At 40.9% G+C, this 66099-nt stretch overlaps 3 protein-coding genes across 3 annotated transcripts; all 3 read left to right on the top strand.

Annotated features, from left to right (window-relative positions):
- Positions 1-38033: 38033 nt before the first annotated feature.
- LOC143604674 (BTB/POZ domain-containing protein At3g49900-like) lies at positions 38034-50678 on the top strand. Its single transcript, XM_077081077.1, has 4 exons — positions 38034-38310; positions 38491-38560; positions 48151-48669; positions 49890-50678. Exons 1-4 carry the CDS (start codon positions 38141-38143, stop codon positions 50541-50543), a joined length of 1413 nt encoding a protein of 470 aa, XP_076937192.1. The 5' UTR covers positions 38034-38140; the 3' UTR covers positions 50544-50678.
- A 450-nt stretch (positions 50679-51128) lies between these two features.
- On the top strand, positions 51129-53608 carry LOC143604672 (fatty acid amide hydrolase-like). The gene is made up of 9 exons (XM_077081075.1): positions 51129-51239; positions 52217-52300; positions 52371-52439; positions 52678-52760; positions 52829-52897; positions 52981-53045; positions 53139-53200; positions 53270-53365; positions 53540-53608. The coding sequence occupies exons 1-9, from the start codon at positions 51129-51131 to the stop codon at positions 53606-53608; spliced, it is 708 nt and encodes a 235-aa protein (XP_076937190.1).
- Positions 53609-59484: 5876 nt separating this feature from the next.
- LOC143604673 (ADP-ribosylation factor-like protein 8b) lies at positions 59485-61159 on the top strand. Its single transcript, XM_077081076.1, has 7 exons — positions 59485-59580; positions 59699-59863; positions 60095-60176; positions 60271-60303; positions 60396-60517; positions 60599-60760; positions 60898-61159. The coding sequence occupies exons 2-7, from the start codon at positions 59826-59828 to the stop codon at positions 61013-61015; spliced, it is 555 nt and encodes a 184-aa protein (XP_076937191.1). The 5' UTR covers positions 59485-59580; positions 59699-59825; the 3' UTR covers positions 61016-61159.
- The last annotated feature ends 4940 nt before the right edge of the window (positions 61160-66099 follow it).

Here is a 66099-nt window from a genome sequence, read left to right as displayed (position 1 = left end):
CTTACCACATATGTAAGGATCCAAACAAACGTACACGACAGCCTCAGGGCTAGTGATTACTTTTGTTTATAATGTTTTAGAGACAAGTGATCTCATGTAATTAATTTGTTTGACACTTTTAATACAAGTTTATAAAGTTGGCGTATTCATCTTTAAAAGGATCAGCTTTAATACACTGATCGGTTCTTCCTTGTTATCTCGAACCTTTAGTACGAGTATAACCTTTTGTTAATACCAGATCTTTAATCTGGATTAAGACCATTAGTCTCTTTTGTATAACCTTTACCTCGATTATATTTTATTTTTAAACCTTTAGTTTAAAATACTTTTCTTTCTTTTATAAGTTAAACCTTTAGTTTTTACTTGTTTTCTTTTCTTAAACACTACGTTTCTTCTTTTCGAAGAAACACATACTTTACTTATTTATTATTATCTAAACTAGTTTAAATAATAATTATACTTTATTTATAACAAAGAAGTATATTCATACTTTTATCTTTATATATTTTCTTTGTTTTATTTTCTTAACTTTATACTTTTGTTTATTTTCGAGGTATCGAGTATATCTTCGACTTAGGGTTTTAAGCCTTTTAATATTTTATAATATTTTATTCCGGCATTATCCCTACATTGGTTGGCTTAAAACTTCCTAGACTCTTGGGCAGCACTTTAACCCTGTCACGTTACTCGAGAATCTTGGTCAACAGTTCTTTGGCACGCGAATCGAGGCACGCCAATCTTTAAAAACTCGTCGGTATGCTTATCGAGACAGGACGTCGGTTCTTCTTGGGATGGCACGCTTGCCAATGTAATATCGTCGGTGGATGGCACACACTTCGAGATAACTTCGTTTTTTAGGCACGGATATAAGGATAGGATCGGTACGCTTTACGAGGTTTAGAGAGAGAGTGTATTTTAGAGAGAGAAAATGAGATATCAAGTTTGAGTGATGAGTGAGTGTAAGACCCCGTTACCAGTGCCATACTTTGGATGTTTGAATTACTTATAAACACAGTTCTAAATATTATAGTTAATTAAAACTTTACGAGGAATATAAAACTTTCATAACATTACAAAAATATTTCATAACTTGTCTTAAAACATGTTTGTCTTTCAAAGTTAAAACATTAAATATAAAACATCATGAGTCTTCAGATGCCAGACTCTTATTCTTTTGTCATGTGTCCCCGCTCAAGCCAGTTGTCTCATCCTACACACTTGTGCGCATACTAAAAGTCAGCTACGCTGAGTGAGTTCTAGTTAATCACATTTCATATAATACATACACTTACCTTCAATTATGCATCCGAAAATACATAATAATTACTTTACTAACTTACTTTCATTACATAATTTCATACATACTTTCATACTTTTATTACCTTCATGCTATATAATTACTGTCTATTCTTTCACAGAATTTATTAGGGTCTGATCCCTTCTTTTTCTATCTAAGATATTATTAGGGTCTGATCTCTTTTTTCTTGTCTATCTCAGATATTATCAGAGTCTGATCCCTTTCTTGTCTATCTCAGATATTATTTAGGGTCAGATCCCTCTTTACTTCTCTATCTCAGATATTATTAGGGTCTGATCCCTTTCTTCTATATATCAGATATTATTAGGGTCTGATCCCTTACTTCTTCATCTTCGTACATACTATCTTTACATACCCCGTAACATACATATACTTTCTTTAATCATTCATACACATTCATACGTTGTACATATATCTATCATACACATTCAACTATCATATACATACCTCCCTTGTTGATACGTGCAATATCCGAAAATCGTTCACGTACCGACAAGCTTTCATTCACATTCAAGATATTCATGTATATCACATAAATCATACATGGCATACACTTACCATTTAAGGTAAGTGTATTAACTATCACATCGAGTATGCACACAGCCCCGAAAACATAACAAATAAATGAGACTAGAAACTCACATGAATGCGGTTACGTTCAGAGTTAATGGTAATCCCTTTCTTTAGTTGTGCACGGCTACTGTATAATAATTACACGTGTCAATTAACTACCATTTCTCATATCGTATTTCTAGTTTATTTATAACACTCAATGAACAGGGGTCCGGGGGGGCGGCAGCACCTAGCAGGGTACAAGTGGCAGAGCCCCTGGCTGGGGTCGAGCTACCAGGTCAGCTTAGAAATTTTTTATTTCTATTAACTGTCTTAACACAATTTTCATTAGGATTTTATATTATTATCCAGTTCGCTAACTCATTCGCTATAACGAATTATGCCTGATTCGTTATTTAACACGATCTGATTCATTAGCTTAATTCGTTATCTTTCATGATCCGATTAGCTGATTCATTATTCTGGTTCGTTATGTTAGCTTAACGAATGGTGGGTAACGAATCACCTAATTCGTTATCTTTCACAGTGTGGTTCGTTATCCAAGTTCGCTAGCCAAATGTAACACCCTTGGCAAACACAACATTTTCCCACTCTTAGGCTATCCCACATCGGTCGTGGACAAGAGAGATCACTGGTTCATAAGTAATGTCCTGCCTCTTCAATCACCAACGCGTTTTGGGCAACCAAAAACAAATCTGTGAGCTCTTCGTGGGCATAGCGGACAATATTGGTGGTGCGAGGGGCCGTATGTTACAGTTGGTATCAAAGCCACTCTTGTGCCGTTCGGGATGTTGGGACACGCCTCATCGAGGACGATGAGTCCAAAGGGGGGTTGTCTGTAACACCCTTGGCAAACACAACACTGTCCCACTCTTAGGCTATCCCACATCAGCCGTGGACAAGAGAGATCACTGGTTCATAAGTAATGTCCTGCCTCTTCAATCACCAACGCGTTTTGGGCAACCAAAAACAAATCCGTGAGCTCTTCGTGGGCAGAGCGGACAATATTGGTGGTGCGAGGGGCCGAATGTTACAGTACGAAAGTTATCATTTGCACCCTTTGTGGCTGATACAGAAAAGGCCATGGAAGAAGAAGAAGACGCCGAAGAATAGGAAGGCCCTGAAGAAGATCCAGATGAAGAGATCACTGAAGCAATAACAACTCCAAGGTAGGAACCATCAAATTGTGACTACCCACCAGATCAAGGATGTGTGCAGCCATTCTTCCACATGAATCTAAGTTATGGGTCTGCAGATCCCTACATGCAATACCTTCAAGAAATCAAGAACAAGTTTCCGCCAAGCTTTCCACCATATCAAGGTAAAATTCCTTCAATTGAAGAACAAGCAGATGAAATTCGTAAGCAAGAGGCAGCAGCTGAAGCATTTTTCAATTGCCCGTATGATGTTACCTCATCACCATATCCAAAGACTCACTATGATATCGTGATAATGGGATATCGTGATCCACCTCCACAATACGGTTATCCGAATGTGATCCCGCAATCTCAAGAAGAACATCTCGATCGAGCACTGCATGGGACTTATGAACTAAGAAAGAAGGTTGCCAAAAAAGGAAGTAAGAATAAGAGGTAGGAGACAAGCTTCTCCACAAGTGCAACAAAATGACAAAGATGGTGAAGAAGTTTATCAAGGATTAGGAACTTATTGCTGTAGTTTAATATTGTGTAACTATATGTGTTTAAAGAATGATGAATCGTAAATAAGGATAAGAATAAATATATATATCAAGTAAAGATATATATATATATGTTTGTGTGTAACAATATATATATGTAAATAAATAAATGAATAAAAATATGTTTAAATAAAAGAATGTAAATATTTTAGAATGTCGAATCAAGAATGAAATGACGCGGAAGCTTCTCAACGAAGAGAAGGCGACCGTGCTCAAAATGAACAAGAATGAATACCTGGAAAATACATGAACCAAATCCAAAAAATGATAGCGAAAGCCGTAAGAGCTGAGTTTATTCGAAAGAGTGAAACTAAGCAATCTCGTACTGAAAACTTCCGAAAATCTATAAAATCCCGTCCTAAACCATCTCACATCGAAGAAAGTGTTCATGAGTCAAATGTTGATGGCGCCATTAAACATAAAGTTAAGAAACTTAAAATTGAAAGCTTCTCATTTAAACATTTCAAGGATTTTGGACCGAAAGAATTTTATGGTGACAAGGGTGCCATTGCAACCCATAGGTGGCTAGAAGAGATGGAGTCAATCGTGATTATTAGTAAGTGTGCCGAGCAATAGAAGATACAATACAGGATGCAAATGTTTAAAGGAGAGGCTCTGGAGTGGTGGACCAATTTAATCATGAGCAAGGGAAGAGTTCAAGGAAATGGTGCTGGCAAAATTCTGCCCAATGCATGAAACCGACCAAATTCAAACCAAATTCCAATCATAAATTTGTCGTAACCAATCTTCGTGAATATAACAAAAAATTCCATGAGTACTGCCGACTCGTGCCCCAGCTGGTAACCCCTGAGTCCAGCCAAGTCACAAGATATATATCGGGACTTCCGCGACATGGTGAGGTCTCACCTACCTCAAACCGCCGATTCCGCCATGGAATTGGCTAGTTATTTAATTAATGGACTGATTCGTAACAAAGAAGAAGAAAAGAAGGTCGTGCCATCAAACGATCACAAGAAGACCGGAGGTGCCCGATTCAATGGCAAAGGTGTAGATTAACGCAAAACCGGATTCAATTCCAACTACACCCAATGTAAGACATGCAAGAAATATCACAAGGGTAAGTGCCACTTTGCTCCGTCCACAACCACAACTGTTTGCGACTCGTGTCACATACCCGACCACGCAAGGCCCGATTGTTGGAAGAAGACGATGACTTGCTACAACTGCAAGGAGATGGGACATCTCAGCTTCGAGTGCCCCAAGAACAAACCTGCTACTGGTGGTGCAGGTGGAAGTGGTCGAAGGAATGAAACGAAGAAAGGAAATGCAAGGGTCTTTATGCTTGATGCCAAGAAAGCGGCTGACATACCGGAAATTATCACCGGTACGTTCTTAGTCAATGAAACGTATGCTAGGGTTCTAGTCGATTTAGGTGCCAACTTTAGTTTTATAGATTATATCTTTTGTAGTCCATTAAACAACCTCTAACGAAACTAAATAAAACTCTAAGCGTCGAGACCGTTAGTGGTGAAATCGTTAAAATCTCCAAAGCTCTAGAAAACGGAAAAATATTACTAGCTGGATATATTCTGCCGATTTAATTGTTAACCATGACTCTTGCTGGTTTTGATATAGTACTTGGTATGGACTGGTTATCCAATAATCATGCCTGTATCATTTGCAATAGCAAAGCCGTTGAACTTCGAGCCCCTGATAAACGAACCATTCGAATTGAAGGGGACAAAGTCGCTGGACAAGTTAGCATTATCTCCATGATTAGGGCTAATAAATGTTTAAATCAAGGATGCCTAGCATTCATGGCCTATGTCACCGAAGAATCCAAACCAAAGGAGATAAAGGACGTGCCTATTGTCTCCGACTTTTCTGATGTCTTTCTCGATGAACTTCCTAGTATTCCTCCCGATCAAGAAATCGAGTTTAGAATCGATCTCATGTCCGGAACTGCTCCAATCGCCAAAGCCCCGTATCATCTAGCGCCAACTGAAATGAACGAATTGAAGAAGCAATTAGACGAACTACTCACGAATGGATTCATTCATCCAAGTTCATCACCGTGGGGAACGGCGATTCTTTTTGTCAAGAAGAATGGATCAATGCGAATGTGTATCGACTACCAATCCTTAAACAAAGTCACCATCAAGAGCCGATACCCTTTACCCCAAATCGATGATCTGTTTGACTAACTACAAGGAGCAAGCTATTTCTCTAAAATCAATCTGTGTTCTGGTTATCATCAACTCAAAGTCCAATCCGAAGATATCCCAAAAACCGCATTCGGAACAAGGTATGTAGATTATGAGTTCACGGTCATGCCGTTTGGTCTCACTAATGCCCCATCCGCATTCATGGACATGATGAATCGTATTTATAAACCTAACTTAGATAAATTTGTTATTGTATTCATCGACAACATAGTTATTTATTCTAAGTCAAAAGAAGATCATGTTTCGCATCTCTGAATCTTGCTTGAATTACTTAGAAACGAGAAGTTGTACGCCAAGTTCTCAAAATGCGATTTTTGGCTTCACGAAGTACAATTTCTTGGTCACATCATAAACGTGAATGTAATTCAAGTGGACCCCGCAAAGATTGAAGCTATTTCAAAGTGGGAGATTCCAAAGTCGCCAATCGAGATCCGAAGTTTCTTAGGTTTGGCCGGCTACTATCGTAGGCTCATTGAAAATTTCTCCCGTATAGTCTTTACTCTAATTTCGTTAACTCGTAAAAACATCAAGTATGAATGGGGAACCAAACAACAATAACTGTTTGATATACTCAAACAAAAACTCACCAATGCACCTATACTGGTCTTGCCAGAAGGTACCGAGGATTTTGTTGTCTTTAGTGATGCGTCTCATTCCAGTTTAGGATGCGTACTAATGCAACGAAATAAAGTAATCGCTTACGTTTCTCGTCAACTCAAGGTACACGAAAAGAACTACACAAATCACGATATAGAGTTAGGAGCCATAATCTTTGCCTTAAAGATATGGAGGCACTATCTCTATGGAGTTAATTTTATCGAGTATAGCGATCATAAAAGTTTGAAACACATTTTCGAGCAAAAAGAACTCAACATGTGTCAAAGACGCTGGATGGAAACATTGAACGACTATGACTATGAAATCTTTTATCACGAAGGTAAAGCCAACGTTGTGGTTGACGCCTTGAGTCGTAAGGAACATGAGAAACCAAAAAGAGTTCAAGCCGTACGACTAGAACTCCAAGTAGATCTGGTCGAGCAAATCAAATCCGCCCAACTTCAAGCAATTAATGAAAACAGTATTTCTGACGAAAAACGTAACGGCATCATTGACTCGCTAGTCAAGGGTGAATATGGTATACTTAGAGTTGGAAACAGGATTTGGTACCAATCGTTGAGGACTTGCGTGAAAAGATCATGAGCGAAGCTCACAAGTCCAGGTACATGATGCACCCCGGTAGTGACAAAATGTACCAAAACCTTAAACCAAACTACTGTTGGAATGGAATGAAAAGAGACATTGCTTTGCATGTTGCAAAATGTCTGACGTGTTTGAAAGTCAAAGTCGAACGTCAAAAGCCCTCGGGGTTGCTTCAACAACCCGAACTCCCCGTTTAGAAATGGGAATTGATAACAATGTACTTCATCAAGAAATTTCCAAAAACCACTCGTCAGTATAATGCAATATGGGTCATTATGGATAGACTAACCAAATCCGCACACTTAATACCCATCAACGAGACATACTCAACGGATAGATTGCGTGATTGTTTGTAAACAACATCGTTGCTTTGCATGGAATGCCTCTGTCTATCATCTCTGATCGAGACAACCGCTTTACATCTCATTTCTGGAAAAGCTTCCAACAATCTTAAGAACCAAGTTGAACCTTAGCACTACTTATCATCCTCAAACCGATAGGCAAAGCGAAAGGACAATTCAAACGCTTGAATATATGCTCCGCGCTTGTGTGATTGACTTAGGTGGAATTTGGGACGACCATATTCCCCTAATGGAATATTCATATAATAATAGCTATCACACGAGTATTCAAGCTGCACCGTTAGAAACGTTATATGGCTGAAAATGTAGAACGCCGGTATGCTGGTCTGAAACTGGAGATAATCAATTGTCTGGACCTGAAATAGTCCAAGAAACCACTGACAAGGTGTTACAAATCCGAGAATGACTTAAGACGACGCGAGACCGCCAAAAGAGATACGCCAATATCCGTCATAAGCCGTTAGAATTCAATGTAGGCGATAAAGTCTCATTAAAAGTTTCGCCTTGGAAGGGTGTTGTTTGCTTCGGTAAGAAAGGAAAGTTAAGTCCATGTTTCGTAGGACCATTTAGAATACACGAGCAAATCGGTACTGTCGCTTACCGTCTGCGACTACCTGAATAAATGAATGGGATACACGATGTATTCCATGTGTCTAATCTGCGAAAATGTCTAGCCGATAAATCTTTGCAATGCCCCTAAAAGATGTTGAAATAAATGAAAATCTAAAATTCGTTGAACGACCCATACAAATGATTCGAAAACTAAGAAACTTAAGAGACATACATTGAAATTGGTCAAAATCAAATGAGACTCACGAAGAGGCCCTGAGTATACTTGGGAACTTGAATCCGAAATGAAGAAAAAGTACCCCCACTTATTTTAAGAAACGAATCTCGCGGACGAGATTCATTCCAAGGTGGGGAGGATGTAACATCATGACAATTTCGGACTAAAAATGCCAAGTTTCAAAGTTTAAGGACAAAAAAAATTATGAATTTATCGTCCGATCACGATACGTGATCGCTGTGTAACCAACGTCATTGCGTATCGCGATGACGTCGCTGTCTGACAGCTGGACACGAGTCGCTCCACGTGTCCACACGTGGCACAATGTTCGCCACGTGTCACCACGCGACAATGCATCCACCACGTGGCACCAAGTGGCAAGCCCATATAGCATGTCATCACTCTACGTCGCGATACGCGGCGGCTTGGTCATTGGACCATCGCGTATCGCGATGGGACCCAAAACCAGCCAATAAATAGAGGGCTCCAGCCCTCTCACTCATCACTCAAACTTTATATCTCACTTTCTCTCTCTAAAATACACTCTCTCTCTCTAAACCTTTTAAAGCATGAAGATCCTATCTCGATATTCATGCCTAAAAAAATGAAGTTATCTCGAAGTGCGTGCCATCCACCGACAATATTACATTGGCAAGCATGCCATCCTGAGAAGAACCGTCGTCCCGCCTCGATAAGCGTACCGACAAGTTTTTGAAGATTGGTGTGCTTCGATTCGTGTGCCAAAGAACTGCTTACCAAGATTCTCGAAGAACGTGACGGCGTTAAAGTTCTACCCGAGAGTCTAGGAAGTTTTAAGCCAACTAAGGTAGAGAAAATGCCCGAATAAAATATTATAAAATATTAAAAGGCTTAAAACCCTAAGTCGAGGATATACTCGATACCATGAAAATAAACAAAAGTATAAAGTTAAGAAAATATATAAAGATAAAAGTATGAATATACTTCTTTGTTATAAATAAAGTATAATTATTATTTAAACGATTTTAGATAATAATAATAAAGAAGTAAAGTATACGTTTCTTCAAGAAGAAGAAACATAGTGTTTAAGTAAAGAAAACAAGTAAAAACTAAAGGTTTAACTTGTAAAAGAAAGAAAAGTATTTTAAACTAAAGGTTTAAAAAGAAATATAATCGAGTTAAAGATTATAGAAAAGAGACTAAAGGTCTTAAGCCAGATTAAAGATATGGTATTAACAAAAGGTTATACTCGAACTATAGGTTCGAGATAACAAGGAAGAACCGATCAGTGTATTGAAGCTGATCCTTTCAAAGGTGAATATTCCCAACTTTATAAGCTTGTATTAAAAGTGTAAAACAAATTAATTACATGAGATTACGTGTCTCTAAAACATTATAAACAGAAGTAATCGCTAGCCCTCGGGCTATCATGTACGTTTGTTTGGATACTTACATATGTGGTAAGTCAGTGGGCACATCGCGCCACACCTGGTTATGAGCCACCGCCACGATGGGCCGGACCTATGTTACGTCTGAGTGAGGGTAATCATGTGTATACTGATGGTATCTAAGTAATATCAAACACTGCGGTGTTTCTTGAGTGGTTCGTGTAGAACTTAAGTTTATAATTGTATTTTTTTTAACTTGATTATTTCTAAGCCACGATGGGCCGGACCTAAGTTATTTCTCGAGGGGTAATCAAGTAAAGAAAATATTTTATGCATCAGCTTATTCACCAGCATGTGTTGCTGACACATTTTCAAACATTTTTACAGGTAACGAAGCTTAGCCGCGCTTGAAGAATTGAAGTTGATGGTAGATGATCTGATGGCTCAGATCCTTTTTTGATAAACTTTAAGATATATGTAAATGGTGGTTTATGAAACAAGTAATCATTTTGTAAGCATTATTGGGTATATTTTAAATCCCGTGTTTTGATTATGTAAATATAATATTTTAATCCACGCTATTATTTCCGCATTAAACACGTAACTCTGATAAATTTACAAAGAAAGGTACCAACATTTGGGTCATACGCCTTGGCCGTAGTTAGGGGTGTGACACAATGGAGACACGATTAAATCTAAGTACTACATATCATCCCCAAACTAATGGGCGAAGTGAACGTACAATTTAAACTCTGGAGGATATGCTTCGTGCATGTGTAATTGATTTAGAAGGTAGTTGGGATACTCATCTATCTCTAATGGAATTCTTGTACAACAATAGTTATCATACGAGTATTCAAATGGCACCATTTGAAGCACTGTATGGACGTAAATGTAGAACACATGTATGTTGGTATGAGACAGGTGATAACCTATTATCAGGACCGGAAATCGTTCAAAGAACCACCGATCAAGTAATACAAATGAGTGAACGACTAAAAGCAGCAAGGGATAGACAAAAAAAGCTCTACGGACATTCGTTGTAAGCCTTAGAATTTAAAGAATAAGATAAAGTACTACTCAAAGTGCCACCTTGTAAAGAAGTAGTACGATTGGGGAAGAAAGGAAAATTGAGTCCTCGTTTCGTTGGACCATTTAAAATACTTTAAGGATTGGACCAGTTTCTTATCGACTGGAGTTATCGGATGAAATGAAGGGCATTCATGATGTGTTTCATGTAACTAACCTACGCAAGTGTTTGGCCGATGAAAATCTTGCAATGCCTTTAAAAGATATTAAAGTCAATGAGAAGCTTAAATTTTAGAACAACCGATCCAAATTGAAGACAGTATGATTAAATTCCACAAATGCAAGCGACACAAACTAGAAAAAGTAAAATGGGATTCTAGACGAGGGCCCGAGTATACATAGGAACTCGAGTCAGAAATGAAGAAGAAGTATCCACACCTATTCCAATAAATATCGAGGACGAGATTATCAAAAGGTGGGGAGGATGTAACACCACGTAGACCACCCTTATAAAATTTATCCAACAAAATGCCAAATCTTGAAAGTCTAGGGACTTAAAACATGAAATCTGAGATTTCAATCCATCGTGATACGCGACGGTACAATCATAGAATCATCGCGTAACGCGATCGACTTGCATAATATATTAGTTGCGTCGGGTGAAGTAATTGAGTAATTGAGTAATCGACTTGCATAACATCCCTAAATTTATGAAATAATATTTATTATATTAGTTGCGTCGGGTGAAGTACTTGAGGTAGTGGATTAATAATAATAAATATAAAAGGATAAGTAGGCTAATTAAAGGGAATTAATTATGGACCAAAAAGGAAAATATGGGCTTTGAGTCCATGGGCTTAAGGGAGTATAAATACCCCTTAAACCCTAATCCATTCCATTTCCATCCATATTTCCCATATTATTCTCTTCACACCTTAAAACACACACACACACATTGCTACTTACGGCCGCAAGAGAGAAGAAGGGATCCGAGACAGAAATCAAGCCAAATATAGATAGATCTTCATATGCAAGATAGATACAAGATCATAGTTCATAAACAAGTTAACCCGAAGCCTAAGAACACTTAAAGGTACGTGCTTTAACCTTAAAGGTTACGTTTTTATGAACGGTTTGCCATGAAACTTAACCCTAGGGTTAGATCGAGTCTAGATGATTCATAAAAATGCAAACTTGGTGTTAAAGATGAACCTAATCAACTTGTTACCCAAAGATCTAGCTAAAATGGGTTTAAAAATTGATAAAGCTTTAAGCTTTATACATAAAACGGGTTTTGAAAGTAATAAAGATTCAAGATTTATGCTAGACACGGGTTAAATCTTGATAATGGGGTCATATTGGACGATTAAACGGTTAAGGAAGTAGGAATAATGGTTAAAATTGTGATATGGGCTGGGAAACAGTTACCTGAGCTAGGATAGAAATGATAAAATAGAAAAATGAGCTGAAAGCATCAGGTATGGGGTTCTCGGTGACCTGAGTTCCCGGTCACGAGTTCCCTGAGAGTTATCAGTCTGGATTTGAGGGTTTTCGGTCGGGTTCTCGGCCAACCCGAGTTTTCGGTTGCAATGGGTTTCGGCCAAAATGGGTTCTCGGTCAAACCCGAGTTCTCGGTCAAACATGGGTTCTCGGTGAGAACTGGGGTTCTCTGCCAAGAGTTCTCGGCCACCTAGGTTCTGTTTGGTTTGGGCCTAGACCCAGTTGGGCCCAGATGAACAGTTGGACTGACTTAATTAAGCCCATAAGATGCTAAGCCCAACTTAGAGAATAAAATAATAATAATTTAAAACTCTAATGAAAAATGTGTTAAGTCAGTTAATGGAAATAAAATTTTTCCAAGCTGACCTGGCAGCTCGACCCCAGCCAGGGGCTCTGCCCCTTGGACCCTGCTAGGGGCTGCCGCCCCTAGAACCTCGCTGCCAGGAGCGCTGCCCTCGGACCCCCGTTCGTTGAGGGCAATGATTAAACTAGAAACACGATATGGGTAGTGATAGTTAGATTAATACGTGTAATTGTTATACAGTTAGCCGTGCACAATTAAAGAAGGGGATAACGATTAACGGTGAACGCAACAGGATCCAGGTGAGTTTCTAGCCCCATTCCTTGTTATGTTTTCGGGGTTGTGTGCATACTCGATGTGACAGTTAATACACTTACCTTAAATGGTAAGTGTATGCCATGTATGTTATATGTGATAGATACGATTGATTGCTTGTCGATACGTGAACGATCTTCGGATATTGCATGTATTGCTAAGAATAGTGATGATTGTCTCCTTATACGGATATTAAATGATAACTTATGTATAGAGTTACCTCTACGGATTATATATAGAGTGTTCCTTAAATGGAAAGCATAGTGTTCCTTTGATGGAAAGCATAGTGTTCCTTTAATGGAAAGCCTAGTGTTTCATTTATGGAAAGCATAGTGTTCCTTTAATGGAAAGCCCAGTGTTCCTTTGATGGAAAGCATAGTGTTCATTTGATGGAAAGTATAGTGTTCCTTCTATGAAAGTATATAGGATGTTCCCTCTATGGAGAATATATATATATATATATATATATATATATATAAAGTGTCCTTTTATGGAGAATATAAATAGTAGGGGTAATAGTAATAGTTTTTTTAATAGATATTATGTGACGTTCCTCTTATGGATATTTATACAAGATTAAGATATGTATGTATGTAAAATATGTGTATGTATTGTATGTCGCCTGATTAACTAGAATTCACTCAGCGTAGCTGACTTTTAGTATGCACGCAGGTGAATCTGATTAAAGAGCTAGCATGAGGTTGGCGCATGGCATGGATCGAACGGCTGGCATTGAAGATGGAAGAAATGATGTTTTAATATGATGATTTATGTTATGGTTTTAAAGAAAAGATTAAATGTTTTGTAATAACCGGTTAAAGTTTTATTTTCCGCGAAAGTTTTAATAAACTCTAATTTGTAGAACTGTGTTTATGAGTAAATCCGATGTTAAAGTGAGGCACCGGGAATGGGGCCTTACACTCTACCCGTCAAGTTCACTCTTTTCTTATTATTATCATTCCGAGGATTTACACTAAGGTAGGGGTTATGTTTAAGTTATTTAAGTTATAGCTAGAAATTAAACGAGGCTATGGCCTTTAGCCTTGAAAGTATTTTATAACATTCACAACGAGTTTTCATAAATGTTACTTCTTGACGAAGTAATGCTAACAAATTATATTTTGACGGGCATGTAGTTACTGTAAGGGGGATATCACTAGTAGTGAGTTTCTTGCCTAAGGAAAAGTAATTTTTATAAATCCCAACCAACCGCAGGACCCGTTTACTTACCTGGAGAAACTCACCAACGTGTTAGAACCTATTAAGCCAAAGCATGCTATATCAAACGTCACATAAAACAAAGTGTTTTCATTCAAAAATAAAGTTGGAAACTTTATCAAGGTTAAACTTAAGGACAATACCTTAATCATGAAACACCATTCAAATATTTATACAAACCTATTTATGTATAGGTTAATTTATCTCATTCACAATCATGAAGGTTTTCAAATGCACGCCGACAGTACAGGTGAATACGTTAAACCTTTACAAACAGTCAAAACATATTTATACTCTATAAAATGAATGGGTTGTTTTATCTTAAAGAGTCAGTCAACATTTACATGAGATTACATGATCACTAAAACGTTAAAATATAAAATAGAAAATAAAAGCAACTTAGACCGATTACACATGTGTCTAGATCCATACATAACTATTCAGCCTAAACAGTCAAAGGCAAGGCGGCCACGGGCTAACAGTCATAATTAGTTCAACATTAGGGGCTATGTGGCTCCAGGAACACTGTTGTGTGTGTAGGGTAGTGGTACAAATCCCAGGAATGAAATACTTTATGCTGGGTTTGTACATAAAACAATATTTGTATTGTAACTGTACTTTAAAGATTTTTAGAGTCATACGTGTTCACCAGCACATAGCTGACGTATTTTCCCAGCCATTGCAGGTAACTAAGTATTAGAAATCAATAGAAAGGATTGGAGTCATCATGGAGATAGATACTCGCATTACAAGATGACTCAGTTTTTTATAGTGAAATCCTTGTAATATTTTGAAAACCGATACTTAGGTATTTAATTCCCAAGTAAATTTTCAATGTAAATTAATATTTTAATCAACCTAAAGTCTTCCTCTAAAATTAACCCATAAACTCTGATATATTTACAAAACATGTACCAACTCGTGGTCACACTTCTAGGCCGTAAGTCAGGGTGTGATAGAAACACCCATAATCCAAGTAAACATTTTGCTCAAAATCTTTTACAAACTCAAAAAAAATTGTTACACACCACGTCCCAGAAAACCTTTAAGAACTTGAAGGTAAAGCTGTCAAGTCTAGAAGATTTATCGTTTTTGCAAGACAAAACGGCTTCTTTAAATTCCGCCATAGAAAAAGGCATTTCCAGCCAAACCCTATTCTCTTCCGACAGCTTCCTGAAAACTGTTGCTCAAGTTAGGTCTTTCTAGGGTGTGTTCATCAAATTTCTCAGCAAAGAATTTGAAAAACCCGTCTTTAACCATGTCTGGATCAGTTTCCCAACACCCATTACTTGAGATAACATTGATCCTAAACCTTTTGATATTCCCATTAATGAAACCATGGAAAAACTTAGAGTTTTCATCTACCTCGACGTCCCACTAAACGTTTGCTTTTTGACGAAGATCTAAATTCTTTCTCATGTTTATTTCCAAAACTTTCATTTTCGAATCATCCCTAGCCACCTTGTCAACATCAGCGATACCTGAGACCTCAGCTCTTATTTCAATATCATTTATGGTTTCAGTCAATAGTATGAGTCGTCTGTTGTGTGAGCGTATAAATATAGTAGTGAATAATTGCGGTTAAATAGACGATGAAGGTGCAGTCGAGAAAAACTAGAGCTTAGGATCTTTTGTAGGTGACTAAGGTGAGCATACAAGATATATAATACGAACCAATGTGATGTGTCATGTAATTATAAAATGATAGTTTTGATAAACTTAAGGATATGCTGGGTGTTCGTAATTTTAAATTGTCACAGCTGCGTTTGACCTTTGAAGACTTATTAACATTGAAAATTTGAAACTGAAATACGACCAAACGTAGCTTGATGAATAAATTATAATTAAACTGATTAACCATTAAACGAACCAAATAAAAAACAAATAGTGTGAAATTGTAATGTTGACCTTATTGATATGTACGGTGCATGGCAGCAGCTTCGTTCACTTTACAAGAACACACACATCGATCCTTGCAGTTATGTAAAACCCCGAAGCTTTCATTCCAATAACTAATAATTCTCCATCGTAACCAAATCAAGTCCCAATACATGAACTAGATGCATATATATACCACATGAGTAGCTTCGTTCACTTTACAAGAACACACACATCGATCCCTGCAATTCTGTAACACCCCGAAGCTTTCATTCCAATAACTAATAATTCTCCATCGTAACCAAAATCAAGTCCTGATACATGAACTAGATGTCAATATAAGATTTTATGCCATTAGAATGAATATTGCTAAGTTAGGAGTAATCTGTCCATATAATAGTATGAGTCATCTGTTATGTGAGCGTATAAATATAGTAGTGAATAATCGCTGTTAAATAGACGATGAAGGTGCAGTCGAGGAATACTAGAGCTTAAGATCTTTTGTAGGTGACTAAGGTGAGCATACGAGATATATATTACAAACCAATGTGATGTGTCATCTAATTATAAAATGATAGTTTTGATTAACTTAAGGATATGTTGGGTGTTCGTACTTTTAAATTGTCACAACTGCCTTTGAACTTTGAAAACTTAATTACATTGAAAATTTGAAATTGAACTACGACCAAACGTAGCTTGATGAATAAATTTTAATTAAACTGATTAACCATTAAACGAACCAAATAAAAAACAAATAGTGTGAAATTGTACAGTTGACCTTATTGATATATATGGTGCATGGCAGCAGCTTCGTTCACTTTTCAAGAACACACACATCAATCCCTGCATTTATGTAAAACCTGAAGCTTTCATTCCAATAACTAATAATTCTCCATCGTATCCAAAATCAAGTCCCGATACATGAACTAGATGCATATATATCCCACATGAGCATAAATCACATACAAATTTACATACTTGAATTGAATAATATATGGCTTTTTGATTGATGAATGATCAAGGAATTAGCTTCCTAGCATTATTGTATATAAATAACAAGTCATTGATGTAAACAAGTACTAGCTGAAGGAAATTGGAGCGAAGGATCCCATAGCTGACTGCTTATTTTATACTTTTTTAATGAAGTTTGTGGGTTAATATTCTTAACGTGTTCTCTAAAACGCCTGAAAACCCAAGTGGGTTGACGACTTTATTTTTAGAATGCTTTTGTTTCTGTGCAAGTACAGTTAGGCGGGTCGGGTTGGTTCGGATGACGTGTCCGGACGAATTCAGATTAGAACACGTTTGTGTTAATATGAGTTTTGATAAAAACAAGATGGGGTAAAATGGACTGTTTTAATAAAGTACGAGTTTGATTGATCGTTCTCATAGTTTATTCCCTAAACAAACTATACATGGAACGGGGATTTATCGTTTGTCCCGATCAAGTTAAAAATCCGATTGTTAAACTAGTTGTCAAAAAGTATATTTTCAAAATTAGTCGGCTCTCCTCTATAATATCAATCCAATTTTTATTTTTTATTTTTGGATTGACTGAGAGTTGAGGTGGAGCTGAAGCATTGGCAATTAAGTCAGGACACAAGATAGAGCCATGAACATAGCCAAAGAGATTTTATATGATCAGACAAAGGCTCAATAATAGTATTTCATTACCCATAATTTTGTTGGTGGTAAGGTAAATGCAAACTTGTGGGAATTGTAAGATGTCTTTCGGTGTGTGAAAGATGAGTAATATTGTCATTTGCAAACATTTTCACTTATGAGACAACTTTAGTCCATGGTATTATGGTAAAACATTTGTATGCATGGAACTTTTTATTAGTTTGTTATCATGTCAATCTCTGTTTCATTCATCAAAACAACCCTTTAAATAGGGAATGAAACTTAACCATATACAACCACTAAAATAGGGAAAAGATATGGACATAAATCAAATACAAATGTATATTTTAATAATAATAATATCTTTATCGAATCTTTATAATCTAATACGCCCCCGCAGTTCGAGTTGGTGCAACGCTCAAACTGGACCTGAAACTCTCAAACAGCGGGCGAGGTAATCCCTTTGTGAAGATGTCAACATACTAGTATGGTGTTGGAATATGTAAAACACGAATGTTACCCAAACGCACTTGTTCACGAACAAAGTGAATGTCAATCTCTATGTGTTTAGCCCGTTGATGTTGCACAGGATTACCCGATAAATAAACGGCTGACACATTGTCACAATACACAACAGACGCCCAATGTAATGGAACATGAACTTCCATTGGCAGATTACGCAGCCAAGAAATTTCTGTAACCGCATTAGCGACACCGCGATATTCTGCCTCAGCACTAGAACGAGATATGGTAGCCTGGCGTTTAGAAGACCAGGATATGAGTTATTTCCCAAAAACGCACAGTAAACTGATGTAGAGCGACGAGAGTTCAGACATCTCCCCAGTTGGCGTCAGAGTAAGCGGTGAGAGAAGTAATTGGTGAATGTGAGAGTTGGAGACCGTGATCAAGTGTCCCAATGACGTAACGAACGAGACATCTCATAAAATCCATATGAGGTTCCCGAGGAGCATGCATAAACAAACAAAGTTGTTGAACCGCATATCTAATATCCGAGCGAGTAAAAATAAGGTACTGAAGAGCTCTGGCCAAACTACGGTATTCAGTGCCATTAGTTAAGAGTGGGCCATCATCTGAACTGAACTTGGAGCCAGTCTCGACAGGCATGGCAGAAGGTTTACAGGACGACATATTTTCTCGTTGAAGAATATCAATGACATATTGAGATTGAGACAAGAACAGACCCTGTGAATTACGATTTACCGTGATGCCCAAAAAATGATGAAAAGGCCCCAAATTCGCCATAGCAAACTCGGCGGATAATGAGCGAATAATAGTATTCACAAGGTGTTGTGACGAGGCCGTAAGGACAATATCTTCCTCATATAAAACTAGGTAAGCCACATCAGTACCATGAAGATATATGAATAACGAACTATCACATATACTACTTTTGAACCCCTTGGCCGCAATGAATGTGTAAAAGCGTGTTTACTATGCCCGAGTTGCCTGCTTGAGACCATAAAGTGAACGCTTTAATTTTCACACATGGTGTGGGGCCGAGGGATCAACAAATCCGTCTGGTTGATACATGTAAACCGGTTCTTTTAAATACCCATGTAAAAACGCGTTTTTAACGTCCAATTGACGCGCCATCCTTTAGACAAACCTATGGATATGACCGTGCATATAGTATCCGGTTTAACCATCGGGCTAAATGTCTCAGTACAATCAACACCTATTGTTTGAGATTTACCATTAAATAGTAAACGAGCTCTGTACCACTCAAGAGAACTGTCAACTCAAAATTTGTGTCGAACATCCATAAGCTTTTAATAACTGGGTGGTGATTCGGATAAGGCACAAGATCCCATGTATCATTATCTTTTAACGCTTTAAATTCGTTGGTCATTGCCTGTTTTCAGTTCAGACCGGCTAAGGCTTGATGATAGGATGTTGGAATGGGAGAAATAGGCAAAGCAATCGAAGAAGTAATGAGATTATATTTTGTGTTAGGTTTAGAGATTCCGGCCTTCGAGCGGGTTGTCATTGGATGAATATTTGATCGATTTTGGGTTTGGGTAGAATGGTTAGGTGATTGTGGTTCGGCTTCAGCCCGTGGAGAGTGGGTTTGGTGTGAGGTGAGTGGTTCTTGGAGTGGGCATTGGGACTGTTGGGCCGAAGTTGTGTGGGATGGAGAAGGTGGATCAGGAGGGTGGGTTGTAGATGTAGATGGTGCAGTTTGTTGAGTTTTGCTTAGGTGGTGGTTTGTGCTAGGTGATATGGGGTGAGATGGAGAAAACTAAAAAATGTATATTGCTAGGTGGTTCATCTAGAAATAGAAATTGGTGTGTGTCAATCGGGTTTGTGAATGGGAAAGATGACTCATCAAAAATAACATGACGAGAAATATGGACCCGTCCAGTGGCAAGATCGAGGCATCTATATCCCCGGAAAATTGGTGGATACCCGAGGAATACGCACCTAGTGGATCGTGGTAGTAATTTATTTTGTTGAGTAGCTGAAAGATTTGGATAACAAGCACAACCGAAGACACGCAAGTGATCATATGTTGGTTGTCGTTGAAATAAGGCAAATGTGGGTGTAAAAAGGTTGAGGCTTTTGGTAGGAATGATGTTGTGTAGGTAGGCAGCGGTGTGAAGGGACTCAACCCAAAAGAGTGGAGCTAGGTTTTCTTGCATGAGAAGAGGTATTAAGATATCGCTTAAAGGTCGAATCATACGTTCGGCTTTACCTTTTTGATGTGAGGTTTTCGGGCACGAAAAATGAAACACGAGCCCTTGAGTGGTTGCGAATTTATGGAATTCGTTGTTATCAAATTCACCCCCAAGATTACATTGGAAGGATTTAATTTTGGTTTTGAGTTGGTGATGTGTTGCGTTTGAGTGCTTAAAATGGTTGGAATGGAATTTTAGCTTTCGCACAAGATCGTGTTTTAAATTTATAAAAGTGATTTCTACTAAGACTAAACACACACAAAATAAGCAAGTGTACCAATCGTATATGTAGAATAGTATTGGTAAGAACCAAGTATCGATCCGTGGACACAAATGTTTCTAATAATGAATCCTCGTTTAGTTGAATCGAAGAGTTTTAATCATTTTGGGTTTGAATTTTAAACCTTTTATAAAATAGAAGTACTTATATATATAATATGTAGGTGACAAGAAGAGAAATTCTAAATGAGTAAATCAATTATACGAAGGTTACCATTTAAGATCAAAAATCCATTCCATTCTTCTTGATGATTATTAAGTAAACATGTGATAAACTTGCCCTAATAATATATGATAGAATAGCTCCTCATTTCTAAGTGAACATATTCTATGACATAGAAGAAAGTAGCATGAGTATTTTCAAGTCCACCATTTCTTAATCTCATACTACCATGAGAATGTCAATTTAAGTAGGCAAGTAGTTTGGTAAAGTAGAAAGATTAGGATTGACTTCGATTTCTCAAATACCAATTCTAACAACCTCGGGTGGTTATAGTTTAGTCACACAACCTCCCCTTGGTTGATTTTATTAGGTTATAATTACACATTTCATTAACATATGATTTCTTTGACTAGCATGATAACCTAAGCAATCGTGTTAACGATGTTATTTCAGAATGATCAAAACTAGAGAAATAGATCATAGCTTATATCTCATCATTTCTAAGTACAATATAAGGATACATGTTTTATCTTGAATAAGTTATCAAGGTATTATTTTTACCATTTCTAGTCTCTAAGAACATGAGTGAATCATGAATGATTGTTAATCGTCAACCTTGATGTGTTGAGTTAAAGTGATAAAACATTTTTCATCAAATGATAATTGCAAAATAACCATGTACTTTACCAAACTTAATCACATGTTCAACATAAGTATCAAGTAAAACAAAGCTTCTTCATAGAAATTAGATGGTAAATGGAGTTTAGCTCATAATGAGCATGATTATAAACATTAAAAGAGATGAAAATAACAACACATGATCAAACTAGAACAATCTAATCAAATGTGGATGAATCTTCCTTCTTCAATGGTGATGGATGATGATGATGATGATAGCCTCCAAGCCTTCAAACTCTCCACAAGATCTTCAATAAGAGTACAATGAGGGTGTTTTTATAAGTGAAACCCGTATAGAATGTTTTCTTCAAGCATACTTGATGAATGCAACATGCTCCACTATTTATAGGTAGTCTGGACACTCAGGCACGACCCCGTGCTCCATGAGGTACGCCCCCGTCTCCAGCTGTCCTCTCACATTTAATGTTTTGTCAGATCGTACATGATGACTCACCACGGGGCTGTGATTCCTGAGGCACAGCCCCGTGTTTCTGGTGATCTGCTATATTTCTTTTGTTTTTTCTAAAAGGTGACCACGGCCCCATGCCTCCTGAGGCACGGCATCGTGCCAATCTGTCTAGTATTTTGTCTTTTTCTTGCAAATTTTTATCTTTTCTTGCATAGGAAAGCATGGGGGCGTGTTCAGGGAAGCATGAGGGCGTGTTTCATTGTTTTCTTGGGTTTTCTTTCATTTTTCTTTGTCTTTTCGTTCGTTTCTTCGTTTGAGGCTTGGGTTTACCTGAAAATACATTTGAACATGATAAGTAGGTATTTGAACTATATTATTTGATGGAAGCTATGGTTTTTAGAGATTATTTGATGCTAGAAAGATGTATAATTTATATACATCAATTGGGTTTCAATTAGGCGATGGAATTCAGGGGTACACCCACACGTATTGGGTAAAGTTGTCAAGAATGACCATATAATATGTGTATCCACTATTACTTGAAATAGGCGAGGTCCATAAATCACAGTGAACAATATCGAATGGCGCAACAGTATAAGAATGTGAATCAAAAAACGGCAAATGTTTACCATTAGAAATTTTGCATGCATGACATAAACTAGAATTTGAGTTATTATTACAAGAAATAAGCAAACGACGAGAAAGTAAATGTAAAATTTGAACTCCAGGATGTCCAAGACGATTATGCCACGTAGAAGCGGGTGAGGCTACAAGGCATGCAACAGATGGAAAAGTAGGCTTTGTGAATGGATAGAGATCCCCATTGCTATCATGTCTGGAAAGGTGCTTTCCCGTCATGAAGTCCTTCAAAGAAATACCATAGGGATCATAATCAATTGATACTTGATTATCAGTTGAAAATTTACGAACGAATAATAAATCTTTAAAAACCTGAGAGGCTAAAAAGGATATCATTAGTTGGTAGGTACGATTAGGTAGTTTGTAACTGAATTGACCCGTTCTGGTTATTGGCAATAGTTGACCATTACCGACGAAAATATTACTCTTAAAAGATAAATTAGATGGATTTTGTATCTTACCTGGGTTAGCGGTTATGTGAGATGAGGCACCCGAGTCCATGAACCACATATCGTTATGGAGGTTCATTGCATGTAAAGCTTGGCCCAACTCTATTGGATTCGTAGGATTGACCTGTTGATGGGCTGAAAAACCTGTTGGGCATATGCTAAGTTGGCCATAACACTGTTGAGCTGCTACTATTGAAGACTGCCATATATGGGCTGATAAGGAGGTTGGTGTTGTTGTGGATTATAACTAGTAGTGGGATGTGGTTGACCCATCCATGGACCGGTTTACACACCTTGGGCCGAATGAGGACAAGGGGGTCTGGAAAATTATTTTGATAAGTTTGCTGAGCCGGATGTTGTGAAAAATGGCCACCACCCCAGGTGTAACCTCTTCCACCCCGTTGACCTCGACCATGCTACCCAAGTTGAAATTGTTGGCCCGTATAACCTGATCCAGTATAACCGGTTCCTGAATTTTTTGAGCTAGGGTACCCGGTGTTGGTGGCAGGTTGGTTTGGTTGAGGTGGGCGGTTTTGGTTCTGAGTTGGTGCAGCAAGAACGGTGTGTGAGTTGAATCGGGTCTTGCCTCTTGACGCTGTCTCACTAGATCAATGGCAGTTCTGGCATTATCAAAACTTATTTAAGATTGATTAATGATGGTAGCAATAGCATCATCTTCACTTGAAAGGCCAGTAACTAGTTGGCAAACGAGACGAGACTCATTGACGTGATGATCAATGAAGAGGTATGTACCCGCCTCAACACCGAGCGAGGCGGGTCAACCCACAAGATATAGACAAGAGGCTTGAAATCAAGACATTATGAAGGCACAAAGCCAAAACCTATGCGCATGGCGCATATCACATATGCTCAGGCATCATATGCTCAGGCACCACAGATGCTCAGGCATCACATATGCTCACGCATCACATATGCTCACGCATATCACATATGCACGTGGCGCATCCGCGCGAAACGCATATCACATGCTCGTGCATATCACATCTGCGCATGAAACATCTGCGCGTGAGAATAAAGAGAAGACCTCGCGCATCCTCAGGATAGGCGCGTATCACACATGCACATAATCAACCTCGTCCTTATCCAAATCAGGATTAGGGCAACCATGATTGTGCACGTCAGACAACCTTCCAGAAGGTATCTTTTTAAGGAATAAAAATATGCTGATGTTGACAGCTGCCAATGAAAGGTGGACAACTCAGCAAAACCCATGTGCTACCACGTGATTATAACCAATGAAAAAGCACCAGGTGTCCCAAGGACACGTGGCGCAAAGCAATTGGAGGAGGCCAACAAGGCCCTAATTGGGTCTGAGCCCAATCATGGGAAACCCTAGCACTATAAATATCACATCAACTCCACAAGGAAAGGACACTCAATTACACAGTATTCAGCTATATTAAGCAATACACTCCAAATTCCTTACTCTGATATTATTATCTTCTCCTACAAACACTTATTCTCACACCGGAGGGTTACCCCAAAGAGGACCCCTCTGTCCCTTTCTGAGGGGTAAGTTTACGGTGCTGTTCATTTTGTAGGTGGAAGAATCCAGATCCCAGAGAACATCGGTGAAATAGCATAATCACACCCGAGGAAAGTAGATCGTCTACCAGTGAGTCGATCCACGTATCTTCATTGGCGCCATCACCTGTTACAACGGCAACAAGATCTCATCAGATCTATAAAAAAAAAACAAATTTTCACCATGGTTTCTGGCGTTCGTAACGTTGATCAAGTTCTGGAGGATATTGAACGTGAGGAAGTTAATGAGGGACAACAGTTTCTGAGGGTGCCGCGTGATTCTACGCGCACCACCAGTAACCGTCCCTTCATCACAACTCCTCATGGCCAGACTGAAACTCCTCCAGACGATCTCACGTTACAAAATCCTACCGGCGCGAAACAAAAAGGACCAATGGGTCCAGAAGATGAAACCAATGACCCCAAAGAATGGCTCATAAACGAGCAACGACGTCTAATGGACAAGTACAATGAGATGGTCAAACACAAAAAGTCAGCCGACTTAACACAACGGCTAGCGTTTGACAAGCAAAACGTTCATGGAACAAAAAGGGCGCGCGCGCCGGAAGATGGTCATTCCGTTCACACTGCACACACTGAGTTTAGTGATGAAGAAGTGCACAGCATGAGGAAGACGCGAGATACTCATGCAGGAGGCTCACAGCTCCGCGCGCACGTGAACATGGCGCCTGGAGCCAGAGCCGATCTGGATCTGCACACACCATACAGCCCACCAGTGAGAGGGCAAGTGGACGTAACCACACCATACAGGCCAGCCATCTTAGTGAAACATTCAAAATTCACTGAGCGCATCGCGAAGGCCCCCATTCAGCACAAAACCAAGATGCCAAGTGGTTTGGGCAAATATGACGGCACAACAGATCCAGACGATTTCTTACAAGGTTTTTACAACACTGGAAACCTAGAAAGCTGGACGATGCCAACATGGTGTCACATGTTTGCTCGCAGCCTCACGGGCGCGGCGCGTGTCTGGTTCGAGAGCTTGCCGACCGGGCAGATCGATGGGTTCGAGGAACTATTGGAAAAGTTCCAAGCCCACTTCGTACAGCAGCGCAGACACACGCGTGACCCTGATGACATCATGCACTGCGTGCGCAAGAATGATGAAACGATTGAAGACTACATAACTCGTTTCAATCAGGAGTCTCTGGCAATCGGAGGTATCACTGAGCAACTCTTGCGCGTGGCCTTTATACAAGGCGCGCACAGTGATCAACTCCGCCGAGCTCTCGTAAGCAGAGATGGCATGCCAACCACTTGGGCCAAACTAATGGAAGCATCGCGAGTCTTCGCGAGAAATGAAAAACAAATTGCCCAAGATAGGGCAAGAGAAAGAGCGCATCAAGCTGAGACACCGCGCAGCAACGAAAGAAGGGGCAAACAGAACTCTGTATGGTCCAGGTTGCAACCAACCAGCTTTTCTTCCGCAGATAAGCAGGCGCAACCAAGCTCACCCCAGCCCCAAAAAGACGTTCGTAATCGCGGGGAGGGTGACAAGAGGGAAGGCGGCAGAGATCCTAACAGACCTCTGCCAAGAATATGGACTCCCCTCACTAAAACGCCTTCACAGGTGTTAAGCACTGAGAATGTCCAGTTCAAAAGCCCCAAGCCACTACACTACAAGGGACCATCAAACAGTGGCAAGTACTATGAGTTTCACAAATCCACAGGACACAACACTGATGCATGCCACCACTTGAAGGATGCAACTGAAAAAGATGTGAAATCAGGCAAGCTGGCTCACCTGGTGAAAAACTCAAGACCAGAAAATGAACAATCAGAAGGAGCCTCAGCCAGCAAAAAATACAAAAGAATCTGTGTAGCCGAGGGAGGAAGGCAAGGGCAAATATCAAGAAAGAGAAGCGCGCAAATCCAAGGAGATTGGCGCGAGCAACAAGTAATCTTCCCAAGAATCAGGGGAGGCCCTTCCATCAGCAGTCCTCTGGTCATCACTACACACATTGCTCATTATGAAGTGTCAAAAGTCCTGGTGGACACTGGCAGCGAATCAGACATCATGTATGAGCAATGTTTCAGAAAACTGGATCCGGCAGACCAAGCAAGGCTTGAAATTGTGAATGCACCAATCTCTGGTGTTTCGAATGAAATCATTCATCCCCTAGGTCAAATACAATTTGAACTAACCATGGGGGATGAAAAACACAAGCGAGCCGAAGTTGTCAACTTCTTGGTCTTGCCCACCACTTCTTGCCACAATATGATCTTGGGTAGGGGAACGATTGCCCAATTCAACGCCATACCGTCGCCAGCGCACGGCGCGTTGGGGTTCCCAACACCAACAGGTGTAACTTTTGTATACCGAGATCATTTGTGTGCAGTGACAAGTACTCCGCGGGAGGGGAGAATGAAACTTCCAATGGCAGACAACGCGCCAGAGGAATGGATTCTCAACCCAAAATTCCCGGAGCAGACAATCACAATTGGCGCTAACATATCAGACGACACGAGGTTAAGAATGAAAAGATTGCTTACAGCATATATGTCGATCTTCGCGTGGCAACACTCTGATATGACTGGGGTTCCGCGAGACCTGGCGCAACATACTCTCAACACGTTCAAGTCTGTAGAGCCAATTGTTCAAAAAAAGAGAGTCGTGGGGGATGAGAAGGCGAGGGCCATGAATGAGCAAGTTGAGGATCTATTGCGCGCAAACATCATCCGCCCGATACGATACCAGACATGGGTAGCCAATCCTGTGATGGTAAAGAAAAGTAACGGGTCGTGGAGGATGTGCATTGACTTCAAGGACCTCAACAAAGCATGCCCAAAAGATTGTTACCCCCTACCAAACAACGACGCAAAGGTGGACTCCGTGGCGCCATTCAAGCTCAAATGTTTCCTGGATGCCTACAAGGGCTATCACCAGATTCAAATGGCACCACAAGACGAGGACAAGACTGCCTTCAGAACTGACAAGGGTGTTTTTTGTTACACAAAAATGCCCTTTAGTTTGAAAAATGCGGGAGCCACCTACCAAAGACTTATGGATGCCGTTTTCAGCGAGCAGATTGGAAGAAACCTGGAAGTCTACGTGGATGATTTGGTGATCAAAAGAAGGGAGGAAAAACAAATGCTCAAAGACATCGAAGAAACCCTTGGGCGCCTAAAGGAAGTTAACATGAAGCTCAATCCGAGCAAATGCACTTTCGGCGTACAAGAGGGAAAATTTCTAGGTGTAATGGTCACCAAGGATGGTTTCAAGGTGAACCCTGAGAAGGTGGAGGCCATCCTTGACATGCCCTCGCCATCCACTATGAAAGAAGTCCAGAAGCTGAATGGTAGATTGGTTTCAATCAACAGGTTCCTAGCGAACCATGCAAGCAAATCTACCCCATTTGTCAACACATTGAGGAATTGCTTAAAGAAAAACCAATTCAAATGGACTCCTGAGGCCGAGCAAGCTTTCAGTGAGATAAAAGAATGTTTGATAAATCTGCCCGCGCTCACAGCTCCACTTCCTGTGAAACTTTGACATTGTACCTATCAGCAGGAGAGCGCGCCATCGGCGCAGTATTGTTGGTGGATCGAAAGGGAATCCAAACGCCAATATACTATGTGAGTCGGGTGCTGACAGATCCTGAGACGCGCTACTCCATCATGGAAAAGTTAGTTTTGTCACTAACACACGCGTCGCGCAAGCTTCATAGATACTTCAATGGTCATCCTATTGAAGTTCTGACTGGTTACAACATCCAGCAAGTCTTGCGGCGTCCCGCGCTCTCAGGAAGGCTGACAAAGTGGGCGCTGGAATTGGGAGAACACACGATCGCCTATAAGCCCCGTCCAGCGATAAAGGGACAAGTCTTGGCTGATTTCATTGCAGAAATCCCCGAAGGAAAAATTGAAGAGGCTCAGCGCGAGGTAGACCCTCCGCGAGCCAATGATGAAGAAAATGTTTGGAGATTATTCACCGACGGAGCTTCAAACAACGAAGGATCCGGCGCAGGCCTCAAGCTGGTGGATCCAGAGAATCAGGAATATACTTACGCCATCAGGTTGGACTTCAAGAGCACCAACAATGAAGCTGAGTATGAAGCCCTGCTGGCTGGCCTGCGCATCGCGCACAAATTCGGAGTTAAAAAGCTAGAGGCCCATGTTGATTCATACTTGGTAGCAGCACAGGTCAACGGCCATTATGATGCCAAGGAGAACACCATGCCTCTGTATCAAGAGCAGGCGAAAAAGCTCATCGAGCAATTTGACTGCTTCAGAATCGTTCATATTCCGCGCAGTGAAAACAAATCTGCCGACGCGCTGAGCAAGATGGCATCAACCAGCTTCGATCACTTTGGCAAAGATGTCAGAGTATAAGTAATGAGCAACCCGTCGGTGGGAGCGAAGTCTGTCCTTGTAACTCATACAACCCCTTCATCATGGATAACTCCAATAATGGAATTCTTGAAGGAGGGAAAAGTACCAGACGATCGCGCACAGGCGAGGAAGATAAGACACAAGTCGCAAAACTATGAACTGCTTGATGGTACACTATATCGACACTCTTATCTTGGACCGCTCATGAAATGCCTTGATGCTGAGGAAGCAAGCTATGTGATCAGAGAGATACACGAAGGAATCTGTGGAATACATGCTGGCCCGCGAATGGTGGTTGCCAAGGCAATGAGCGCAGGTTACTATTGGCCAGGCATGTACTTGGACGCTTTAAAAGAGATCCAAAAATGCAAAGCATGTCAGAGCTATGCGCCAAACACCATGCGGCCAAAGAACAACTTGATTCCGGTGACCTCCGCATGGCCTTTCCACAAATGGGCAATCGATATCGTGGGTCCCCTACCGCAAGCGCAAGGGCGAGTAAAATTTTTGGTAGTGGCAGTAGACTATTTTACAAAATGGGTTGAAGCCAAGCCACTAGCAAAAATCACAGCCGAAGCGATGAAGCAGTTTATCTGGAGCCACATCATATGCCGTTTTGGCTTACCCATGGAAATTGTGAGCGATAATGGCAAACAATTCACTGACAAGAAGATATCCAACTGGCTCAAGGAATTGCGCATCAACCAAATCTTCACTTCGGTATACCACCCTCAGGGGAATGGCCAAGTGGAGCGCGCGAATCAAAGCTTGTTAAATGGGCTGAAGAAAAGGTTGGAGGGAGAATCCCATTCTTGGGTCGAAGAGCTACCTAATGTCCTGTGGGCACACATGACATTAAGCAAAACCAGCAATGGCGAATCCCCGTTCAGCCTAACCTATGGAACGGAGGCTATGATTCCAGCAGAAATTGGATGCCCATCCCATAGAGTGCTCATGATGAGCAAGATTGATAACGAGCGCGAAAGAAGGTTGGATCTCAACTTACTTGAAGGGCGTAGAGAGGCGGCTATCATCAGTGAAGCCAAATACAAGAAAAAACTGGAAAAATATTACAACCAGCGTGTGAAAGAATGCCACTTCAAGAAAAATGATTTTGTCCTTCGAAACAATGAAGCTAGCCGCGCGATACCCCCGGGAAAAATGTCCCCCAATTGGGAGGGACCTTATCAAGTCTCGGAAGAATTGGGAAAAGGCGCATACGCTTTAAAAGATTTGAATGGAAAGAAGATCCCGCGCGCATGGAACGCGGCACAGCTTAGAAAATGTTTCATGTAAAAAATGTCAAGTTTGTAATCAAGGCTTTTTAACCCATTATGAATAATGATACGCCCTATCTTCTCTTAATGAGGATTCTATTACCTTTTGCATACATGTTTCACACTTCCCTTTATTAATTTTGAGCAATATGACAACATTGTATTGACATCAAAACGAAATAAAAACGAAGTAAAACATACATGCACGAGCTTCAAGCTCAAACGCGTTAACGAGTCTTAACTCTAAAACGTCAGGGCCATAGCCCAATTCTATTACCTTTTGCATACATGTTTCACACTTCCCTTTATTAATTTTGAGCAATATGACAACATTGTATTGACATCAAAACGAAATAAAACGAAGTAAAACATACATGCGCGAGCTTCAAGCTCAAACGCGTTAACGAGTCTTAACTCTAAAACGTCAGGGCCTTAGCCCAATAATGAGAGCCTTAGCTCAGGGCCTTAGCCCAATAATGTGAGCCTTAGCTCAACTCACTCACAACATCCATCCTACATACTGCGCAGCCTGACCATAAAAATACCTAAACACAACTAAGGCAAAACAAATGCCAAAACATAGTTGTTAAGGTCTCAGGTCGAGGTCGCGCATGCAATTGTAATGGATATCTGAGCAACACATATTGATACGTAAAGGCTAAAAAACTCATAATTCTATATAATAAAAGCGCGATAACGTCGCGCAAAAGAGGAATAATGAAAACGCCTAGGCACGTGTCAACATAATCAAGATATGGCAAAATCACTTACAATATGACAAGGATTAAGTATAATAATTTCCTTACAACCTTGTTCTTATTTCAACGTGCAAGCATATCTTATATTCAACAAGCAAACATGCAATATAAAGAGATGAATGGGGAATGCGCAAGATGCGAAGAAGGGAAAAACAAAATTTCATTCCAAAGCATTGAAATTTACAAGTTTACAAGATGATAAGATACAAACTACAAATAAAAGTAAAAAACATGAAGGGCTTCTCAAGTCTCCACGTCGACGTCAGCCTCTTCATAGTCCTCATCACCGCCCTCAGCATCTGGCGCAGCCCGCTCCTCGTCATCTCCAAACTGACCATAGTCAAGTTGTTCATCCTGAATGAAGTCTTCTATCACAATAGTGTCAGGAGCGGATCCTTTGGCCACGCCAGAGCCGCTAGCAGGAGCAGCATTTCCAGCGCCATCATCGCCGCTACCAGCCCCTTCGCACTCGTCAAGTAATTTCTTTAGCGCGCCGAGATCGGGCTGGTCAGCAAGCGCGGATATCTGCAGATCATAAGGAAAAATATGAGTACAAAAAGACTTGGAAAATAAGTCAAGGTTATCTCATTAAGGTTAAAATACCTGCGCAAGGATGGGAATGGGAGTATTCAAATACTTCTCCCCCATCGCGGCCATGTCCGCGCAGGCAACGTCGCTCTGATAAGGGTACTCGGATGGGTTCTTCTTCAACATGCCATATTCATAGCCATCCGTAAACCCTTCAGCTCGACCCACCAAACGCGCGGCAGCTTTGCAATCCATCACAAGGGCCTGAAACTCGTCTGAGTATTTCATCGCGTAAGCGCAACGAGTCATACCCTGTGAGATTAGCCATTGGCGATCCTGCGCAAGGGAAGCAACAGACGTCTCAAGAGCAGGAATCTGAGAGTTTAACAACTCAACAGTTTCCTTAGTCTGTGTCAGCTCCTCTTTGTCGGACGCTGCTGCCGCCAGGACTTCTTCTTTTTCCGCTCGCGCAAGCTCGAGTGCTTCCTGGCTAGACGCTGCCGTCGCCAAGGCTTCATCTTTCTCGGCCTGCGCAGCCGCCAGCTCCTTCTTCAGGCGCGCAACCTCACTCTCCAGTGATGATTTGTCAGTTATAGACTGGACGAGAGCTTGGTCACGCGCCTCCGCATCAAGCTCCAAGTCGCGCACTCTACGCGCGTACTTGGCCGCGTCCGCCTCGGCCGCCTGCAGCTTCTCCCGCGCAGCCTGTAGCTCATGCCCGCGCTTCACGAAGGCGGTGTTAGCACTTGCCCTGTTCTCACTGAGCTCTGCTTGGAGCTTCTCGGCTCTCTCTCGAGCATCAGAAAGATGCCAAGCAGATACTTTAGCCTCTTGCTTGGCTTCCGCAAGAGCATCACGTACCTTTACGTAATCATAGCGAAGCTCTTGGGAGGCAGCAAAGAAAGCCGACCCAGCAAACAGATGATCGTTGAGCAAGTCATCGCGAGCGCGGCCCTCCTGAAACCTCCTTTCAGCTGGAGGCACAGAATGAGCCCAGAAGTCCGCACACACACCCATGGACTGAAATGAGCTGTCCTCAGTAATATTCCATCTCGGGCGGTAAATGTGATCGGCTTCCTGCAAACACAAAGTAATGATCTAAGTCATCAAAACACTAATATGGAAGTCCGCGCAGCGGAGAAAACAAGAACATATACCTGCGGGGATGAAGCAGAAAAGTCAGCGCCAGCCCCACGAGAAGACTGCGCCGGAAAATCTCGTGGCGCTGCAGGGCTGGCGCGGCCGACGTCGGAGTCTTCAACGTCAAACTCCTCATCCTCCTCTGAAACAGGCCTTTTCTCCTGCGACCTAGAACCAAAATCAGTCTCGCGAGGAGGGCTGCGCGCAGGAGGAGGTGAGGGAGGTCTCGACGCCGCCAGATCGGCGTATAACGGCCTCCTGCTCCTTACTAATCCCGATGAGGGGAGATTCAGTGCTTGCAGGAGCAGGAGCAGAACCAACGACGCTGGCACCGGCGCCAGGAGTGCCGCTAGCAGCTTGCACGCCAGCAATGACTCCTATGAAAAAATCAACAAAAAGAAATGGTTCATGACTTGATCTAAAAGAAAAAAGTCAGAAAATAAAAGCACAATACGTACCTTGGCGCAACTCCGTTCGCGAGGCAAACATCGCCATGAAGTCCATTCTACCCTTTTTCGAGGGTAAAACAGGGGACTTCGAAGCGACCTCCGGCGCAGCCTCGACATCTTGTTGCGCTTGAGGTTGATCCAACAAGGTCGCCGGCTCTACAAACATTTGAGTGAGCAAAGATTCATTAGTAATTCTATCAGAATCGCGCTCACAGAACCATAAAAGATAAGCAAAGGATAAGCAAAGTATACCTGTCGATGGCGCAACGCCGCTTCCCTTTTCCACCGCGCGAAGGGAGGAGGTAGTAGCACCATACCTCGTGTGGACAGGAGGTCTGCCCACTTTTTGAGGCAGGGAAGACAAGGGAAACTTGGAGGGAAACTCCTGGGTTTTCTCAAATCCCCTCGCCTGAGTAGGAGGATCCTGAGCAACAGGGGCAACATCTTTCTTCTGTTTCTTACTGGCCCCTGCGCCAGTTTTCCCCTTAGCTTTACGCTTTAGTTGGGGCGCCTTCTCCTCCTCCTCTTCCGCGAGCTCCAGCTCGTAGTTTTCAAGCGCATCTACAATAAACACAACAGAAAGGTTAGCCAAATCTGGTATTATAAAGGCGTAAGCATAAGTACAAAGGCTTACCAGGCGCATCGCTGTCAAAGAGAAATCCCAGATCAACAGGGATGAACATGTCATCGAAGCGATCGGGGAAGCCAACCTCCCCAACGCCCAGCGCGACGGAGCCACCCTCCATATGCTCATCATAGGCGGCGTGGACATACTCCTTGCTGACTGCACAAAACAAGTCAAATGATATCAGCAAAACGAATTATATTCGCGCAGAAGTAATGCAATGAGATTAACTTACACAAGCCGTCAACTTGGATAACGGGCTCAGTCGCGCTGTCGGCCCACCTCCTGCTCATACCAACCCCCACCAGCGCCTCCTCGCAAATGTTCTTGGCGGTGGATGGTTCCGCAGTCAACTTTTTAACCCAGCGCCAGTTGGGTTCTTGAAGACACCCACATCCGCAGGCGCAGAAGAGATCGCGCGCATGGTCATGCGGATGGGGATCACACCAGCCCTGATGTAAAAAAACCTCTCAGACCAGTCATGAAGGCTCTTGAATGAAACAGTGCAGCACTTGACCTTCTGACTGCGAGGAATAAACGAGAACCAAGAATCTTGGATCTTGGGCTTATAAATAAACTGAAAGCGCCGAGGGGTGGGCTCCTCGCGCTGAGATTTGCACATGAACTCAAAGTGAGTCATGCGCACGAGTCCAAACGGATGGACTTGGGATATATGAATCCCATAAAACCTAAGCACCGCACCCACAAACCTTGTCATCGGGAGACGAAGGTTGCAGTGGGTGAAAAAATGGCAGTAAAGGGATATATAGCCGGTAGGCGGGTCCGCCGCCGTTTGCCCGGGACCCGGCAACATGCAGCCATACTCAGGGAGAAAACCCTGAGAGGCGATAAGGCTGTCAAGATCGGCCTGCCTCAGTTTGCAGGGGATCTCATCCCACTTCTTCACTGCCTTACTCCTCCCTACCTCCTCCGATGAGGCCTCAGCAGCCCTCTTCCCCTTGCCGGTCTTCTTCAACGTAGACATCACTAACGATTTCACACGGCGATGGGTAGGGGAGATTGTGTTGTCTGAGCTATCAGACATACAACTGTAAAATCGAAAAAGGGATGCTCCTAAAGAACAGAGATCTGGAAGCAGAAGACACGTAATCGGAATAGAATGAAAGAAAGGAAAGCTTCGAATAATCAACAAAGAAGATGAAAATAAAAACTCTAAGGGCTGGCCTTTATAGGCCCAGGAGAGAGAAAAAATGGTGCAGATCGGACTTCACGCGCCCCCACTCGCAGGTGTAAGCTAACGCGAGCGCGACACGTGTCCCTGACACTAAAGAAACGATACAGCGGCTGCCAGAGTTCACGCGCCACCACTCGCAGGTACGGACCAACGCGAGCGCGACACGTGTTCCTGACACTATATGAGGGGACATGAAAGGCAACTGTAGCACCTCGAGCACACGAAAGGTCTGACACGTCTCCATCACAAACGCATGTCAGCAACAACCAACCACGTACAGGGACGATTCGTTTGCAACAAAAAGGATAGAATTTCGCGCAACGATGAGTAATAAGAAGAAAAAGACAAACCCCTACTAAAAGAGCAAACTGTTAAGTCTAATATCTATCTTGCCTCGCTCGCGCGAGACAAGACACACATTACACTGGGGGGGCTTGAAGAGGTATGTACCCGCCTCAACACCGAGCGAGGCGGGTCAACCCACAAGATATAGACAAGAGGCTTGAAATCAAGACATTATGAAGGCACAAAGCCAAAACCTATGCGCATGGCGCATATCACATATGCTCACGCATATCACATATGCTCAGGCATCATATGCTCAGGCACCACAGATGCTCAGGCATCACATATGCTCACGCATCACATATGCTCACGCATATCACATATGCGCGTGGCGCATCCGCGCGAAACGCATATCACATGCTCGTGCATATCACATCTGCGCATGAAACATCTGCGCGTGAGAATAAAGAGAAGACCTCGCGCATCCTCAGGATAGGCGCGTATCACACATGCACATAATCAACCTCGTCCTTATCCAAATCAGGATTAGGGCAACCTTGATTGTGCACGTCAGACAACCTTCCAGAAGGTATCTTTTTAAGGAATAAGAATATGCTGATGTTGACAGCTGCCAATGAAAGGTGGACAACTCAGCAAAACCCATGTGCTACCACGTGATTATAACCAATGAAAAAGCACCAGGTGTCCCAAGGACACGTGACGTGATTATAACCAATGAAAAAGCACCAGGTGTCCCAAGGACACGTGGCGCAAAGCAATTGGAGGAGGCCAACAAGGCCCTAATTGGGTCTGAGCCCAATCATGGGAAACCCTAGCACTATAAATATCACATCAACTCCACAAGGAAAGGACACTCAATTACACAGTATTCAGCTATATTAAGCAATACACTCCAAATTCCTTACTCTGATATTATTATCTTCTCCTACAAACACTTATTCTCACACCGGAGGGTTACCCCAAAGAGGACCCCTCTGTCCCTTTCTGAGGGGTAAGTTTACGGTGCTGTTCATTTTGTAGGTGGAAGAATCCAGATCCCAGAGAACATCGGTGAAATAGCATAATCACACCCGAGGAAAGTAGATCGTCTACCAGTGAGTCGATCCACATATCTTCAATCAACATCAATAAGTTGTTAAGCAAGATCTTGAAGTTGTTGACAATAGTCGTCAAGAGATGAACATGCGGCTAGAGTTAAGTTGGTGAACTTCTTTTCTAGAGCTACGACACGAGATTTTGTATTAGATAAAAAAATATTTTAAGTTTGTTTCAGACCTGTTGAGCCGTAGCATTAGTGTCGAGAACATGTCTAAGGTATTTATCAGTGATTGTGCCATAAATCCATTGTTAATCAATTGCATCAACTTCTGCCCAGCTCTCGTAAGAGTCATCAGTTTTCTCCGGTAGTGGGGTGTCATCTATATGTTGTAGAACCTTGTAACCCTTTGCATGAAGTGTAAACAGTTTCACCCACGATGAGTAGGTACTTGGGTGCCTCAAGTGTACGAATCTTGTTTTTGATATATGTAACGGAGTAGACCGGATGAAGGGTTTTAGTCTCAGGCGTAAGGTAGGTTTATTGCCAGCCATAAGAAAAAAATAGGATTGAAATTTTGTGTGAAGGGATGATCGACGGCAGAAAAAAAATTGGTTTATAGCTCTAATGCCATATTAGTTTGTTATCATCTCAATCCATGTTTCATTCATCAATACAACCCTTTAAATAGGGAATGAAACTTAACCCTATACAACCACTAAAATAGATAAAAGATATGGACAGAAATCAAATACAAATATATATTTAAATAATAATATCTTCATGGAATATTTATTATCTAATACTTTTGTATGCGAAAACTTTTCTCTATGCGAGAAATTTTGTATGTGAGACCTAAGGTAAACGAATACTATGTACTGCAAAAACTAAATAAGCGAGAACCACTTGTTTTGCGTTTACCTAAGTCGTGCGAAAATCCAATGAAACCCTAAATAGTGAGATTTAACATGCAAATGTCATAAACAAAATGATGTATTGAATCTGGAACAAAACAGTGGGCAGAGACAACTGCCGAACAATAGAGAGGGTAAGATGTGGTGGTTTTCGGCTATTCCGGCTATCTCCAGCGGTTATGGATGATTTTCAGCTATTTCTGGCGATTGTTGTTGGAAAACTGATCAAAAATGGAAACTAGCAGGTGACTGTGACCGACTTTCAGAGACGAACACGATGGGCTCTGATATCAATTTAAATATCTTAAGTGTATGTAATGAAAAAGGGTACTCGAATCGGGAAATAGGTTAACGGCAACGATGTTGACTAGGGGCAAGGTCGTCTCAACGTTCGTGAAGGTCTAAAACGAACTAAAATGTTGTGGCCTTTGTGAAAATTCCATTTGATATAAACTATCCTCCTTTTTCCGGGCTTGGGACCGACAATAATAAACTAATAAGTTTATAGTTGGCGGAGTTAATTTTTTTTTGTTTCTTTAACCTTTTAGATTGACCCGATTCAAACTTTCGAATTGTATTTGACATTATAAAAAAAATATAACCATAAATAATTTTAAATTCTAACAATCGGCCGCCATTAGCTTCTGTCCTTATTTTCATTTTATTTTTTCTACTATGGGTACCATAATACAAGAATGAATCATTAATGACATGTGTTTCACTCTTAACTTATGGTCCATCAACAAGTTCATAATAAAAAAGCTCTATTTTAAAAGATGTAGATAATACAAATAAAATCGGAGGCCTAGAAATTATAAAGACAGTCAACATAGCGTCAAATATAAACAAAAGTAGTCAACATAGCATCACATCAACTATTATGCCAGTAAGTCACATTTTTATCAATTTTACATATTAATTTAAACATTTTTTTAATCAATTTCACATATTATTTTAAACAAATTAAAAAAAATTCAAATAACGACATTGGACAGATATAATTATCTCTCATATAAAAACAGAAAACTTTGAATTTTCATTGTATTAATCTAAAAAAAAGAAGTGAAATTTAAGTATAGTTTGATTTCATGTCTAAAAAATCCAATATACCGCCCAAAAGCTGAAATTCAAAAAACAGGAACTTAAAAGGACAAAAATGGTACAGCAGGAAGGTGTAAGGACATTTAAGATACATCACATGCAACGCGATGAATGGGCCAAACATCTAGCTTATCAAATATCCAAATAATTAATAATAATAAATATTAAATATCATTTTATAAATGTAATTTAATATACATTTTGGTCACCTTCTATTCTATTTTATTCTACTCTCTATCTAACCATGAATTCAGGCGTATGTGAACCGGAGGATTGGCAAAATCTGAGGGTGGTGGAAACCATCTATGAAGAAGATTCCGGTGAAGATTCTTGCACCACACCTTCTTCTGTGTCGTCTCCGCCGCCTCCCTCCTCCCCTTCCGCCGCCTCTCTCCGGTCACGAGTTAAACTCTGGTAAGTTATGCTAGCTAGTTCACATGTACGTGTTTTTAAATTGGTTTCATTTCTAAAATTCAAATTGAATTAACACTGTTTTAGGGATATTTTAAGTAGCTAATTTATGAAATCAAATGTCATGTTTAATTTAAGGAATCTTATATAGCTTATTTTAACATATTTTATCTTATGAATTAGGTCTCTTAATAATGAAGTTGAAACCAATGTGATGATACATGTTCAAGGTTCAAGCTTCCGGTTGCACAAGGTATGTATAATTCTAGAAATGACAAATCTCCTTTTTAATCTTTGAATTATAATTCAATTTGGTGACTTGAAGAAACACCAGTCGAACCCCGACAGATTACGAGTAACCTGAGGGTTAGATAGACGTTTCCCACGAGGGGTTAATTCCGGCAAGATGGTTCTTCCGATAACCTGCAAAACAGACACCGTGAGCTCGTCACTAAGAAAGGGGGGGTTCCTACTTGTGACCACCCTCCGGCGTGAGAATCAGTCTATATTACTCTTTGAATATAAAAGTATATTATTAATACTAGAGCAGTTATCAGGTAAATTATATAAGATATTAGATGATGAAATGATAATACCATTTGATGTCTTTTATAGCCGAATGTGGGTTTCCAAGGAGGTTTAGCCGGCCTACTACTCTGCCAACTGTGGCCTACGCACGTGCTCTGCTGGTAATTGGTGGATAGGCAGCGGCTGACAGTGACCAGGCGTGCTGTTCACTTTTCCTTTTCCACCAACTACAGGCTAGGCACGTGGTATGGCAGGAGTTGGTGAGCAGGCGGCGGCTATTGGTCACAGTGCTGTGGCGTGTTGTCTGCCATGCTGCTGTCAGTGAGCTGTCGTATCGTTGGTCAGATCTTTTGTCCATACCTCGTCAGGTATCACACAAAAGATCCTCCATTATTAAACGGACTGGCTCATTTAGGCGGGAGTTTTCCCCCTCCCGCCTTTATGCGGGAATGTTCCCGGCTTTGCTCATTCCTTCTTCAGGTGACTACTGAATTATTACGAGTCTGAGCCTTATGCGTGTAGCCATGCTGCGCGGGTGGCCAGTCCCTAATGGCGGGTATCCGCACCTGCGGGAACAGGCGGATACTTGGAAACCATAGGGAGGCATTTCCTGCGAGACCAGCTTGCGTACCGCATGTGAGGTCGTCACAACTCTGAGCGTGGTGGGTCCTGCGGGTTTGGTAGGTCGCGGCGCAGACGTCCGTATGGTGAAGTCTGCGGGTTCAACTGCGCAGACGTCCGTTTAAGGAGTCTTGCGTGTTCAACTGCGCAGACGTCTCCTTTTAAGGGAGTCTTGCGGGTCCTAACCACCTCTGCTGGGACCTACCTCTTCAAGTCCCCCCAGTCCAATGTTCTTCTCATGAATGTTTAATAAAGTAAGGTGAACTTTTGGACTTAAGCAAGGGGTTTTTGAAAAGGGTTTAGTTTTATGGGTTTTCCGCGGGAAGTCTTACCCACGGGTTTCCCAATGTCACGCAGAATTTCCCAATGTTCTGCTTGATCTCTGGGATGATGCGGATAGGTCTGTAACCTCCCCGCAAGTCAGGAGCGTTTAGAACCTTTTGTGTAGATTCTCCATGAGGTCTTGGTGGTTTTGAACATAGTGATCAATCATGTTATAACCACCAATTCCATCCTGAAGTTTCAAACAATCTAGTTCTTGACGTTCCCGCTATGCGGGGATGTTAATCCCGTTTCTGCAAGCATGGCCCAGAAGATCCTTCTTGGTTTCAATTCCCATGGAGTGCTCGGTATGCGAAGGGTTTTGCCTTGACGCTGTACCCGCACTTCGTCTTATTAGTTACTTTACTCCCAAGGTATCCCTGGCGTTAAATCCCTGCAGGGCTAGGTGCGTGAAGGGTTTTGCCTTAACACTGTACCCGCGCCCGACTTACAATTGGGTGCCGAGGTATGACTTTTTACGGGTGTTAGGTATGTGAAGGGTTTTGCCTTAACACTGTACCTGTGCCCGTTTTGTAGTTGGGTGGAATGCCAAGATTTTCTCGGCTTCACTTCCCTGTGGGTGCTAGGTATGTGAAGGGTTTTGCCTTAACACTGTACCCGCACCCGGCTTTATAGTCGGGTTTTTTCCGGTTTCCGTTCCCTGCGGGTGCTAGGTATGTGAAGGGTTTTGCCTTAACATTGTACCCGCACCCGGCTTCATAATTGGGTTTTTCCGGTTTCCGTTCCCTGCGGGTGCTAGGTATGTGAAGGGTTTTGCCTTAACACTGTACCCGCACCCGGCTTCATAATTGGGTTTTTCCGGTTTCCGTGCCCTGCGGGTGTTAGGTATGTGAAGGGTTTTGCCTTAACACTGTACCCGCACCCGACTTCATAGTTGGGTTTTTCCGGTTTCCGTGCCCTGCGGGTGCTAGGTATGTGAAGGGTTTTGCCTTAACACTGTACCCGCACCCGGCTTCATAATTGGGTATTCTTGGCCTCTGTTCCCTGCGGGTGCTAGGTATGTGAAGGGTTTTGCCTTAACACTGTACCCGCAGCCGTCTTACGGTTAACTGGATAGCCAGGGTAAGGGGTTTTTCCCGCTTACTTTTCGAATCTTTTTGAATTTTTGAAATTTGAAGAGTTGGTGAAAGGATAAGAACAGTCGTGCGACGGTTTCTTCTGACTGTGTCAGGACGTGCTGGAAGTTATGGCGACGTGACATTATATGGTCATTCCAGACGCTTTTTACGGCGCGTGGGCGCGATTTTTCGGGCGCGTGGCTGCAAAATTAATGGCACTCGTCCTTTCAACAGCTGTTGCCAGCTTGCCTGGTGCCACATGTCACGGTTTCATTGCACCTTCAATTTCTCTCTCCTCCGCATTAAATTCATCGCATTAATTGCGATCACTATATAAAGGGGAAGAGGGTCCTTTGTAATTCACATCTTCACTTCTTCTCTTCATCTCTAAGGCGATTTCTGGTGAATACTCTCTTATTTAGTTGAGCATTCCTCCAAAATCGTTTCTTCTTCCTCTGCAATATGTCTTCCCATGATGCTGAAGCTGTAGCCGACGATAGGAGTACTGTTGGCGAGTGCCAGTGTGCTCTACCTATCGATCTGTACCAGTATGTCGTCAGGAAATTCATGCTTGAGTCTCTTGAGCCTGAGTTTCCTGAACCTCAGCAGACTGTGTACGATGCCCCCAGTGGCAAGATCGGGGTATATGCTGCATTCTTTGTTTATGGGAACCTTAGGTTCCTATTGACAAAGTTTGTGTACCGTGTCCTGGAGAGGCACGGTGTGCACCTGACCGAGGTGCATCCGATGGCGATTGCCAAGATTCGGCACTTCGAGTGAGTGTGCCGAATTCTGGGCATTGAGCCCTATGTGGACCGCCTGATGACCTTCTATACTTGGAGGTGCATCCAGGGGTGGTACACCCTGACAACCCGGATCAAGGGTTTGAAGATTTGCGCGACCGAGCGCAGTCTCCGATCGTGGAAGTGGGAGTTCTTCTACATTTCTGCCCGCGCCATCCCCATTGCTATGAAGTTTAAGAAGGGGCAAGCGCTTCCGAGCCTTCACGCTTCCAACTACCAGGAGGCGGAATGGTTCGCGAAGATATCTCGGGTCCAATCTCCGGTTTACCGGTTTGCGTAGTCCGGGATGGTGATGCTGGGGATGAGCCGGGTATGGAAGGAGGCGTCTCGGTTTCCCATCCTTCTCGAATACGGTTTGAACTCTATTCCTTATGGTATGTCTTGTCTTTCTTGCTGATATGAGTTTGTCTTCTAACTGTTTCTTTTCTTTCAGAGGGGAACGATTTGGAGTCGCTCCTGTACCCGCGGGAAGCTGACGGTCCCGTGCGGGTGGGTACTCGTGCTCTAGACGAGAACGAGTTGCCCATCCTGGAACAAACGGCGGATCGGTTTGTGGAGGTCTATCCGCTGGGCCACGAGATCCTGAGCCACCGGCGGCCAGGTAAGGCGTTATTCTCTCCTCCACCCCTCAATGCTGTACCCGCTGCTGGAATTCCTGACATCCTGTCTTCTTCTGAGGAATCCGCAGATGGTCCTCCGTTGGTGCGGAAGAAGAGGGCTGCCGGCGGGAAAGGGAAGGAGAAGGTGGCCTCCACAGCTGATCCGGTGCTTCTATCTGACACCGAGTCAGATAGTGAAGAGGTGGCGGGGAACCCCGGTGGTGAGAAGACCACTGCTCCGGAGGCTACGACTGTTACCTCCGGAGAACCAACGACGACGACGGTGACCGGCATCAAGAGACCGGCTCCATCGGGCTCGTCCCCGCCCGTCCGTACGTTCAGGCTCAAGAAAACCCGTAAGTACAAACATCCTTATCTTTGTAGATTTATCACTTTATAAATTTATTGAAACACTTATCTTCTTGTGCAGGCGTGGATGTTGACGCATTCTAGGGTGGAGCGCAGAGGAGTACCTCTCCGCCAATGACGGTAGGCTCGGTCAGCCTACCTGAGGCGACGACCCAGGCGCCTGCGCCTGCTTCCGCTGGATCAGTTGCTCACTCCCTTGAGCCGACTGTTCCAGCTGAGATGACGTCACCGCCGGTGGTAAGTGCGATTTTTACAGCATCTTTCACCGAGCCGGCGGTTACGATTGCTGTGGATTCTGTGGCGGCGACTGCGGCGGCGACCTCGGCGGCCGCTACTATGCCTCCGCCACCGGCAACGACGGCCGGCCCATCAGTTACGCGCGGGGCTTCTCGCCAATCTTTGTCACCTTCCCATCTGCCCGACCTTTTGGATGGATTTCCCTTAGGTTCAGGCGATGGGTTTGGTGGCTATCGGCCTGTGATCGACCCTACAGGTGCGTAGGGTTCTTTTGGCCTTTCTTATATATTTCTTCTTTTTCCTAACTGCTTTTTTTCTTTTGCAGTGTCGGATTCCAATGAAGTGTATGTTCCGCGATGGAACATCCGCCGAGGAACAACCCTTCGTACCCCGGTGTAGTGCGTGGAATGGGCTCGCCACGCTGCTCCCCATGGTGCGTTGGGGGAAGCCATGGCTAGCTACCAGGAGGGTAGGCTAACCAATGAGCTTCGGGTTCTCCAGGCCCGGATGCAGCCGCGCGTCGAGCTGCTTTGTCGTGAAAACGACAAGTTGAAAGCAGCTCGCGCCAAGGAAGTATCTCAAGCGCGGGCTCTTCGGGAGGAGAACCAACAGTTGGCCGCAGCTGCTGCGGAGAAGGAGAAGGCCTTCAAGGCCCTCGAGGTTGAGGTTCAAGCGCGACTCGAGGCCCGCTCCAAGGCTGCCCAAGCTGTTAACGAACAGCTTCGGCTGGCTAAGGAGACTGCGAGGAACGCAACCGAGAGGGCCACCAAGGCTGAAGCCGTTGCTGAGCCTTTACGCGTGGAGAACGAGGAGCTCAAGGCCAAATTAGAGGCTCTCCAACGTGCTCATGATGCCTTGGCGATGGAAGATGCCAAGAAGCTCCAAGAGATCCTGGACCAGAGGGGCGTGCTTGACCATACCGAGCGGAAGCTTAAGGGTGTTGAAGAGGCTGCTGCAAAGGAAGTGCTACTTGCCAACCTTAACAAAAGCGAAGCCGAACGCACCCGCACTCAAGCTCAAGCCGCCCTCCAAGAAGCTCTGGTTGCCAAGGAATGGCTTCTTCGAGAAGCGTTGTCTCAGGTATATTTAGCTTTACGTCTTCACGCTTTCCTTTGTACATAGAAAAGGTGTTTGACACTTGTATTTTCTTTGTAGGTTGTGCATCGGGTCTTCTCAGAGACTACTTACGATGATGCCATGAGCGCAGCCCTCAACGCTTCTCATGAGGATGGGGAAAAGGCCGGCTTCCTGCTTGGTCTAGGGTTCGTTGAGAAAGGCGTCCCGCCTTCCAACTTCCCTTTGTTCGATGTGGACACCGAAGCTGCATATGACCAAGCGGTGAACCAATATGCCGCCTTCCCGCATCCGGTGGTGGAGAAGGTGAAGGAAGTCGCTGCTGCTGATGATGGACTTGCTATCCTCAAGGCTTTCCTTGAACCGCCACGCTCTACTGATGGGGCGGGTCCAAGTGGAAGTGGTCCTGAAGCTTGATTCTGAAGATCCCTTCCCGCTGTTAGGATAGATTAGATTTTGTTTTGTAGGCGGGTAGTTACCCGGCCATTCTTGTAATATATCTTTTGTGAAATACAAATCTTTTTGTGGATAAGACTGTTATTTCCTTTGGGTTCATTGCTTTATAAACCTTATATGACTTGCATACTTAGTTTAAATTAGCGATTTCCCAAGTGTTTAGAATAAGTTAACCTTGAATGTGGTTGACAGTAGGTTAAAGTTTTGCTTCCCCCTTTGTGAGTGTGCGGATAGGACCGGCACTTGCACTTGGTAGGATGACTAAACTTTACCTATATCTGACCTGCGCGTAGGTTTTTCCTTATCCTTTCAGAATGACTTTTAACCGTTCAACGCGCGGTTGTTAATGAGTTAGTGTTCAGCTTCCGCTACCAGGATTCATGCGAGTATATCGGCACTTTCACATAGTGGGATGGCTGAACTCTTCCCCTTTAACTGTCCTGCATGAAGGTCTTGTCATTTTCTGGGTTTATGCGGGTTTTGCCGCCTTCCCCACGCAACGATTCTTCACTTGATGCGGTGAATACCGGCATTAGTGTTCGAATCGACCGTTCAACGCGTGGTTGTTAATAGGTTAGTGTTCAGCTTCCTCTACCAGGATTCATGCGGATATGCCGGCACTTTCACATAGTGGGATGGCTGAACCTTTCCCCTTTAACTGACCTGCGTGAAGGTTCTGTCATTTTTTGGGTTTATGCGGGTTTTGCCGCCTTCCCCACGCAATGACTCTTGATGCGGTGACTACCGGCATTAGTGTTCGAATCGACCGTTCAACGCGTGGTTGTTAATAGGTTATTGTTCAGCTTCCTCTACCAGGATTCATGCGGATATACCGGCACTTTCACATAGTGGGATGGCTGAACCTTTCCCCTTTAACTGACCTGCGTGAAGGTTTGATGCTTTTGGGTTTGTGCGGGTTTTGCCGCCTTCCCTGCGCAACGATTCTTCACTTGATGCGGCGGATACCGGCATCTCCATGTGCAAAGTTCATAAAATATAAATGTAAAATCATCAGCTTCTATTTGAAGGAGAATCGTTTCCATTAGAAGTGGCTCTAGGCCTTTTCTTTACAAATTTGGAATTGATCTACATACAAACTGTATAATTGAGCTCCCATTAGGCGTGGCTTGGATGGGAGCACCATCGAGCCGACATGTATCTTGTTCGGGATCTCGTTGTTTACGCAGTATGTAGTCTCCGTTGAAGCTGCGATTTTTATTCGTGCGTTTCCCCAGCTGGGGTTCACGCATCAGCCTGCTCGACGCTCACTTCGCCACAAGGTGCGCGAGTGTCCCATCCTTGACAAATGCTTCGACCAAGTCCTTTACGTCTAAGCATTCTTCAGTGTTGTGGCCTTTGGTTTTGTGAAAATCACAATACTTTCTCCGATCAGCGTTGTGGCGATGCCGGATAAACGGAGCCTTTGGCCACGGGAGCTCCTTCGTGGCGAATATCTCGGTCACACTCTTTGTGAGTGGCGTCCACCTGGAGTTCTTCTCCGGTTTCACGTTATCTCTTCCGCCCAACCGATGTTGGAAACCGGACGGGGTGTCAAAGTTTACCCTTGACTGCCAAATGCCCAGCTTCCACTTTTTGTTTAATCGGGCGGTAAGGACGTTGTTTTCCCTTGTCTTCTGGGTGTAGAGGTTCGTGCTCTGTGGAAGATCTCTACCCAGTTGCCTCTCGGTTTCCGCGAAGCGTTTAGCTGCGGTCATGATGGCATCCCACGTGGATGGCATGCCGTCTTTGCCCGTCAGGGTGCGGATGAGTTCCGGGTCGTTTGCGCCCTGGATGAAAGCGGCGCGAACGAGATCTTCGCTAACGTTGCCCAGGCTTAGCTTCTTCGAGTTGAAGCGAGTGATGAAGTCAGGCAAAGATTCTTCCTCCTCTCGGACGCACTTGAGGATTGTCCACTGCTCCTCAGTGTACTTTCTTTGCTGACTAAAGTGTTGGCTGAACTTCTGTTGGAAGTCTGCCCAATCGTAGATGTGGTGGACCGGCAGACGGTCAAACCACGCTCTAGCTGCCCCGACCAGCGTCATCTGGAACATATAACACCACGTGGGTTCCGTCCAGTTACTGACGGTCGCCCCCGCGATGAATCTGTTCAAGTGATCGTCAGGGTCAGAAATACCATCTTACGTGCCTATGTTGGACATTTGTTTATGCACGGATGGCGCCAATGAAGAAACACCAGTCGAACCCCGACAGATTACGAGTAACCTGAGGGTTAGATAGACGTTTCCCACGAGGGGTTAATTCCGGCAAGATGGTTCTTCCGATAACCTGCAAAACAGACACCGTGAGCTCGTCACTAAGAAAGGGGGGGTTCCTCCTTGTGACCACCCTCCGGCGTGAGAATCAGTCTATATTACTCTTTGAATATAAAAGTATATTATTAATACTAGAGCAGTTATCAGGTAAATTATATAAGATATTAGATGATGAAATGATAATACCATTTGATGTCTTTTATAGCCGAAGGTGGGTTTCCAAGGAGGTTTAGCCGGCCTTCTACTCTGCCAACTGTGGCCTACGCACGTGCTCTGCTGGTAATTGGTGGATAGGCAGCGGCTGACAGTGACCAGGCGTGCTGTTCACTTTTCCTTTTCCACCAACTACAGGCTAGGCACGTGGTATGGCAGGAGTTGGTGAGCAGGCGGCGGCTATTGGTCACAGTGCTGTGGCGTGTTGTCTGCCATGCTGCTGTCAGTGAGCTGTCGTATCGTTGGTCAGATCTTTTGTCCATACCTCGTCAGGTATCACACAAAAGATCCTCCATTATTATACGGACTGGCTCATTTAGGCGGGAGTTTTCCCCCTCCCGCCTTTATGCGGGAATGTTCCCGGCTTTGCTCATTCCTTCTTCAGGTGACTACTGAATTATTACGAGTCTGAGCCTTATGCGTGTAGCCATGCTGCGCGGGTGGCCAGTCCCTAATGGCGGGTATCCGCACCTGCGGGAACAGGCGGATACTTGGAAACCATAGGGAGGCATTTCCTGCGAGACCAGCTTGCGTACCGCATGTGAGGTCGTCACAACTCTGAGCGTGGTGGGTCCTGCGGGTTTGGTAGGTCGCGGCGCAGATGTCCCTATGGTGAAGTCTGCGGGTTCAACTGCGCAGACGTCCGTTTAAGGAGTCTTGCGTGTTCAACTGCGCAGACGTCTCCTTTTAAGGGAGTCTTGCGGGTCCTAACCACCTCTGCTAGGACCTACCTCTTCATGACTGAAATCTGAAAAATTTATGATGTTAGAGAGTTTTTTTTTCTTAAAAGATGAAACTTCAAACATTCAAAGAGAAATCAAATTGTAAAAGGTTTTAGTAGAGAATTTTAAATAAATTCATAATAGTATAATACAATCAAGACATGATATTAAACAAGAATTTGAAATAAATTTACATAAGACACAAATTCGAAAAATTATGTAACTGAATGACGTATTTCCTTTTTCCTCATGTTATATCTGCTAAACATTTGTTAGAATTGGTTATTTCTGATTAATTAAAAGTATAAAACAAATAAAATAAATTAAATAAGCTTAATTATTTACCATAGGAAAGTGAAAAGATATACACAAATTAATTGCTGCAACAATGAGACATTCATTTACGTTTTGCCATTCTCATTGAAAATTAAATGCCCATAATTAATAATCAACCAACACGCAACTCCAACATTCATTACACCGCACACAAAGTCGATGTCAACATTAATCAAAAGTACAACTAAATGTTACGTTTCATTGTCACCTAGGATCCCTTGGCACAATGCAGCAGATACCTCAAACGACAGTTAACAGAATCATCCAACGTCACAATCTCACCGCCGTTAAAGATAACGCCACACACATTCACTCTAGTCGCCAACCACTGTTACGGTGGCCACCTTTTTATTACTCCATTCAACGTGGCATCTTTGTTACTAGCAGCTGATTTACTCGAAATGAACGATGGGACAAACGTTGTTGAGAATTTAAGGCAGAAGACCGAGGCGTATTTTTGTCGGACGGTGGCGGTGGACCGGGATTACGCTGGGGTGGTTTTGAAGTCTTGCATGGGGCTTTTGCCGGAAGTGGAGACGAGAACTGGTGTTGTGAGTAGGTGTATTGAGGTTATGAAGTTGAATTGTGACGGTGGCGGAGACGTGTTGAGCTGGTTTGATGGCGTTCAGGAGCTTTCGGGTGAGGAGTTTAGGTTGTTGGTTGATGCTTTACACCGGAGGGTGAATGGTACTCATGATTTGCTTTATAGAATCATTGACTTCTATTTCAAGGTGATTATTTACTATTAGTGAACAAATGAGTAAAACACATATGTATGGGTGTGGATGGGTTGGTTTAATCGGTTTTGGTCTTAAATCAAACCAAAAATTTAAATAACTTAAATATCTAGGTTTGTTTTTCTTTTCACAGTAGTTGGTTTGGTTTTGATATTTATGTTGCTGTGATTTAAAGCTAAATGTTTTATGTTGAGAAAAAGTAATAAATGATATTTAAAGCCCCAACTAAATCTTAGACATCGGCTAAAAGAAGTCCAAGAAAACCACATTCAAAATGTTGGCAAAGCTATATCCGATGTCTAGAAGCGGAGGCCAAATATGTGTATTGATTTGATTATTTAAAATATGTTTAGTGTGCCAAATAATTTTTAGTATTCTTAGCCGCATTCCTTCTTTGATGTTGCCTGCATGCTTAGTTGGTTTTACTTTGGCACATAAAATATTACTATTTATCATATTTGAAAATAAAACTTATAATACATAAATTCAATAACATTTTTTGGTTCGTTTATGATTTTGACTCGGTTATTTTTTTGAAGAAATATCTAAAATGGGACTTTTAAAGGGTTGAAATGATTTTTAGGAGAGAGAAATGATGATAAATGATAAGGATTTCTAAATGATATTTCATTTGAAATGTTGATCTTTAATTTTTTTCAAATGTGTTAGTTCTTGTTTGCTGAGTTAGATCATAAGCAAGTGTTCCGTCATTTGAAATGATGGAAGTAGGACAATTATCATGTGATCCATCATTTGGAATGACGGATCCCACTGATATCTCATCTGCTACTTTGATTGGCGTAGCCCTCCCTTATAATATTTTAAACCTTTTGACAGACATTCGTCATTTCAAATGACACGAGTGAATAACAATTAAACGTATTTTTATTGACATCTCTTATACCACTTAGACTAGCGGAACATGTGACCCAACGTAGCCCGCCCTAAAATAATAAATGTCTTACTTCCGTCATTTCAACTTAGCAAACAAGTATTGACACATCCTGAAAAAAAAATCAAGGATCGTCATTTAAATGAAAGATCACTTATAGAAATCCTTATCACCATTTCTTTCACTTCAAAGTCATTTCAACCTTTTAAAATTTCCCATTTTAAACAATTTTTTCTTATATTATTCAGTTATGTCTGTTTTATTTCGGTTCATGCGAGCATCAAATTAATAAAACAACATTTGTATTCAATTTGACGTACAGGCAGAAGGTGGGAAGTTGACTGAAGAACAAGGAAGCAAAATATGCAACTACATCGACTGTTCAAATCTATCATCTCAAATGCTAATGCATGCAGTTCAAAACCACAGAATGCCATTAAGATTCGTGGTTCAAGCCATGTTCGTCGAGCAACTCAACACTCGTCGTTCCATTTTCTCTGCCGCTCAAACCCTAAATAAAACCCATAACCATCGCCAAATCAAACAACCCGCCGTCACCAACGCCTCTGTCACCCTCGGTGCAATCCTCCAACATGACGCCGCGCTTCGCCAAGTGGCACATTTGAGAGATACCATGGATTTCACGAGTTCTCGGATTCAAAGCTTGGAAGACGAGATTCATGGCTTGAAGAAGATTCTGACTAAAACGGATACGGGTGGTCAAGTTACGGATCGGGTTAAGTCCGAGAGTTTTAGGTTTAGTTCCGAGAGGATGGTTGAAAGAGGGCAAAGAGGGTCGGTTTCTTCGGGTAGTTTGCGGACCGTGGATGTGGGAAACGGGTCGGACCATTCGGGTGATCAAGCAAGTCCGAGAGGGTTTGGGAAGCGGGTCATGAGTGGGTTAAAAAGTGCGTTTCGTAAATCGGGTTTGGGTCGTAGTCGGGGTGAGGTTAAATCGGAAAGAGTGACCGATTAGCCGTTTGTCTTTTAAATACCTAAAGATTTTAAGTTTGAGTCCCTAGATGAGTTAAGTAAAAGAAGTTTTCTATAACAAAAATCAGTTTTGTGTATTAATTTTCGTATCCATTGACCATTTTATGTATGAGGTTTGTTGTCAGTTTTATATTTAAAGTTATAGTGATTTAAGGATTAAAAGAATGACGGGGACCGGTGGTCCATGAAGATTGGTGGTGGCAGGTGATGGTGATTAAAAATTTGAAAGGATAATTTATATATTAATAGTTTTTAATGTATTAACAGGTAGTCGAATCTATACTACTAAATAAATAAACCTTTCTTTATGCCACATGTCTTTCATTTAACTCATCATTAGTCTCCCATTCCCGCCTCTCACCAATATCCATTTACAAACCCATTTCCTATAACAGGTCCGATTCAATCTAAACGCCTTCTTTCATACAAACCCTAAATCATCCTCCAGCTTAATTACTTTGTCTCCGGTGTTGCAGCAGCACCCGCCACCGCCACCCCTTTTTTCTCACCGGATTTTACACTGGTCCGATTCATCTGTTAAATCATTCTTCAGCTACCTTCGTCTTCGATGTTGCAGCCGCAACCGCCACCGCCACCGCCACCCCCTTTTTCTCACCTGATTCCACCACTGGTCCCGCCGACAACCCTTTTGGTACACCAATCTTTGGACCTCAGGCTGGTATGTTATAGTTCATTCGGTGTTCGTTAATTATTTATATAAACCCTAAATCGATTTCAGTATGTATTTAGGCATGAATTGATTAACAAGCAGCATCTCACCATTGTTTATTCTTCGATTTCATAATGTATGAAATTATGTTCGATATGTGCCTTTTATCTTTATTTTTGTTTTGATATAAACTCTAAATCGTGTTCCTTATTCTTCTTAGGGTCGATTATTTATTTGCTGTTTACCAAATGTTCTTCAATTTTGTGAATTTCGATGATTATGTTTATTATCATTGCATAGATGTTATATCATTTTGATTAACAGGTGAAAACCGAGGAGCATCGACTAATACAAGAACAGCTTAACCAAAAGATACAATTTTAAACGTCCATTGCAGATTTCTGTTGCCTTTTGATATTCTTTGTTTTCTGATGTATCAATATTTTTGATTTTTGCAAGATAATTGAATGTGAAGGACTAAAAGAAACCATTGCATCCTTAAAACAACTTCTTTCAGATGCAAATTGTGAACCTCAAACCGAGGAAGAGTTTGCAAAGCCCAAAGAAACAAAGGAACTTTAGCCTCAGCAAGCTCAGGTTTGTTAATCTTTTCATATGTCAGCACTTCTTTTAGAGGTTCCATCTTCTTTAAATTTTTAAAATTAGTTAATATATATAAAAGGATTATTAAAGTCATATATTATAATTAATAAACTACAAAAAATGAAAAACAAACTCAAATCTTTCTTCTTCTCGATCCAGCACTAGAAGATTCGTTACGTCTTATCATCATAATCCATGCCTCGCCGATTGCTACAGCGACTGAGGTATAGTTCTTAATTGCTCCGGCGTGTCCTCAAATAATCCATGCCTCGCCGATTACTGTGTTAAGATATATAATTAAGTTGAAACGGACACAGATTTATACTTTTACCTAATAAGGTCTTAAAGAGTACTAAATATGTCTATGTGTACCACTCTTTCAGTGGTTTGATGATGTAAACTCGCCTGACGTATCTGGTGTCTGTAGACAAGTTCTTACTTCATTATCAGATATGCATGGGTGTGAAGTAAGTCTATATATCTACTTAAATGTTACTTCTTCTAGCTTGCAATAATTTGCTTTCTCTGTGGTCCAAGATAGTAGAGATTACTATACCAGAGCTTCAAAAGATGCGCATAGCACATATCGTTTCATATGGTAGTGAAGCCCTGTGCTCATTAATGCCTCGATTCCTAGAAATGTATGTGTGTTTTGTTATGTATAATTACAAACATGTTAATCACAACTTTATTGTAATTGTTTTGAGTTTAATGAGAAATATAATTTTTAATGTTACTATAGTAGTCTTAATTTACAAGTAAAACGATTTCAGAATTCTATAAACATTAAAAATGGACTTTTGGTGAATGATAGGTTGTTTGTTTTTCATGCAGGAACTTTCAGAAACTTGCATTGGATAGTCGTATAAATTTGGCAATTATTCAGTCATTCACATGCTCAGACTATGTTGCTGCCCAACGTCTTAGGTAAAAAAAAAAATTATTTATTATGATTTCTATAGCTAGAAAAATAATTATAATTTAATATGCTACAAACGGAGATTAAAGTATTACCACATGGAAATCTTCAAGAAGGTGGACATTATTGTGACCCCTTCAACAGGGTATGATAAGCTCAGCAGCTACTATATGTATGTATGTATGTATATGTTGATTGTTTTCATGATCTAATTGCGTTATTGTCCAGCATGACTGCACCTAAGATTCACCCGAGTGCACTTGCTTGTGGTGAATCGGATCTGGAGGTTATAGGTGCATAGTTAACTTAAGAAAAGATGTATCTGTTATTTATACAAACAAAATGGAATGTGAGTCTAATTATTATTATATGTGTGTGTTGTTCAGCTAGCCTAATGAAATATGGATTGACAGCAAATGTTCTTGGATTCTCGGCCATTTCTGTCCCTGTAAGTGTGTATGGAAATGATAAACGTAACCACTCCTCGTGTCTTATGTTGTTGTCTGCGTCTGCCTAGGTTGGTTATGATAAGCAGGGACTTCCAATAGGGCTGCAACTAATAGGACGACCTTGGTGTGAAGCAACGATTTTGCGTTTGGCTGTTGTTATAGAGGTAAAAGTTGACCTTTGTACTTTCAACTATGTTAAGTAAAATCATTGTGGACTTGTCTAAATTTAAAGATAATCATATTAATTAAAGCTGGAAAATATATAATGTATTTAACCTTAAAAGTCAAAGAGAAGACTAAACACGAAGACCGTTGACTATCTGCATTTACGTTTGCAGCAACAATGGAATGAACCTAAGAGGAAGCCTGTAATATATTTTGATGTTACAAATACAAAGGGTAAGTGAGAACAAGTTTAAGGCTGTTGATGAGTGCTCAAGGGTTACTTGATTCTAAGCCATGACTTTTGTTAACTTCATGTTTTTTTTGACAATTTGCTTTAATTATGGAATTTTATTTTAAGTATATATTTACAAGTCCAATTTGCTTTAATATATATTATTTTAAGTATATATTATTTAGTTTTTAATATATTGTATTAGCTATTAATATTAAGTTTTTATAAACAATGAATTTTCACATTGATTTTGATAAAATAATTAATTTCAAATTTCAAAAAAAGAAATTTTCACTTTATGTTTGGTTCTCAATGAAGATTAATAAAAGACAAGAGCCATTGCTTTAGATAATTTGTTTGTTTTTGAGACAACATGTTTTAACATATGGCCAGTTATGTGTTCCATTATATATAGTTGAAACAAAAATAAAGTGAAACTAATAATTTTAATATGGATGATAAAGTTACAAATATTGTATACAAAAAAACATTTAGAGATTTACGAATTTGCAATTTTTTATTTCCATACTGTGTATTGTGTAATTTATTCAATTATATATTATATTTTTTATATGTTGAACATATTTTTTATATTTCACATTGTGCTATTATTTAAATAAATTTATTTATTTTAACCCGTGTTCTACACGGGTACCTAACCTAGTAATTGAATAAAGATGGGTTAAGATGGATTACACTGATCCGACCGATATTTTTAATTTTATTTTAGATGGTTATATAAGTTTGTGTCAATCATAATATAATATATATTTTAATGTTTTATTATGAATATAAAAGCATTTTAGTCTATTGTTGTCATCTCACATAATTCACATTAGAGTTTTGTAATCTTAAATCTTAATTCTTATATACAAGGAATCACTAGTCACCCTATATTCATTTTCTATACTTTTTGTGAATGGTTACTAGTGAAAAGAAGAAACTAATTAACAATTGTTATTTAATCGAATAGATATAAATAGAGGAATCAGCTATATAGGTTTTTTAGTAAGTTAATGGCTTTTTAAATAATTGTGGGATTTTTAGTTAAATTATAGTGATAAAATGAAAATTTATAATAAAATGGCTATTTTTTCCTTCTTACCAGTAACCAAGTGCTAGGCTACCTTTGGATAAAGAATAGAGGAAAGAAGAAGGGTCTAACTTGGAAATAGTGGAGTCGCTTTAACGTGTAATTTTGTTTATGTTTGTCTTGTTGGTGGTGTTCCTTTTAGTGTTGGTGGTGTATTTTTTCTAGCTTCTTGCTAGTCTTTATATAAATCTTTTGTTGATCATTAAAAAAACTAGTAACCAAGTGAATACACAAAGTGAGCATCAACTAGTCTATGTTTATATGTCATTAAATTAAGAACCACGTGACTAGATCCATCTATGACAATTCTTTCAAAATATAAGCCCCCATAACTATTACCTGACTTTTATATTGTCACGTATAATAACTATTCAGGGTGTGTTTGGGATTGCTTATTTAAGTGAAAAATTATTAATTTATGATTTTTTTAAAGAAGTTGTAAGAAAAATGTTTGATTACCTTATGTGTCGAGAAAAATAAAAATGACTAAAATAGACATTATTTTAAAAGGAGTGTAATAGGTTTAATTTGAGGGCTATAAGGGTGTAATAGGTAAATCAAACTTATTAAGTTAATAAGTTAATATTCCTAACTTTTCCAAACATTTAAAATCCATAAGGACTTATGGTTTACTAAACACCTTATTAACTTTTTAAAAAGTTTATAAGTTATAAGTTGATGAAAATAAGAAATCCCAAACACCCCCTAATTACCTTAATTAGTAATTCTTGCTAAATGGTCACAAATACCCCCCCCCCCCCTTCTCCCCCGCGCGGGGGCGGTAATGCACCTGAACCCTAGTCTAGATTGCTAACAACTTGCACTTTAATGCACATTTGTTACAATCTTTGGATATCTTCTAGTAAGGGCACTCGCTATGGGGTGTATCGATCAATTATGACACAAATGAAACTCTAGTTAAGTACTAGTACTAAATATTAAGACAATAAGACACAAAGGGGGTAAATGTTGCATGGGTGATGGTAACATCGTAAAAAAAATATACCAGATTTACCAGGTCGTTGTCATCATCTTGTCTATAAGAAATTTAAATGCTTTAAAACAAAAATGAAATACAAGAAACAAAAAAACAATGATGTGAAAGATACTTGCAATGAATCCACGTGCTCATACTTAGGATGACTAACCCAAACTATAGTTGCATTTAAGTTGACACGGGTAACAAAAAAAATTACTTTCATTGTCTATACGCTGTCTTACTAACTCATGGTTCTCATCATGTTACCAATTATTCCTAGTATAAATTCAAACTCTACTATATATCAATAATGTTATGTCACTTGCATACAACTGTACGAGTAAAACACATATAAGGATGTCTAGGTGTGTTGTCCCGATAACCTAAACCATTAAGTATCCGAAATATCAGAGGCTTCATGTTGCTAACCACTGCAAACTCGATTAATTATCTATAAGCCTAATTCCAAGCAAAGGTTCCTTTGTCAAGTCACAAAGATTATTCCTAGTTAATCATAAATCAATGCTATCTTTATAAATCCTCGATGTATTTAAGAATATGGAATTCCATCAAGTTTCTACATCAAGGGGTGATTTTCTTTTGCAATTCAAATTGTCTTTCTTAACACCCTTGAAACTCTAGAGCTACAAGAAGCTTATCTTATAAATATATCACGCATTTCACAAGGCTGCACAAATGTATACCATTAAACTCACATGATAAATCAACCGATGGTATCAATGAAACAAGAGGACATGCTAACCAAGTTGTACCAAACAGGAGCAACTACTATATGGTTGTGGTAGCGTTAATGTGTTACACACTGTATTATATAAGCCACTCGTCAACTTTCATAGTGTTATAGCCATTACTAGAACATGAAAAGTAATAAGGGAAAACTAGCATTAGTTGTGAATTGTGATGACAAATGCATGCAATACAAGAAAGAATTACTCCTCCTTTCATCCATTATGCGGGTCACCACGATTCTTATTGGTGATGGCATCTATCAACTTTGCTCATGCCAAAACTATATGTTGTCTCGTATTGTTGATAATTCTCATTCTAAGTACAAGCCCGCTCACAAGTCGTTGAGTTGGTGTAACATCTGGTGCATCGTACCACCAATATTTTTCGCTTTGCCAACGATAGATAGTCCATCTAGAAACTTATGAATTTGTTTTTCGTTACCCTAGTAGAGACTTCCCAGGAGGTCACCCATCCTGGTACTATTCCTACAAGATTACGCTTAACTGTGGAGTTACAAACTAAGCCCAAAACGCGTTAATTATTTAAGAGACAGTACATTCTTTATAAACCAAGAATCTCTTATGTAAATGAGGGATTTGTCTAGGGTGTTACAATTGGTCTTTTAACCTTCTCCATATCGTTATAGTTGGGGAGGTCCGGGCCCAAGTAACCTATTATTTATGTTAATGGGTTTAAGCGGTAATTAGGGTTTTATTAGCTTTCTTGTTTACCTAGTTTGGGTGAGTTTATAAATTATATGTTTACTAAGTTAGGGCTATTGATATGAAAAGAGTGATTGCAATAAAGGTTTTCAAGTTATCCATTATAACCTTATTGTGTGATTTTGTATTATCGATTCAATGAACTCGGATACAACAATGGTGCCGAGGTGGGGGGGGGGGGGGGTTGGCTCAAGCGTAGTCTGGTTCAAGAATAAGGCCCAAGATAAGTATTAACGGGTTTAATAGGATCTTTATTGACCAAGTTAGGGTTACATAAAATAGAATAGATTTACAGGTATTAAGGTTTCTAATTAATATTTTGTTGACAAATAAATTGGGAGGTTTTTTATGTGTATTTTGTTTCGTGTAAATCAATTCGTTCTTGAATTGGTATCAAAATGGTTAGGCTCTTGACAACCTGTTTCAGGGATTGATCAAAGGCGTGATGACTGATCAAGTGGAATCAAAAGTTTGTGGTATAATTCAAACCGAACTTGAACAGTTTAATTGGATAATTTGTTCCATCAAGCAAAATTTTAATATTGGGATCATCGAAGGTTATTGATCAAAGTCATGATCGAGACAGAATGAAGGCCGGTCAAATTGGTGAACAAAAAAAAATCAAAGAACAAGTTCAAGAAACCAAAGAACTTGATCAAGACATCAATCAAGAAGCTTGGAGATTAAGAACCGAATATCAAGAAACCTATCTAGTTTTTAGCATCAATCAAGATCAATTCACGAACCGATGATTGATTGATCAAAGTTATTTCAACTCATGCCGGTGGATGGAACGAGTTTGACAAAAGAGTCGGCTAAAAGGATTAAGTTAAAGTATATGCAGGAACTGCTATGTGATGAAGACCCACCTAATTCGAGTCATAAATCAAGGGTTAATTGTTGGTGATTCTATTTCGAAGGGCAAGCCTAGTCACAAGTCAAGGGGAGCTTATAAATATATATTTGCTAAGGTAGGGTTATCGATATGAGAAGAGAGATTGTAATAAAAACTTTGACTTGTATTTCCTTCACAATGATATTGGGAGTCGGGCGTCCAATATAATCTTTTGTATTTTTTTGTATTATCTATTCAATACTTGATTGATCTTATCCAAAATGCATGCCACACTAAACTATCTCGAAAACCTTTGTTTCTTATTAGGTCCAACAATGTTTGATTACACATTCATCTTAACATTTCTCCCTCTGCTACTTTCAACTTTTACGCTTGTGATGACCCAACAAGCACTTCGGCATGATATAGTAGGACGAACTACCACTATGTATAATTTTCTCTCTAAAAACTTTATCAGTATGCACTTGTACAAACCTACATGATTGTGGTTAACTACATCCTTTGAATCTTTGAAAGATAAATTAACTTTTTTTGAACTAATAAAAGAATTGAAATTGATCTCAAGAAAAAACATCTAACTATCTATATTATTGCCTATCATAAAATCCTAGGTGTTGCTCTTAGGTTGCTCCCCCATTCTTTAGAGTAACCAGATTGCTTGATTTATAAATAGAGGCTTCTCATGCATTTGACCCGAATTCGCGGGTATGGGTTTTACCAAACCCGGATAGTCTTTAAATGGGTTATAATATCTCATTTATTTTTAAAAATATTTCATAAGCAAACAATAATTTTCACGGGTTATGGGTCTCACCAAACCCGGATAACCCTTAAACGGGTTATAACATTTCATTTATTTGTAAAATAACCCTTAATTATCAAAGGATAATTTTCACGGGTTATGTGTCTTACCAAACTCTAATAGCCCTCAAATGGGTTATACGATTTCATTTATTGATAAACACTTTCGTTATCAAACCATAATTTAATTTAGTTTCTTTACATGTTCTTTGCTGCTGGTCTATCATCTACATCGTCAGTTAACTTCCAATACTACCCACCATCGTCAATTACATCAACGCCTCTTTTTTCATTAGACAAATATTTGTGTTCATATTTGTACATTTAAAAAAATGAACATGCTCGTGTTCGTTTATGTTTGTTCGTTAACAATTTAAAAAAGCTAAACGTCTCAACTGATAAAACCCAGACGTTAAAAAATATAATAACAAACTAATATATATGTATTAAATTAAAAACAAAACTACATTAAAAAATAAAATAATTATTATAAAATAGCAAAACAATTAAAAACAATCTTTAAATAAACTCTCGGGGAGAATCAAACTAGTTTTAATATAAAACTATACTTTTCACTTTTAGTAGGTGTTATATTATATTTTTATAACTCTAATGAGAAGAAAGTTATTATTATTATTATTATTATAAATAAAGATGAGCCAAACCTCCAAATCAAAGAAAGAAAGAAAGAAAGAAAGCAGGCTCCGTCCAAGGTCCAGTTGGATGCCACAATCCAAAAGGCTATAGCTATAGTGAGACCGTCATCCACTCGCATCCATCGGTAACAAAATTAACCTAATCGACCCCCAATCAATTCCACTGTTTCCGAATTCCCAATTTCAATTGAATTCCCTTGATTAAATATTAATAAGTAATTCTTCAACATTGTTTGATTACAGATAGATATGCTGGCAACAACAATAAATATAATCGTTGAATAAGACAGACAGAGAGACATACAAACATATACATACATACAGGAATCGATTTCAATCAAGAGATCCCCCTTGATTCTTCATTTTCATTATGGGCATATGGGATGTTTTTATGACTTGGCTTCGAAGGTACCTATTCATTCGATCCCCAATTTCTATAGGATTTTGCTGTTAACACACATGATTCGAATTAACAAGTTTTCAATTTTTTTGTAAAATTAGGATCTGTCTCTTGAATATTATTATTGATCATGTTCATGGATGTGGTGATTATGTGAAACAAATTTTATATTTTTCATCTTAGGATGTGACATAACAATGTCAATAATATTGAAATCACATGTTATATATATGTTACAGCCTCTTTTTCAAGCAAGAAATGGAGCTTTCGTTGATCGGCCTTCAAAATGCTGGCAAAACTTCACTTGTTAATGTTGTTGCTGTAAGTATATTATATCTATTTATTTAAATCTGACTCATTTTGCATCTTTTCAAATTCATCTTCTAACATGATCAAAACCGTCTTTCGTTTGTAGACCGGTGGATACAGTGAAGACATGATCCCGACAGTGAGTTCTATTTAAACTCTACACTGAGTATGTCTATGAACTTTTTAATTATACACATTGCGTATTACAAACTTTTCTTTTCTTGCTTTTAGGTGGGATTCAATATGCGAAAAGTCACCAAAGGAAATGTGACGATAAAGCTGTGGGATCTTGGAGGTCAACCCCGGTTTCGCAGCATGTGGGAGCGATACTGTCGTGCAGTTTCCGCCATCGTGTATGCAAGTTCAACCAAAACACATTTTTGGGAAACGTTTTGACTTTTGATTTTGACTTTCTTGATTTCAATGTTGTGCAGTTATGTTGTGGATGCTGCAGATCATGATAACTTGAGCATCTCAAAGGGTGAGCTTCATGATCTATTAAGCAAACCCGCATTGACTGGTATTCCATTGCTCGTTTTGGGTAACAAAATTGATAAGGCGGGTGCACTTTCTAAACAAGCTTTGACCGATCAAATGTAAGACCGTTTATATTCTTAATTGCATACATGTAATTTTTCAAATTTAACGACGAAATTTGTAATTTGGGCAAACCATAGAGACCACCGTAGTAATTATCTTTAAAGTTTATTGTGTGTTTTAATATGGTGTGCAGGGGTTTGAAGTCTATCACAGATAGAGAAGTGTGTTGCTTCATGATCTCGTGCAAGAACTCAACAAACATCGATTCAGTCATTGATTGGCTCGTGAAGCATTCAAAATCAAAAAGTTAAGAACATGTTTGTCATTTTCATGTGCTTGTTTTTGTGTCGAGTTTGTCAAACTTAATGAAGACTATATGGCTGTTTTGAGTGAATTTTGCATATCGGTGTCGCATGGTATATACCTTTAACTCTTTTAATTGTTCTGTCTCGTGCATTTTTTGTGATTGTTGTGCTGTATATTCTTTTTGGTTCGGCTACTATTATGTTATTAAGAAAATAACATAAACTTGGTATGTAAATAGTTTACTCGTCAGCTTTATCATAAAAACTTAAACATGGTGACACAATGATGTCCGTAACGGATCTAAGATAAAGAGATGTTAATGCACGAAGTTGTGTTGAACTGGAAAATTATGAATATGGGTGGAAACTTGTCACACACAGGAAGAACATTGGACTGTATCTTATGGATCTAAGAACATTAGAGTGGTATATAAGTCGTAGCGTCAAGCCGTCAATTGGATATTGTTTTTTAGACATAAGGAATAACTTGGTACCCTAGAGTGAAGAAGTACAAGCACGCTCTTCATAGTGGGCATTGCAATGAGCATTTTGATGGCATTACCGAGAAGTCACACTTAAGTGTCGTTTTATATTTTTTAAGGTTGGTTTGCCATTAGCAACAAATTGCTGTTGTGACTTGCAACCGCGACAAGAACTTCCCACTACTCAATTACTATTGATGGTCTTACAATTCACCCCATAATAACAATAACAACCGCATCTAGTAAATCCCACCCATAACAATACATCCCATAACTTATCTTTAAACCGAGTAAATTGTTTGATAGAAAGCATTGTTCAAAATGTGACATTATGAATGTACATGCTTTTTATATAAATTTTTAATGAATGAATGTATAATTGTTACGGGTTTTAATAAGATAGAATTTAAAGTATCAACTGTCATGTGTGTGAAATGTGAATGTTCTTCATCACCATTATTCCATTGGAAACCATACAAACAGTACAAACTACAAAGGCAAATCGTGCACATAAACACGCAATAACAAACACCAATATGCAAAAAGGAAAAAAAAAGAAAAGGAAAGAAAAGTAAAAAAAGAACAACTTTAGATATCTAAAATCGAAGATCGAGTGAATTTGACTCATATAAATATTCTCTTTATTTAATTAGTTTATATTAATTACAAATTCTACTATTCTACCAAGTTGCACGCCTAGTCCAATCACTGGGAAATGTATCATTCTTTCCATGATACCAGAATCCATCTGGTTTAACTAACCAATAACATCTTTGAATACGAAAAATGTCTCCATCAAAACAACTATGAGAAATGTGATAATTAAAAAGACTAATAGTAGCATGCTTTGATCCCCACCAAAATTCACCTGAATAGTAGGTACCAAGTTTTACCCCAATCCTCCAATCAAACTCTTCACTGAAAGCTAGTGTGTGATTTCCTAGATCATCATTACCTTTTTCACCAGTGATATGAACTACAATATTTTCTCGAATGCCGTTTGTGACATATAGTCTTAATTTATAAACGGTGTGTGGGTCCGAAGCATTGCAAAATGATAGGATTGTGAGGATGACAACTCCATGAAACATCAAATTCATGTTTCTTTAATATCGATAAGTATTGTGCGTTTTACAAGTTTTTTATAAACTATAAAACAAAAATTTATAGGCATGTATAATAGTTTTCGTAATCTTATTGCTAGCTTATAATAAGTTTCAGAAATGTTATTGCTATAGTATTATGTATGTTAATACGATAATGGTCCAATGTAAGTATGTAACTATCAATATTATAAGTTTTCGTAATCTTATTGTTATACAATAAACATTTATAAGCATATATAATTAGTTTTCGTAATCTTATTGCTGGCCTATAACATTTATACGATAATGTCCAATTTAACTTTTTTTGAAAGGCCAATACTATTAAAACTAAGAGAATGATCACTAACTGAAGAAACACTAACCGGACCCCGGGCAAATTACGGATAACCTGGGGGTTAGGTAGATGTTTCCCACGAGGGGTTAGACCCTGAGAAGATGGTTCTTCTGATAACCTGCAAAACAGACACCGTGAGCTTGTCACTGAGAAGGGGGGGTTCCTCCTTGTGACCACCCTCCGGCGTGAGAATCAGACTAGATTGCTCTTTAAATATAAATGTATATTAAGAGATTGCTAGAGCAGATATCAGGTATAATATGATGATGCAAGATAAGATGAGATGATCATACCATTTGTGGTATTTATAGCCGAAGGTAGGTTTCCAAGGAGGTGTGGCCGGCTGCAACAGTGTTCCTGTTCAACCAACAGTAGCCTACGCACGTGCCCTGCTGGTAGTTGGTGGGTAGGCAGCGGCTGATAATGACCAGGCCTGCTGTATACCATTCCTTTTCCACCAACTGCCGGCTACGCACGTGGTATGACAGGAGTTGGTGAGTAGGCAGCGGCTAATAGTGACACAGTACAGGAGCATGCTGCTCGCCATACTGTTGTCAATAAGCTGTCGTATCTTTAGTCAGATCTTTTTCCCATACCTCGTCAGGTACAGTACAGAAGATCTTCCTGTATCGTTTGGACTGGCTTATTTGGGCGGGAGTATTCCCCCTCCCGCCCTTGTGCGGGATTGTTCCCGGCTTTGCTCATTCCTTCAGGTGACACTGAATGACCGAGAGCTAAGTGCCTTGTGCGTGTAGCCTTGCTGCGCGGGTGGCCTTCCTTAATGGCTTGTATCTGAGGCTGCGGGGACAGGCGGAGTCCTTCACCATTGGGAGGCATTTCCTGCGGGAACAGCTTGCGTACTGCGCGTAAGGACGTCACGTCTCTGAGCATGGTTGGTCCTGCGGATCCAGTTGGTTTCTGCGCAGACGTCCCTGTTCAAGGTGAGTCTTGCGGGTCCAACTGGGCTCTGCTGGGACCTACCTCTTCAAGTCCCCCCAGTCCAATGTTCTTCTCATGCGTGTTTAATAAAGTGAGGTGAACTTTTGGACTTAAGCAAAGGGTTTTGAAATTGGTTTTTTAAGGTTTTCCATGGGGATTCTTCCCGCGGAAGTCCTTGTCACTTGCAGAAATTCCCGAGTTTCCTGCTTGGTCTTTGGGTATGATGCGGGTAGGTCTGTAACCTCCTCGCAAGTCAGGAGCGTTGAGTCCTACTTGTGTGGATTCTCCATGAGGTTTTGGTAGTTTTGAACATAGTGATCAATTATGTTAAAACCACCAATTCCATCCTGGAGCTTCAAACAACGTAGTACTCGACGTTCCCGCTATGCGGGGATGTTATTTCCGTTTCCGCAAGCATTGCCCAGAAGATCCTTCTTGGTTTCAATTCCCAGCGGAGCGCTAGGTATGTGAAGGGTTTTGCCTTAACACTGTACCAGCGCTCGTCTTACGGTTACTTTACTTCCAAGGTATTCCTGGCGTCAATTCCCTGCGGGTGCTAGGTATGTGAAGGGTTTTGCCTTAACACTGTACCCGCATCCGTCTTACGGTTACTTGTTCGCCAAGGTTTACTTGGCTTCAATTCCCTGCGGGTGCTAGGTATGTGAAGGGTTTTGCCTTAACACTGTACCCGCATCCGTCTTATGGTTACTTGTTTGCCAAGGTTTACTTGGCTTCAATTCCCTGCGGGTGCTAGGTATGTGAAGGGTTTTGCCTTAACACTGTACCCGCATCCGTCTTACGGTTACTTGTTTGCCAAGGTAAGGGGTATTTTCCCGCTTACTTTTTAATCTTTTTGAATTTTGAATTTTGAAATTCGAAAGGTTGGTGAAAGGATAAGAACAGTTCAAACATCTAAAACGTCGTGCGACGGTTTCTTCTGACTGTGTCAGGACGTGCAGGAAGTTATGGTGACGTGACAGTACATGGTCATTCCAGACGCTTTTTCAGGCGCGTGGGCGCTATTTTTTCGGGCGCGTGGCCGCGAAATTAATGGTACGTGTCCTGTCAACAGCTGTTGCCAGCTTGTTTTTTGCCACGTGTCATAGTTTCATTGCACCTTCGATTTCTCTCTCCTCCGCATTAATTTCATCGCATTAATTGCGATTAGTATATAAAGGGGGAGAGGGTTCTTTGTAATCCACACTTTCACTCTTCTCTTCATCTCTTAAGCGATTTCCGGCGAATACTCCCCTTTTCAGGCAAGCATTCTCCCGAAATCGTTTTCTTCTTTCCTTCACAAGATGTCGTCTCGTGATGTTGAATCCACAGCCGATGACAAGAGTACTGCTGGTGAGTGCCAGTGTGCTCTGCCTGGCGATCTGTACCGGTATGTCGTCAGGAAGTTCATGCTCGAGTCTCTCGAGCCTGAGTTTCCTGAACCCCATCATACTGTGTACGATGCCCCCAGAGGCAAGATCGGGGTTTATGCCGCATTCTTTGTTTATGGGAATCTTAGGTTCCATTGACAAAGTTTGTTTACCGTGTCCTCGAGAGGCACGGTGTTCATTTGACCGAGTTGCACCCCATGGCGATCGCCAAGATTCGCCACTTCGAGTGGGTGTGCCGGATTTTGGGCGTTGAGCCCTACGTTGACCGCCTGATGACCTTCTACACTTGGAGGTGCATCCAGGGGTGGTACACGTTGACAACCCGGATTAAGGGTTTGAAGATTTGCGCGACCGAGCGCAGCCTTCGCTCGTGGAAGCGGGAGTTCTTCTTCATATCCGCTCGCGCCATCCCCCCTTGCCATGAAGTTTAAGAATGGGCAAGCTCTCCCATGCCTTCACGCCTCCAACTACCAGGAGGCGGAATGGTTCTCGAAGATATCTCGGGTCCAATCTCCGGTTTACCGGTTTGCGGAGTCCGGGATGGTCATGTTGGGGATGAGCCGGGTGTGGAAGGCGGCGGATGCGCAAAAGGTCCCAATCGTCCTCGAATACGGTTCGAACTCTGTTCCTTACGGTATGCTTTGTTTATTTTTGTTGATTCTGAATTGCTTCTAACTTTTTCCTTGTTTGTTTCAGAGGGGAACGACCTGCAGTCGCTCCTTAATCCGCGGGGAGGCTGACGGTCCCGCCAGGATGGGTACTCGCGCTCTAGACGAGAACGAGTTGCCCATCCTCGAACAAACGGCGGATCGGTTCGTGGAGGTCTATCCGCAAGGCCATG

Source organism: Bidens hawaiensis, unplaced genomic scaffold, assembly GCF_021521415.1.
Source record: "Bidens hawaiensis isolate Kalapana, Puna unplaced genomic scaffold, B.hawaiensis_p1.1 tig00066144_1, whole genome shotgun sequence".
NCBI classification, from domain to species: domain Eukaryota; kingdom Viridiplantae; phylum Streptophyta; class Magnoliopsida; order Asterales; family Asteraceae; genus Bidens; species Bidens hawaiensis.
This window is presented reverse-complemented; position numbering and strand designations above follow the sequence as displayed.

Coding starts and splice junctions, on each gene's coding strand:
- LOC143604674 (XM_077081077.1), top strand. CDS start 38,141: ATGAATTCAGGCGTATGTGAACCGGAGGATTGGCAAAATCTGAGGGTG. Junction 38,311..38,490: donor CGGTCACGAGTTAAACTCTG/GTAAGTTATGCT, acceptor CTTATGAATTAG/GTCTCTTAATAATGAAGTTG. Junction 38,561..48,150: donor CAAGCTTCCGGTTGCACAAG/GTATGTATAATT, acceptor ATTGTCACCTAG/GATCCCTTGGCACAATGCAG.
- LOC143604672 (XM_077081075.1), top strand. CDS start 51,129: ATGTTGCAGCCGCAACCGCCACCGCCACCGCCACCCCCTTTTTCTCAC. Junction 51,240..52,216: donor AATCTTTGGACCTCAGGCTG/GTATGTTATAGT, acceptor CCACTCTTTCAG/TGGTTTGATGATGTAAACTC. Junction 52,898..52,980: donor ATTGTGACCCCTTCAACAGG/GTATGATAAGCT, acceptor GTTATTGTCCAG/CATGACTGCACCTAAGATTC.
- LOC143604673 (XM_077081076.1), top strand. CDS start 59,826: ATGGGCATATGGGATGTTTTTATGACTTGGCTTCGAAG. Junction 59,864..60,094: donor TTTATGACTTGGCTTCGAAG/GTACCTATTCAT, acceptor TATATGTTACAG/CCTCTTTTTCAAGCAAGAAA. Junction 60,761..60,897: donor CAAGCTTTGACCGATCAAAT/GTAAGACCGTTT, acceptor TATGGTGTGCAG/GGGTTTGAAGTCTATCACAG.